Genomic DNA, 72,089 nt, shown 5'->3' with positions numbered 1-72,089 from the left:
GTTCTGGCAATCAGCCCAAGATCTGGGCTCTTACACAAACACAGTGGCAACTGGCTCAAAGGTTACAAACTGCTTGGGCTGTTGCTTTTCTGGTCAGCTCTAGGAATCCCCGATAATCTGCCAAAACACAATTTGAGACTTGCTCCATTCAGTCAAAGTTTGGCCTTTGCAAAATGTGTGCTGAGGCATTCTTGCTTTAAGCATCTGAAGACTACAAAATGCTTTAAAAACACATTCATCCCTTGACTAATTGTTGTGATTTTTAGATACATCATGCACGCATCACTTCAGGCAATCTGCTCTAACAGTTCGGTTTATGGTACTGGCATTATTATTATTTTTCTCTCCTTCTGCTGACTTTCAGGCTTTTCTGCAATTCGCAAACAAGCCCAAAAAAGTATGGGCCAGAGTGTGGGGTAAAGGACCCTGTCCAAAAAACTGGAAGCAGCATTTATAACCTTTCCCCTCAAGAACAAAGGCATCTGAATCCACCTAGAAGGTAATGATAGAAAGCTGTAACATTCAAACATCTGTCCCATAAGATATTGTAAGGTCATTGCAGGATGTCAGTCTGTTTCCTAATTGACAAGCATTCACATTACAAGTGACACCATCCCAACTGCCACTCCGGCTGACATTCCCAGGATTGAATTAACTACAGCCTTATCCCTCAGAGGTGGCACCTGCATGCGAAGGTTAAGATTTGTTAGCAGAGTGATGGACACTGCCTTTGACAGTACTAGGCCTATCCCTGCTTTTCCTAAACAGCAAAGAGATGCAGTCATGAAGCTATCAGACAGCCTAACGCTAATGTGAAAGGATTTGTGTGCTTTGAAATTTCAGCCGGGCTGGCCAATATTTGCTTAGCGCTGATGTACCCTGGAATCAGGAAGGGAACAAGAACACATTTCTCTCTGTGTGTGTCTCTGCCGTTTTCTGCCATTCCATCACCCATTATTATTTCTTCTTGTTGTTGTTTTATATACCGCTTAGTTGCCAAAATGGCCATACATAAATATATATCCACACATAATTAAAATACACAGTCAAAACATTGGGTGGTATCAAACGAATGTGTTCTGTCAGCACAAGGATTGCGTGCCAAGGCCCTGCAACCCGCAGTTCCCTAGTGGATAATAAACACACATATACAAGTATTTTGGTTTATGGGTTCAAATAGGCCACAACTTTATGGGTTACAGTTTCAGCAGTTTGACTTAGGCATTGGGTGAAGCCAGGCTATATCTCAATTCCTGCCCATCTAAGGGTAAATCACCAATAGGGGGAGCCCTATGACTTATATCAAATAGGGGTACCCCAAGGTGTCCCCATTGGGGTTGTGGCATGGCCCTAGCCCACGTCCAGGCATCAGACAGAATCCACAAGAGGAGGCAGGAGAGGGTTACAACCTCCCCTCCATCCAAACAAAGGCTTACCCAATGCCTAACCTTACAAAGTTGTGACGATTGCTATCAGGTAGGCGGAAACCAAACAGCTGGTGCCAATTTGCCAAGTGGAAAAAAATTCTACCCAGCCCCAACAATATGGCGGTCAACAGTTATCCATAGCAAGGTCATATATGAACAAAGCATAGCAGTCTTTCTGTTTGCATGGTGGAACACCCTCTCATCCTCTCCACAGCCCTAAATCTTTTCTGGGGATTCCCTCAGAGGTGTATTTGGGGCAGCACAAGCACTGAGCCTAGGAGGAGCCACAGGGTGCTGCATCTATGATGTAGTGATTGGGCAGAATGGAAAGCAAGAGGCAGGGGGCAGCAAATTCTGGCCTTGCACAGGATGCCACTGAAATTTGAAAGACCAAAGTCTGCCCTTGATTCCCTCAACCCTCCAGAGCAGATCTGGGCAGGGTGCAGGACACACACATGGAGAGGAGTGGGGAGGTTCCTGGTTGGAATTAGTTGGACACTACCCATTAAAAACACCCATTATTAAAATGTACAATAAAACAAGCCCATTAAAAGCTCATAGCAATGAAGACAGTGCGCTCAGTTGAGGCTGAGGCTGTGTACATGAGAGCAGGCCTGAATCACTCCCAGTTTCATGGTGCCTCCAGAGGTTCCTCACTTGTTTTCTCCCAAAAGATGTGAATGGTTGCCATGCATTCCCCTGTGGGAACGTGCTTAAGCCAGTGTGGTGTAGTGGTTAAGAGTAGTGGACTCGTAACCTGGTGAACCGGGTTCGCGTCCCCGCTCGTCCACATGCAGCTGCTGGGTGACCTTGGGCTAGTCACACTTCTTTGAAGTCTCTCAGCCTCACTCACCTCACAGAGTGTTTGTTGTGGGGGAGGAAGGGAAAGGAGAATGTTAGCCGCTTTGAGACTCCTTAGGGTAGTGATAAAGCGGGATATCAAATCCAAACTCCTCCTCCTCCTCCTCCTCCTCCTCCTCCTCCTCCTCCTCCTCCTCTTCTTCTGCACTTGGGTGACTAAGAGCAAAGACTGGGGAGTCATAATTTCAAATTTCCCTACAGAGATGAAGCTCACTGGCTGACCATATCTCAGCCTAACCTGCCTCATGGGGCTGTTGTGAGAATAATTTAGTGATGGGGGGGGGGTGACCTTGAGCTCCTTGGAGAAAACGTGGAATATTGATGCAAATCTGACCCTAACAGTGGGTGGACTGGTCCCCCATGGGATGGATGCTGCAGGGTGGAAGCCACTTACCCACTGCATGGTCTTCAAAGTAGCATCACTGTTGGTGGCAAACATCAGCAGGATTATACTACAACACAAGGCAGTGCATGTTTTGCTAGTTGGGTTGTTTGTTTATAATTTTCTAAAGCCAATATCGTGCACTGTCAAGTTCCCCATCACAATGCTACCATATCATTTATAGTTTATGGGTTAAGTAATTAAAATGTATTGTGAGCAAACTTTGAAGTGGTGCACAGATCATTGATAAAACATATATAGAGGACTGAGTTATACTCTAAACGCTCTCATTTTATTTCCTCTTTAAGGTAAAAAAAATCACTTGCATTCACATTCTAATGTACGAGCACTTTTGGAATGTATAAACTTGCTGTTAAGAGAATCAGAGGACTATTCATAGTGCTCATTAAGGTTCATAAACATGATCCTTCCTTTCAGCGATTTTTGAACAGAGTCACGTTCTCTGAATCAACATAAATGTCATATAATTGCAGAGCAGCCATCTGCAGCTATGGAAAAATATTACTATTTACAGGATGCAGTTCGGTTTGTGAATATGATTTTCTCTGAGGATGAATGCAGGAATGGCTCGTTCATTGTTGTAAACTGTGGCTGGCCTACCTACAGCAAGGGGGCCTCAAGTGGCAAATGATGGAAGTGATTATTATCTGAGAAGTTAGGAGCTATTGCCAAAAAGTGCCCCCTGTCTCCCATTCCTCCTCTTTTCCTGTGTAGCACAAAGTACAATAAAACGTATGCTATGATGTCACAGTGTTCCACCTCCTGCCTCCATTAAAAAACAGCCTTCTGAAGGGGAGAAATGCAGATTATGATGTCATATATTTTGTTTTACTCTTTAATATAGAGTCTATATTTCCCCACCACCACCCAAAAAAGAGAAGAAAAGGAGGTGTGGAGTATAAGAAATCAGAAGAGCCCCATGTTAATGATATAAGTTTAATATGCATAAAATGTAATGCTTGTATGCACTGTGTTTGAAAACTTACGTAAAGAAGTTTGCATTCGGCAAGAGGTTTCACTCTGACAAATGCAGCATAAAAAGTTGGATGTTTCAGTCTTAGGATCATTGATGACTCATCCCAGAAACCCAAGATACAGATTTTCATTGCAGGAGGTGAAACCCGAGATATCAGCATCTTCATCAGCAATGGAGGCAATAGCAGCAGTGGTGGCTAAGTTCCAGAGTGATGAACAAGGAAGTGGCTTAGTCTCTCTCTCTCTCTCTCTCTGGGAGCAGAGAGAGGAAAGTCACTGAACTGTTTGAAAGACTTAGAGAAGACAGGGTTCACCCTGTATTAACTATATTGAGGCAATTGCTTTATTGCAGGATGGAATGGATGGCATCCTAGTTCTCTTCCAACTCTAACATTCTATGGCTAAAGGAAGCAGTTGACTTAACACTCCATGTCATCTCCCCTTATTTACATCAACCTCAGCGTGGCTATTAGCCATGGGGTGTCTGTGGGGAGCATATAGATCCCATGTTATGTATTTTCCCATCCACATGTAATAGCAACCTGAGAGCAGTGACCATCAAGGAAACATCACAGGGCAAAGGATTAAAAAGTAATCTAAGGGCTGTGGCTCCAGTCCAACACCCTGCCTCCCAGGCATTTTCATTTAAGAAAACAAGAAGAGCTTGGGAGATCTGATCATGTCATCTCTAGTTTGGCCCTGAGTGGAAGGCAAATGCTTCTTGACATGCACATAAATGGATGAACACACATGGACAGAAAATGCCAACTCACAGTTTAATATCTCAATATTTTAATTAATTGGAGGTTTGCAGCAGTAGAATGCCTTGCCAATCACTTTATATGTAAGTCACGAAAGCAAACTGTGGATTATGAGTTATCAGTTTCAAGGTACAAATTACTTTGGCCATGGAATACAAATTGAGATACAATTCTGACTTTCCCCTTTTCAACCATACAACTGAATCCTTCCAGCCAGTGCCTCCATGGCCTCTGCATCCAATATCTGGAACCATGAATTATCTATGGCCAATAAGTAATAAAAGCACCACCATGTAGCACTGCTTGTGATACAATCATCACTACTAGCATTTGCAGAATGGTGATTGGCTGATACAATGCACATGGCCCAGCTTGTTGAAGCTGCAACAATGGAGTTTCAGCCATTAAAAAATAGAAGTGGTGAAAGGAATCTGGCTGCTGTTGTGGAAGAAATTGCAGATAGCTCAGTCAGTTGAGTTTGAGACTCTTAATCTCAGGGTCATGGGTTTGAGCCTCTAGTTGGGCAAAAGATTCCTGCATTTCATAGATGACCCACATGGTCTCTTCCAACTCTACAATTCTATCAAAGAGCCTATAGCAAGTGGTCATGGTGACAGCCATTTCAATGGACCTTTTGGGGTTGGGAAATTTAGATATCTGTTTGCTGAGACAAAATATGAAATATTTGCAAGGCCCTGCTAAATATTCAGACCAAACTTTGAAGAAAATTTTATTTAGAGAGGGATTCCAAGTTTGAAATCACTAGGTGGCAATTCTTGACTTTGGCATTAACAAAGTCAAATTAAGATTTTGTGATGTACTATTGATTCAGAACCTATGCAACTATCAGGTAAACTATCCTAATAGCCCCTAAGTCTAGGTCTTTAGAGGCAGTAACAGTAGAGCAAGTAATAAGCTTTTGGGGAGGTGGGGGATGTACAGAGTAGTACAAGCGAGGTCACAATAAAATGGCTGTGTGAAGGGAATGCTGAAAGGAGGGAGGGAGATAATGGAGGAGATGAAGAAATTAGCATGAGAGAACTTTGAGGAAAATTTGGAAGAATAAACTAGTTCCTTGTGCACAATTATTAACGGCATTGTAGCAGGGGGGAGTTAATCGGGGTAGCTTTCTGAGGCAAACGTGTTGGAGAAGGCTAGCCTTCACAACTGTTCTGTCACAAAATTGGTAAAGGCATAGCAACCTTTTCTTTTTAGGTCTGATATTGTCAGCCCTCTTCATTTTCCCTTAGCTAAATCTCATGCCTCCAAAAGAACACAATTTTATCTCTTTTGAATACCCGCATGGATTTTCCTCTCCTTCGGTCTTATTAAAGATTGATATAAATGTTCAGTTACTTCAGGGCTGAGATTAAGGGCTCTGGGAGTATTAGCGCTTGACTATTATATCAGTGGATATACATGTCCTTCATATAAAAAGCCCAAATCCCTTCTAAGTTCCTCATAAGCTCTTGACCGCACTGCTAGCCCTATGGGGGCTTTTGTGACTGACAGAAAACAGTAAGCAGTGAGAGGAAGTACATGACAATGAAGCAAACTATTCCGATTTCTGCTTAATTAAACATGCTGAGTATGAACTTGAATGCTTGAGGTCTAGTGCCAAGATTTAGCTTGGAACACTGTGCAACCCTTGTAATTTCCTTTAAGTATAGAAGAGCCATAAGGAAGCAGCATCTACCACATTATGTTGCAGTGTGTTCCTCTCACCTCCTAATAAGTGCAGAAGTGGCTTGCTGTTGTTTGCTGGGAGGAACTCAGTGGATTTGTAACAGTGGATTTGTAACTGGCTGACTGACCGAACCCAAAGGGTGCTCATCAATGGTTCCTCTTCATCCTGGAGAAGAGTGACTAGTGGGGTGCCACAGGGTTCTGTCTTGGGCCCGGTCTTATTCAACATCTTTATCAACGACTTGGATGATGGACTCAAGGGCATCCTGATCAAATTTGCAGATGACACCAAACTGGGAGGGGTGGCTAACACCCCAGAGGACAGGATCACACTTCAAAACGACCTTGACAGATTAGAGAACTGGGCAGAAACAAACAAGATGAACAGGGAGAAATGTAAAGTATTGCACTTGGGCAAAAAAAAATGAGAGGCACAAATACAAGATGGGGGACACCTGGCTTGAGAGCAGTACATGTGAAAAGGATCTAGGAGTCTTGGTTGACCACAAACTTGACATGAACCAACAGTGTGACGCGGCAGCTAAAAAAGATAATGCAATTCTGGGCCTCATCAATAGGAGTATAGCATCTAGATCAAGGGAAGTAATAGTGCCACTGTATTCTGCTCTGGTCAGACCTCACCTGGAGTACTGTGTTCAGTTCTGGGCACCACAGTTCAAGAAGGACACTGACAAACTGGAACGTGTCCAGAGGAGGGCAACCAAAATGGTCAAAGGCCTGGAAAGGATGCCTTATGAGGAATGGCTAAGGGAGTTGGGCATGTTTAGCCTGGAGAAGAGGAGGTTAAGGGGTGATATGATAGCCATGTTCAAATATATAAAAGGATGTCATATAGAGGAGGGAGGGAGGTTGTTTTCTGCTGCTCCAGAGAAGCGGACACGGAGCAATGGATCCAAACTACAAGAAAGAAGATTCCCCCTAAACATTAGGAAGAACTTCCTGACAGTAAGAGCTGTTCAGCAGTGGAATTTGCTGCCAAGGAGTGTGGCGGATTCTCCTACTTTGGAGGTCTTTAAGCAGAGGCTTGACAACCATATGTCAGGAGTGCTCTGATGGTGTTTCCTGCTTGGCAGGGGGTTGGACTCGATGGCCCTTGTGGTCTCTTCCAACTCTATGATTCTATGATTCTAGGAAGACAGAGAGGTCAGTGTGGTGCAAAAGCACAAGCAGAGCCATTTTGGCACTCCTGAGAATGTGTTTGCACCACGCCATACTCCTCACTTGCCTTGTACCTCTCCCTGCCAGTAAGTAAAAGCCAGCCAAACAGCCATGCCCTCTTCCATTACACACCATTACACACAAGTAGTTTTTCATTCTTCTTATCCAAGTGATATTCAGCATCCCACGGCTACTATGCAGTCCTCATTAGGCTATTTTTTGGGGGGATCATATCACTTTGTGTTTTAGGGTTGTTGTTTTTTAAAAGATTTCTTCATACTACTGCAAATCTTGGGGTTCCCCCAAACATGCTGGTGCCTTGTTTATTTTTCTCAACAAGCCCATTTTGGTTCTACTTTTGTTGGCTCTCATCACCAGAGTTCATAATTATTAGTAATAAAAAAATTGTTTGCGGTAAGTGCTATGAAGCCTGTAGGCATGGTATATAAATATTAGATACTAAATATAGACAGGGCATATAAATATGTGGTAAATCAGTATTAGTCATCTTTTGCCTTGCTAACAGATAGTGTCTGCTTCACTCAGGAGCCACCTGTTTGATGCTTTTCGCTACTCCACATTCTCCAGATGAAGATACAGGCCCCATCTACACTATGAACCTAAAGCAGTATCAGAACACTTTCAACAGCTATGGCTCCCACCAAAGAACCCTGGAAATGGCAGTTTGTTAAGGGTTCTGAGAGTTGCTAGAAAATTCCTATTCCTCTCACAGAGCTACAATTCGCAGTGTGGTTAATCAATTTCTCTTCCTGTGGAACTACGAATGATAGCTCTCTGGAAGGGAACAGGAGTCTCCTAACAACTCTCAGTTGCCAGGATTCTTTGAGGGAAGCCATTGCTGTCTAAAGTGCTATTATACTGCTTCAGATGATTAGTACGGATGGGACCTCAGGTAAAGGTAAAGGGACCTTTGACCGTTAGGTCCAGTCGTGGACGACTCTGGGGTTGCGGCACTCATCTTGCTTTACTGGCCAAGGGAGCCGGCGTACAGCTTCCGGGTCATGTGGCCAGCATGACTAAGCCACTTCTGGCGAACCAGAGCAGTGCACGGAAACGCCGTTTACCTTCCCACCAGAGCGTTACCTATTTATCTACTTGCACTCTGATGTGCTTTCGAACAGCTAGGTTGGCAGGAGCTCACCCCGTCACGGGTATTTGAACCCCCAACTGTCTTCTTCAAGCCCAAAGTGCTGGTTAGGCTCCTCTTCTGCCGTGAAGAAAAAGGACCAAAATGTAGAAGGTTGATATTTCTTGACAAGGGAGAAGGAAAACAACAGAGACAAAACGTTTCTTTTGCAAACTCATAAAGGGGGGGGGGATAGAGCTAGAAGTACAATAAATTGAAGGGATAAGTGAAATTAAAACAAAGTTATTTGTTCCCAATCCCACCTCCAGTATTGTTACAGAGTTGGAAAGTTGGGCTGTTTCGTGTCAATAAGGATTCGCTGTGGGACAGTGTTCAACGGAAGCTCTTTTGAGTGACAACACTAGGGGGGAATGGCTGCATTGAAAAGACTACAGAACTGGAAACAAAGGAGGGGTGGGAGGTCTTAAATAATGTAGCATGTGTCTTTTGCACAAGCCCCGTGGCAACATTCAAGCAAACAAACAAACACACCGGCTCTTCAGAAGTTTTCCCCCCTTTTTATTCGCTGGTGGGTATCTTCAAGGTAGTTAAAAGGCTGCCACAGTCATGAGGTGAAGTTCAGTCATTTATTTATTTATGGGGCATGTGTGTATAGAGACGCAGAGACCAATTAATGCTCCAGGAGGCCCCTTTCGGTGGGCACATCAAGGCGGCAAGGTCCTTTTTGGTCCACTGCCTCTGATATATATAGAACTGCAAACTCTGAACATGCCCACAGTATTCCTCTGTCCTGACAGAGCACCATGTCTAGCACCACCATTCTTCTTCTTCTGTATCTCTTTGCCTTGGACAGTTAATTATTATTTTTTTGTGGGACCAGCCTCTTGTGTTTGGCTTAACCTATGATGTGCTGCTTTTGTCGTAAAATGGTTTCACTTGTTTTTATAATTGTGTAAACCATTTCCCTTGTTTTATGCGTTCTGAATTGTATGATCATGTTGCCACCCTGGAACCTTATGTTGAAGGGTGGACAAGAAATCTCATTTATCAACAAATAAGTCTTCCATTCTGCCTTCTAATGAAAGCAGGCACCAGCAGAACATGGTTACAATTTGGCTGTCTTGCACTGCTCCTGCAGTTAATGCGCACACTTCCTTCTTTCCAAGTCCTTAATAAGCTTTTCTCTTCAACAAATATTTTAACACAGTATGTGAATGTTGGTTATGCTGGTGTGGTGTGTGTGTGTGTGTGTGTGTGTGCGTGCACACACATACACGGTTTAATTGTTTTGGGGTTTTTAGTCTGTTGTTTTAATGAGCTGTCTGTTTAAAATGCTGCTCACACTTCTAAAGTTTTACATTATGTATTTATATCATGTATATGTTGTTTACATTTTGCATTTGCTGCACTGAAAATAAAAATCTAAATGGCAGGATGGAAGGGCATTATACAGAGGAAAGAAATATAGGTCTTCCACCGGAGGGAAGATATGTTTGTCTCAAGTGAAATTGGCATAGGAAAAGCCCCAAGATCACTTTGCAGCTTGTTAAAGTGATGTAAATCCATTTTGAAACAAACAAAATGTCCATCTACTTCTCCTGCCTGTTGGGTTGTAGGACTTGCTTGAGTCATCTAGGTTTTTACAGTTTAACTTGCCCACTGGGCATCGCAAACTACACCTGCTAAAATTCTGCACAACTATTAAAGATGCAGGAATCTTGTCCTCTGTTTCGTTCTAAGGCCATCACTGTCATAGCTCATTTGAGGAGTTCTTTATCATTAAATTAGATATCTGGATTTCCAGATTTCAGGAATGTCATTGGTAACTTCCTAAAAAACAGGCACACCCAAGAAGATTAGCCTTCATGAATCTGGTAGACATTCATCAGTTTATTTAGATTATTAATATACTACCATTTGTACGAGCCACAGGAAAAACTTTACCACAGAATCAAATAAGATAAAGAATAATATATAAAATACATAGAAATAGGGTTGCCATATCTCCAAAAGTGAAAATCAAGAAAGAGCTTTTTCTTTTATTTTTTGCCTGAAGTTGTTGATATTTTTGTTTTTTGATTGTTTTCTTATTTTTGTTTTTGTTTTTTGTTTTTAGGAGGGTCAAAGTTCTTGAGCTTTTTTATTTTTAGTAAAAACTACAAGAATATTGGGGTTTGGGGGCTTTTTAAGGCATTTTCAGCATGATTTAACAACCGCTGCCAGTTTTCCAGAACATTTCAAAAAATAATCCATGATGCCATCTTCAGAGGCAAATTCCTGTAAAATCAGAACGTATGGCAGCCCTAATAGAGAGAACACTCCTTAAAATACAGAACACAACAATGAGAATGTAATTCACACTTCCTGAAGCAGTACACAAGCAGAAACCCAGCTATCTGTCACATTTGCACTTCTCCAAATGTTGTGATGTGATACTCCAACGGAAAGATAAAGAGCAAATATTGGAAGAAAACGCACATCAAAATGCATCTGTTGGTGAAAATAACATGCAGATATGCATTACCAAACTTCTTGCAAACATTGTTGCATTAGGAGGATGGTGTGCTAAAACACTGTCAGATGTTTGTGAGGCCTTTTAAAATATCAAAGAAATGCAGCTTGGTGCAGAAACGTGGTGAACTGGATTTAAGCTTGGAAAAATAAACTCGGGGAAACTGAAATGGATGGATTCATCCATCCCCACTCTCAGCTGGGGAGGCATCTCTACAGTTCTCAGTATCTAGGGATGCAGACAAAAAAAAGCGTTCATGTGGGCAGAGGAGCACAATTCATTTGACTTCCTTCTCTTCATCAGTGGAACTTGTTGCATCAGTCACTGTTTCCTGAGGTAGTGTAGGGCTGGTTGTTGTTGTTGTTGAGTTGTTTAGTCATGTCCGACTCTTCGTGACCCCATGGACCAGAGCACGCCAGGCACTCCTGTCTTCCACTGCCTCCCGCAGTTTGGTCAAACTCATGCTGGTAGCTTCAAGAACACTATCCAACCATCTTGCCCTCTGTCGTCCCCTTCTCCTTGTGTCCTCCATCTTTCCCAACATCAGGTTCTTTTCCATGGAGTCTTCTCTTCTCATGAGGTGGCCAAAGTATTGGAGTCTCAGCTTCACGATCTGTCCTTCCAGTCAGCACTCAGGGCTGATTTCCTTAAGAATGGATAGGTTTGATCTTCTTGCAGTCCATGGGACTCTCAAGAGTCTCCTCCAGCACCATAATTCAAAAGCATCAATTCAGTCTTCGTCAATCTGGTTTCCTCCAAATACTATGGTTGTGACTCCAATAAGCCCCCAGCCCAGTGCCAAAATTACGTATAAGCTAAACAAGCTATAACTTAGGGCCCCTCTCTCTTGGGGGCCCAAAAAAAATTAAAGAAAAAAAAACAGATGTACATTTCCAAAATATAAGACAAAAATAAAATAAAACCTACATACAGCAACAGTGTGTTGTGTTGGCTCCTATGATGTAAGTGATGGGCCTCGCCTGCTTGTATTAACTACAATTGCATTGTACAGGTTATAACAGAGAGCCAGTGTGGTGTAGTGGTTAAGAGCGGTAGTCTCGTAATCTGGGAAACCGGGTTCGCGTCTCCGCTCCTCCACATGCAGCTGCTGGGTGACCTTGGGCTAGTCACGCTCCTTTGAAGTCTCTCAGCCCCACTCACCTCACAGAGTGTTTGTTGTGGGGGAGGAAGGGAAAGGAGAATGTTAGCCGCTTTGAGACTCCTTAAAGGGAGTGAAAGGCGGGATATCAAATCCAAACACTTCATATTAATAAAGCTATTTATAATTATTAGTAGTTTGCATCATATATCATTTCATGTTATAGCAAGTTTCTAGAGACTAGATTATGAGTCTTTGTAAATTGTGTTTCTAAAGGAATTTTTGTTATTGCCAAATGCCAATGTGTTTGCATTATTAAGTTTGTTATGAATAAAAAATCATTTTAAGTTAGAGCTTAATAATTATTTCACTATTAATATACTTCTTCTTAATTGTATTTCAGTTCAACAATTACTTTGATAAAATACATATTTTGTTATGTGCAAATGGCTTTAGATACCTATTAGGTCCACAAATTACCATATAGCATATATTCAACACAAAAAACAGCGACAATTTGTTGTTGACAAAGGACAGCTGGACATATAAAGGGCCCCAATACATTCAGTAGCTTAGGGCCCAATCAAACCTAAATCCGACCCTGCCCCAGCCTCCATGACCTTGCTGGCCTAGGGGACAGGTCTCCTTCATTCTCATGCCACCCCCCAGCCCATATAGCTATAGATATAGACATATCCCCTCTCTAAGCCAAAGTCTCAGCTTTTTAATAGGTTTACTTTGGTACAAAAATAGGCAAATTAGAAGAAGAAACAGGCTAAGTGTTTCATTGTTTCCTATAAGAATCTGCACTCCCAAATTGCCCTTTGTTTCCATAAGAGCTAAGGGAGGAAGATAATTGTGTTTAGAGCAATCTCTAAACAGTAAAGACTTTTTGTTGTCGTCATCTTCAACAAGAAATCTGGTTTTCCAGGCAATTGAGTCCTCTTGGGAACATTTAGACAAATAAATCATTTTCCAATTGAAATGATGCTTATAAAAATGAGATAATTTTGCAGAAACTTTTCTGACTTGTACTTGAAGAGAAGCATAGGAGGCAAGTTATTTTTCGGAGTTTGTTTTTTATAGAAAAGGTAATATTGCTTGGATTCTTAATATACTTCATATATATGGTCTGGACCTATTGCTCCAAATCAGTCCACTTTGTTTAAAAAGTAATGTGCATTTTAATCACGCAGATCTGCTATGAGGTGTGGCCTGTTCATTAAAGCTGTGTTGAGTCATTTGTTAGAACATGTGAACAGTAAAGTTGGAGGGGAGCAGACTGAAAGCACATGCAAGCCTCATCCTCAACATCCTTGGATATTCTGACAGCTTTTCAGATATTCACACAATTAGTGGAAAGATATGAAGGGTTTTATTTTTAAAAGTATACTCATTTGAACACACTTAGCAACACTCCGTGTGTGATCAGAAACCTTGACTGCTTCCAGATTGTCAAGTTTTTGCAGGTGTTATTTTACTATATACCAGCAAGTTAAGGTTGCTCAATTAACCTGTTTTTTTGAAAAGAAAAAGTTTTCTTGGGGGTAAGAAAAGCAGTAGGAAAAAGCACTAGAATGTGTGCAATAATTATGAAGTTAGGTGACATCATTTTTAAATTTAATTTTACAAAATGTGTATGAATGAAACCATTAAGTTTCAGCTCAGTGAAAAGGTTTCTTTTTTAAAGTATTTTTTATTAAACAGTTTCAACATAAAATTATCAATCCAAATAATCAAATACATTATTTTTTCCCTTTCCCCCCTCCATCCCTCCCTCTCCCCCCCCCACCAAGCTCCCCTCTCTGATTTCTCTGCACATATTGTTCTCTGCATGTTATAAAATAGTACATATCCTTGTCTTATCTATCATGTATTCAACCAATAAATTTGTGGATGTTTATTCAAAACCTGCCAAGGAGTCCAGTTCATTTTGTTGTATTTTTAGGTACTTTGTAAAAAGTTCCCATTCTTGCTAAAGTTGCAGTTGTCCTTATCACACAGTTTGTATGTCAATTTAGCCAATTCCTCATAACTCATCCGTTTTTCTCGCCACTGTTCTTTTGTTGCGATTTCCTCCTCCTTCCATGCTTGCGCTAGCAAGACTCTTGCCGCCGTTGTAGCAAAGGTTTCTAACTGTACGCAGTTGCACAAACAAACAAAAAATTATTCACATGTTTGTTCTAATCAGCTGAAGATTGGGGCACGGACAGTGGGGCGAGCCAAGGCATGGTGCACTGCGTGGAACCTCTGCTCAGCCTCCCCCTCAGCTGTAGGGCGGCTGAGGTGGTGGGCAGACGCAAGCCCCACACTGCTCGATAAAGCAGCGTGGAGCTTGCAGGCACTACAGCTGCCTGCCGCCTCCACTTCAGGAGAGACGCATGGGTCAGGCACGCTGCAGGCCCCGCGGTGTGGCACCTCACCTAGGCATAGGAAGGGGGTGCGGTGCGTGCAGGAGTTGGGGGGTTTCCCCCCCAAAAGGGTGTTGTGAGCCCTTTTTAAAAAAACAAAAAACAAGAACAGATTTTTGCCATTTTGCCACCCCCCTCAGTGATGACACCCGAGGCGCACCTACGCCACTGGGCACGGAGGGTAGGGTTTTCTATGGATTCCGGCTCTCATTCTGTTTACCCCTTCCCATGTTAGGGCAAATACACTGGTACCTCGGGTTAAGTACTTAATTCGTCCCGGAGGTCCGTACTTAACCTGAAACTGTTCTTAACCTGAAGCACCACTTTAGCTAATGGGGCCTCCTGCTGCCGCCGCGCTGCTAGAGCACGATTTCTGTTCTTATCCTGAAGCAAAGTTCTTAACCTGAAGCACTATTTCTGGGTTAGCGGAGTCTGTAACGTGAAGCGTATGTAACCCGAGGTACCACTGTACCTGGACATGGCTCGATGACTCAATAATTCCTTCACCTGATCTTGGAACACTTTTCAAGTATGTGGTAATTAAAAGGGAGCAATAGTTGTAATTTGAGAATGTTCCAATCCCTTTTAGCAGGCGATGGCTGCTCAAAAAAGGTATTATTATTATTATTATTATTATTATTATTATTATTATTATTACCCTGCCCATCTGGCTGGGTTTCCACATCCACTCTGGGTGGCTCCCAATAGAATATTTTAAACATAAAACATTAAAAACGTCCCTAAACAGGGCTACCTTCAGATGTCTTCTAAAAGTCAGTTGGCATCTGATGGGAGGGCGTTCCACAGGGCGGGTGCCACTACTGAGAAGGCCCTCTGCCTGGTTCCCTATAACATCACATCTTGCAAGGAGGGAACCGCCAGAAGGTCCTGGCGCTGGACCTCAGTATCTGGACTGGACGATGGGGGTGGAGACGCTTCTTCAGGTATACTGGGCAGAGGCCATTTAGGGCTTTAAAGGTCAACACCAACCCTTTGAATTGTGCTCAGAAACGCACTGGGAGCCAATGTAGGTCTTTCAGGACTGGTGTTATGTGGTCTTGGTAGCCACAGTGAGGGAATCTAGAAGTATATCCTTCACTCATGTAAAGGCTCTGATTCATGGAGACATCATGTGAGGGCCACAGACTGTATGAAGCAGCAGGGCTTACTGGTTAAATTTTGGTTCTTTCACACTGTCAATCTCATATTCCACATCTAATATTTATAAATGGTTGAATAAGTTGTCTTTATTGGCAATGAGAAGATGGATTGAGCATCAGAAACTGGAATAATTGGAACCTTGCAATTAATTTTTCCTCATCCAATCTTCACCCCTACCCTCTATTTTCCTGTTCTACTCTCTCATTAGTCTTGCATTTTGTGTCTTGAAAACATTATTTGTAATTTAATGGGGGAAATATGCCTAGGGGGAGTTATACTGCATTTTTTATGAACACACTTTTATTATTCTTTCTATAAATGCTTGCACGTTTACCTACAAATCTCCATAAATTGGAAGAAAATTCCATGTACTATAAATAACACAAATTAATTTAGGCACAAAATTGATGCATATCTCTCTCTGTGTAACCCCCCTCCCCCACGTACAGGTGTGTGTGTACATGCTGCTACAACACTTGTTTTCTACCTTTGCCTTTGTCAGACTTTTACATGATGAGTTGCTATGGGGTGCTGTATGTTCTTCTCCTGGCCACTGGGAGTCAAGCTATAAAGCGATGTGTTGATCTTAGTACTGGAGATTTTCTATCAATTCCTGGTTATTAATTAAATCAGAAAAAAATTTGTCCCTCCTTTGAAGCTGTGAGTTTTGTAAGTTAAGGCAGAGATAGACAGGTGGAGGTCTTTGCCTCTGGGCAATCTTTTGAGGGCCACATGCCAGCGATGAGTGGAAAAAGTGGGTGGAGCAATGAATGTAAATTTTGTGTTTGCACAGTAGGCTAGTTTCTACACACACACACACACACACACACACACACACACACCTTCTCACCCTCCATCCAGACATGTAAAATGCATTATCAGAGTTCAGTGACACATTCCAACCTGGCAAAAACACTTGGAACTCCAAGGACCTTCTGGCGGCTCTCTCCCTGAGAGAAGTGAGGTTACAGGGAACCAGGGAGAGGGCCTTCTTGGTAGTGGCGCCCGCCCTGTGGAACGGCCTCCCATCAAATGTCAAGGAAATAAACAACTATCTGACTTTTAGAAGACACCTGAAGGCGAAGTTAAGGGAAGTTTTTGATGTTTGATTTTTTTTATGGTGTTTTAAATATTCTGTTGGGAGCCGCCCAGAGTAGCTGGGGAAAGGCAGCCAGATTAGCTGGGTATAAATAATACATTATTATATTATTAGTAGTATTAAAAAAGGTAAAGGACCCCTGACAGTTAAGTCCAGTCGCAGATGACTCTGGGGTTGCAGCGCTCATTTCGCTTTACAGGCTGAGGGAGCTGGCATTTGTCCGCAGACAGTTTTTATGGGTCATGTGGCCAGCATGACTAAGCCGCTTCTGGCGAAACCAAAGCAGTGCACAGAAACGCCATTTACCTTCCCACCGGAGCGGTACCTATTTATCTACTTGTACTTTTTTGCTTGCTTTTGAACTGCTAGGTTGGCAGGAGCTGGGACCAAGCAACGGGAGATCACCCGGTTTCAGGGATCCGAGCCGTTGACCTTCTGATCGGTAAGCCCAAGAGGCTCAGTGGTTTAGACCACAGCACCACCCTCATACCATATATTGTTATTATTGGGGCGCAGAGCATGGGCAACAAGGGATGTGGCCTGTGGAGTGTTCAGAGGGTCAGAGTTAAAGGAGACCTGGAGGGCCACATTTGCCCCCTCATTCTTGTGGCTTCAGAACTGTTAAGGGAAGTCTTCCTACCGCCCCAAGCCCTAGCAACCTTTGCTTTCAAAAATATTGGCTCTGTGAGTGGAATCAGGGACCAGAAACAGAGTGAAAAAAGAACCTGGATGGGTTAGAGCAGGGAACAGGCCTGTCGGGATATGTGCAGAACATGAAGGAATCTAAAATCAATGCTGAAAACTGTGTGCAGGGGGGGGGGTTAAAATCCATCCAGTCATCCTCAGAAATAATTCAGTGAAAATCTGTATTATAGCCCAGCCTAAATCTGTGTCACATTTCCACACCTGAAGATACAAGGGAGTGATAATAAAATTCTCTTGTTTACTTGCCAGGGTTGTTGTTGTTGCTGCTGCTGCTTGCTGCTGCTGCTGCTTTCTTCTTCTTGCTGTTATCTGGGAGGCTTCCAGGATATACAAAAGCATAATAGATGATGCAACTGAGTCTCCTGCCATTAGTAAGTAGTGATCTTTGAGTCAACAGAGGTGGCCTAAAATTACCCTTTGGCAAATGGTCACGTTACCCACAGTCACCTCTCTTTGCCAACAAGAATCTCAGCACAGATTGGTTACGGAACTTAATAGCTTCCCTCTTAATTCCAACTCCATGTCTTCTCATAATTAACAGTAAATAGAACTACAACCACGTTCTCCTGAAAGTTGGAGGTGATACGGCGATAATTAACAGGATTTGTGATGCTTCCCATTCTCATTTGGCTTATTAAGTCTTAAGGGTACAAACTTCTCGTAATTATAACAGGTGAGAGAAAACAGCCTTTTCATAAAGAGTGTGTTTGAATATTAACTCATGCTTTCTTCATTTTGAACAAAAGATATTTGGTGAATTTCTCCCTCCTCTTCATGTTTTTCACCTTTACAGTTGGTGGCTCATCAAATTCTGGAATACAAATACACAATTTGCACCACTGAGTGCCTGCAAAATGTAACTATGGATGTGATTATTGTATCCATCCAAGATACAACAATATGTATCTCACGTACGACTTTATTCACTCCAATTTTATTTCATTCTGAGCTCTTATTTGGTTTACTAGACTGGAATAAGTCACACAATGCAAATCACATGAGATTTATTTAGTTCCTATGGTTTTCCTTGGGTTTAAACATATGTAAGTAAGATAATCACCCCATTGCAAAAAGAAGACACAGGTCCCTAGTTCCTTGTCTTTCTTTTATTATTATTTTTTTCCATTTTAAAGAAAAACACAATACCCACAATCCAGTTAAACCAAACCGAAAAATAAACAGGTAATATAGTTTTTCTGCAGGCAGCTTTCAGCAGCTGATTTAATCAAGAGATTCTTATCACTAACAAACAGTTCTAACAATAATAAAGAGCTTCCTCATTCACGGCCAATGAAGTCTTGTTTTTCCCAATAATTCATTCTCAGTTATCATCAAAACAGCTAAGGCTGCAATCCTATAGCCACTTATTTAGTAGCAAACACTATGGAATTCCATGGGACTTTAGAGTAGGCTCTATATGCTATGTGGAAAGGTACTTCCTTTTGTCCTCAATCTTCCAACATCCAGCTTCATTGAATGTTTCTAACTTGACTTCTCCAGTTAGAAGGCTCTCAGACCTCTGCCTGAGACTCTGGAAAACTGCTGTGAGTCTGAGTAGACTCAGTAGACAATGATGGACTCAGTAGTGATCAACAGGGTGGAGAGAAGTATTGTCACATAATACCGGTCCTGGAAGACCTACATTGGCTCCCAGTACGTTTCCAAGCACAATTCAAAGTGTTGGTGCTGACCTTTAAAGCCCTAAACGGCCTTGGCCCTGTATATCTGAAGGAGCACTGAGGTCCAGCACCAAGGGCCTTCTGGCGGTTCCCTCCCTGCGAGAAGTGAGGTTGCAGGGAACCAGGCAGAGGGCCTTCTCGCCCTGTGGAATGCCCTTCCATCAGATGTCAAGGAAATAAACAACTATCTGACTTTTAGAAGACATCTGAAGGCAGCCCTGTTTAGGGAAGTTTTTAATGTTTGATGTTGTTGCTTTTTATTGTTCTAATTGGTGTTCTATTGGGAGCCGCCCAGAGTGTATGGGGAAACCCAGCCAGATGGGTGGGGTATAAATTATAAATTAAATTTATTATTATTATTATTGCTCACACAGCTTTCCAGTACAGAGGTCACTGCTGATAACTGAGTGGAGCACGAAGTGGCAGGGAGGTTGGTACAGAGTGGTTGCAGTGGTTGCAGTGGTGAAGCCAATAAATATGACACTTCCCCTACATGACACCAACCTCCCCACTACCTTCCTCCAGTGTCTTCCCCTCTTCGAATTTTGTGATGCAGCTTTGCTTCAAAAATTGTCTATAAAAATGTGTGTTTCTTGGGGAAAATGCATATGAAAATGTCTGTTTTAGGGGGGAATGCATTAAAAAGCATTCCAAAATGTATATTTCTGGGGCAGGTGTGCATTAAAAGCACTGTTTAGGTAAACTGCTTGCAACGGTGAATTTTTCAAGCTGTTTTAAAAAATAATAATCAGAAAACAACACTTCTGATTGAACACACACAAAACTGATATGGAATGGCAATGGATAGGATTCATCTACACCAGGCTAAAATGCCATACACAGGGCACAGTGAAGTGAAATCTGAAGTAAATGGGATGGTGCACAGCACTGTTTGTTTAATTTCATTCAGCTATGTGATGATGCAACTGAGGGCAAGTTAGTATAATTTAGACTGAGGGTATATAGGGTTCTGCAAATATGAACAATATAAAATCGTATTTTAAAAACTGTCCTGAAGGGGATACATTTCAATACTATCAAAATATTCACAAGTAAACAGTTGATTCAGTATAACTGTGTGTGTGTGTGTGTGTGTGTATACACACAAACACATTTTAGAGATGTTAATTTTTTAATTAGAAAAAAACCTTGTCTGCTGTCCTTGTTGTATTAGAATTTATTCATTTTGCCTCTTTTCACAGTAGCTGATATTGCTATAGTCAATGTATAATGCAATTAATAAACTGAACACATACACTATTTAATTGAAAAAGTAAAGAGAAATTAATTATGGAGACACAAAACTAAGTTATGCTCATGTTCTGTAATTTGTCAACAGTGAGAAATGTGATTCTTACATGATAAATGGACATAGGTAAAAACTACACACCAATTTGAAAAGGATAAATGGCTTTCTCTGAAATCAAAATTCTGTGGTTTCATCAAGTCAGAGGTTATATTCAACTCCTGGCTGGAGCAAGCTAGTATAAGATTTTATGAAGGGCCATGAATAATTCTCCCTCCCCCCCCCCCTTCCCAATTTTTCCTTTCAATATGACCCGGCTCCCAATGCTGATTATTTAAATCTGATTATTTAAATCTGATTATTTACTTCTATGCAAGGAAAAATTGTGCATGAAATATAGCATTCATTCAGCACAATGGAAGTAGGTACAAAGGATCGTGATTTGTAGCCTTTGTACAAAGTTATTCAAGTGATTGTTAAGATGCAGGTGTTTGGTTCTAATCAATGCCAGTGATAGTAAGATAGTTACCAGTTGTATGTGGTCTACAGCAGCCACTTCCCCATTGAGCTGACTGCAGCCATTCACCATGTCTGGCCCTGTGTTTGACACTCTCCCCCCCCCCCCGCTGCCATTTTCCCAGTCTCAAGTAGGCAGAAAATACAGGCTGTTTATTGAGCCCGAGATGAACAGCCATCGTACAGGGCTGCATTTTGCTTGATGGGTTATGTAAAATCACTTGTATGAGCCAATACTTTGCATGATAAGGAAATTGTGCTTATTTATTTGCTTTATTTGTAAAATGACATGGGGGAGGGGGAGAAAGGTGCCATGAAACATGAATAGAAAGTTTACTTTGTTATGATTTATTCAGCGTATATGCTCCCACTTCTGGAACTAGGATTGGAGCTCCAGTCAATTGACCGGTTAAATAATTTCAGCTCCTAAGGGCTGAGGCAGTTTTGCCCCACCCCAATGTTGTTGGTTTTTTGAGGGGGCTGGACCCCTTCAATGTTCAGCTCTGCCCCGTGGCTTGCCGTGACATCACATGATGTCACGTGCGTGACACCAGGACATCGTGCGACATGGTGCCAGGACATTGCGTCAGAAGAAAAAGAAGAAGAAGAGTTTGGATTTGATATCCCGCTTTATCACTACCCAAAGGAGTCTCAAAGCAACTAACATCCTCCTTTCCCTTCCTCCCCCACAACAAACACTCTGTAAGGTGAGTGGGGCTGAGAGACTTCAGAGAAGTGTGACTAGCCCAAGGTCACCCAGCAACTGCATGTGGAGGAGCGGAGACGCGAACCCGGTTCCCCAGATTACGGGTCTACCGCTCTTAACCACTACACCACACTGCGTCAGGCCCCCTTAATCAACTAGAGAAGATGGTGCCTTTGTAGTCAACCAATCAACCAATCACCTATTATTTGACTGCAGTCAAATACTGCCAAACGTTACATAACACCAAGGCATTATTTGTTAGCAAGAGTCAGGGTCAAACGTAGAACCAAATCAAGGTTTTTCCTACAGCCACCTGCTACACTGGAGGTGGCTTTAGAGAGGAGCAGCAAGCAAGTCATCAACCGCAAAGGACATTGTCTAAGACTGCCAATGACTCCTTTGTGCCTATTGCAGGATCCTAGATGTATATAGGCCTGAACTGTGGTGTAGAAAAAACATTGTTGTTGAAAGAAGCCAAAGCACACCTGGTTCCACACAGGTGTGGAAACAGCAACAATTGCCAACAGTAGAAGAGTGGCAGTACAAGGTTATGGAGTATGCAGAAATAGCCAAATTAACCCGTAAAATTCGACAACAGGGCGATGAAACATTCCAAAAAGAATGGGAAAAAATTATGTCATATATAGGAAAGATAAGGTGAAATAGTGAAACCAGTAGAAATGAAACAAACCTCATAATGGGAAAATACAAAGAAATATATTGGACAATAACAACAAAAAGAAGAAAAAATGTATAATGTGACCAATGTAACTAACAGTATTTGTAAATGAATATAGCCTGACAACAAGAATTGTATATATAGAAAGATTTATTTGTTTACAGAGATTTTATGGACAAAAGTGGAAGAAGAAGAATTATATACAAAATGGATAAAGGCAATGCAAAAAGTTAGAGATGACATAAAAAAGCCAGAAAAAGGAAGGAGGGAAGTCAGCTCTTAGGAGCAAGTACAAATGTAAAATGTAATGTAATATGTGTATGTATAGTATGTAATTAAAAAACCAATAAAGATTATCATAAAAAGGAAAAAGAAAGAAAGAACTCAAAGCACTGGCCATAGGAGCCAATTCCTAGGGGACGTCGACCTTTAAAATATATAAAATATTTCAGAGGGTTGACCCCCAAAGCTGATGGGCATTCACATTCAAATGGCATGTGTGCGCTACATATTGTGATTGATTATGCAGAGATTATGCTTACCTGCCCCCCCCCCAATATTTTATTCAAGTTGGCACCACACACACTGGCTGAAGTATAGAAACAAACCACTTTTGCCTTCGATTTTAATTTTGTTTTAATAGGGTGTTTTTTTGGGGGGGGTTACTCCCCCTATTCTGCCGTTGTTTTGGTGCCATTTTGTTTGACCTGAAAGAATATTCCCACTCTCTTTTCTTCCCAGCCATGAGCTGATGGGCCTCCCAGTGCACATTAAACTACTCACTTTTTAAAAATTCCTTGCTGTGTGCTGATGCACATGCTAATGTGCATTAGGAGGCTCTTTTTAAGCCCCGTTGCTGTGCACTAATGCACATTAAGATATCTTTTAAGCCCCATTGCTATGTGCAAATGCGCATAAACACCTGGATTTAGAAGGACAAATAATAATAATAATAATCTGGAAATCTTCTGGTGAATATTCCTTTCCCTTCTAAGTACACAGTGAAAAATTACATATCAGAAAGGAAGTGGGGAACTTTCTGAGGGGAGCAAAGCTGTTGATGAAATTTGCACCCCTCCAGTTCCAGTCATCAGCAGCAGCTACTCAAAAGCATTACTTTCAACCCCCAAATCAAAGCGAAAGAACGTCATCAGACAACACTGCTGGAAATAGACATCTAACTGGCATCTGTATAAGTGACTGAGCAAGGAAGTCAGCCCCCATCAGAATTACTGACAGAACTGACTCCTGGGAAGAATGCCCGGCGACTCTCAGCACATCAGATCACTGTCTCCTTGCACAGCACCTCATTGGCTTCAACTTTCGCCAGTTGTTCTCTCAACTCCAACTGTATCGTTTTGGGGGGTTAATAAATCCAGGGGGAAAATGGATGTATTAAAAACACAGCTCTTGGCAAATAGATGTTATTCTCTCCCCCCCCCCCACATCTTTATTGCTACAGTGACAAATGTGAGCAAATAAAAGGGAAGTCAGCAGATTTAATGGAGAGATTTCAGGCAGTCATTTAATTCAGTGTCTCATAAAATCTTACTCTCAAAATTAATTGGATATGAACACTGTCACACAGAGTAAAAGCTAGCTTAAGGACCGTTTGCAAAGCATAATGCCAAATGACAATCTCGCAACTTTGGGGAATATTGCAAAGACTCTCGTCTAGGTCTGGCCTTACTGAATATTTCAATATCCTCAAAACAGGAAATAAACAGAATGCTAATGAAGTTCACAGATCAAAGCATTTGTGTGCGGGAAAAGACAATGAAATCCAATTTGGGAATTTGGGAATCAACCCCTCCTGGGGCAGTTTAATGCAGGAAACATGTTCAGATTGTTTTCCTGTGAGATGGGGTGGGAGGGTGGGTTCAGATGCTCTGCGAAAGCTGCAACCCTATGTACAAAGAAGTTAGTCCCATTAAACTATTGAACTCAGAGGCAAAGCCCATTTACAAAAAGAAAAAAGGGAAAAAAGGTTCACTCCTAGTTAAGTAGATATAGGAGTGCAGCCACTGTCTCTTGAATAAATGTATAACTACAGGCTCAATCTCTCTGCTCCCATGTTGTCACCAGCAACAAGACAAAAATATGATCCTGGCTATTCCTCTGTGGAATTGCCAATTTGCTTGTTCCAGACAAGCTCCTGTACCTTTACAAGCTCAATGAGAATCATACAACAAGCAAGGGACAAGGCACATGCTCCCTTGCTGTTTGCCAAGAAACTATGGATAGCAAAGGAGTCCAAGAATGCAGTGACCATTTGGCAACCCCACACACATTTATTAATTTTTTTAAAGAATTCCCTTCATCCCAGATGCTGTTTCTTAAAAACTTTGACTTTACCATGGAGGGTGTTTCCGTGTTGCTAAGTGTATATGGGTCCTTTTCTCCTGCCCTGATATGATCTGCTTTCAGAGGCCCTGAGGATGGGAGTCTGATGAGGTCAGAGAGGGAGTCTGAAGGGCAGTGTGCTCAAGGAGGTTTCCTGAGGGTGCAGGCCTCTCAGGGTGCAACAGTGAAATGGTTGCTACTGCCAAGGGGCATAAAGCAGTCAGTTGAGGGTAGAATCGGGGTACAAAATCAATTCAGTTCATGAACCTACCTAATTCACAATATGCAAATGGAAACACAGCTATCCTTTGAAACTTGCCCACGTCTGAATTATACAATGCAGGCAAGTAACATGTTCCAAAATGCACATATTAGGGTAATATGTGCATTCAGGTATATGCATTAGTGAAACCAACACACAAAAGTGCGTCATATTAGGGGAGATTGTCTTGCAAAAATGTGTACATTAGGTGTAATTGCATACAAACATATGGACTGTAGAACAAAGTTGCACTAAAATGCTGGTGAATTTTCATGAGGTCTTTTTTTAAAAAATGCAAACTGATGTGGAGATCTGAATTTAAGATTGGAAAAATGAGAAAATGCGAGAAATGGGAATTGACAGATTAACCCACCCCAGTTGTGGGGAGGGGAGGGGTGTGAAAGGAGGTCCATTTTCAACTGCCTGGATGCCACCATGCAGAGCTGACCTGTCAGGCAAAATAGTAGTGAACAATTGTACATGTACACTTGTTGTACATGTTCAAAAGGGGCTACTTAGTCCTCACAGGAGCTGGTTAATTATTGTATGCAGTGTGCCCCCAAACTGGCTTAGATGTGTCCCTTCTCTACCTTTTATAGCATGACTCTGTACCCTTGATTCAAACCTGGATTCTCTGCATGTAAAATGTGAGGTGCTCTTCACAAAAGACGTGTCTATTTCTCATTGGCTCTTGTTGTTTGCTGGGTAAGAAATTACAATGTGCTGTTTGCCAAGTGGGTTTCAGACCCAGGAACTCCCTCTATTTTGCCTGTGTGCATGTGTTTACACCAATAAGACTTTTCTCCTAAAGCTACAACCGTGATTGGGCTCATCCATGAAAGGCAGGGTGAAACGGATTATAGAGATGAGGTGGAGCGGCTGACAGAGTGGTGCAGAGCTAACAACTTGCTCATAAATACAAGGAAGACAAAGGAGCTTGTGGTGGACTTCAGGAGACAGAAGAGCAACGTCCAGCCACTTTTGATTGATGGGGTCTGTGTGGAGAGGGTAACAACGTTCAGATTTTTGGGCATTGAATTACAAGAGGATCTGTCCTGGAGTGTCAACACAAGGGGGCTTGTGAAGAAGGCGCAGCAGAGACTGTACTTTTTGAGAATACTAAGGAAAAACCATCTTCCGCAGAAACTGCTGCTTGCCTTCTATCACTGTGCCATTGAGAGCGTGCTCACTTATGGCTTATGTGTGTGCTACGGAAGCTGTACTACCCAGGACAGGATGGGGTTGTGCAGGGTTGTTAAGGCAGCAGAGAGCATTGTTGGCTGCCCACTCTCCACCTTAGAGCAGATTTATGCCACAAGGTGCCATAGGAAGGCACTGGACATAGTAAAAGATCCATCGCATCCTGGTCACTGTCTCTTCGAGCTCTTGCCGTCGGGATGGAGATACAGGACGATGAAGACAAGAACGAGCCATCTTAAGAACAGCTTCTTCCCCAGAGCGATCTCGGCCCTGAATGGGAAGCCCGGACTTTGAAAGTCATCTAATCTCCCTTGCTGTATTATACTGTATTGTTTAATTAGTGTTTTTATGGAGCAGTCAAGTAATTTCGTTGTCCCCGAAGGGGGCAATGACAATAAAGATATTATTATTATTATTATTATTATTATTATTATTATTATTATTATTATTGCCTCAGCAGGTGGCGGCATTTCCATGAGAATTGTGGCTGGAGAGGGACGGATTAAACTTCTCCTCCCCATGTGCTGTGGTCCTGGTGATAATTAGCCTCTCCTCCACACATAAACCAACACATAGTACTGAAAACCTTTGACAAAGCTGCATACTCCACATGTAATGAAACATGTAGTTTCCCCATATTTGCTGCATGGAACAGAACATTATCGCAGGATGTTGGAACATGCAGTCAATCAAGTCGATTTCTTGATGTGCTTGACAATTTAGGGAAGTTAATTTGAAATAAAATCCTCACAGAAATTATTCAGTTCATCCATATATATATATTAATTAACTGTTAATTTGTATTCTGTTTAGTATTATCAATATTATATTTGTCATCATCCAGTGATAGGGTGGGGGAGGAAGGAACTATAAAACCTATGCAGTGGTCACGAACCTCAGGTTACGAACTTAATTTGTTCTGGAGGTCCATTCTTAACCCGAAACCGTTCTTAACCTGAGGCACACTTTCACTAATGGGGCCTCCCACAGCCGCCACACCACTGGCACGCAATTTCCATTCTCATCCTGGGGCAAAGTTTGTAACCCGAGGTACTGATTCCAGGATAGCGGAGTTTGTAACCCGAAGTGTTTGTAACCCGAGGTGTTTGTAACCCGAGATACCACTGTACTTCTTAAAGATATTTCTAGAAATCAATCATCCATAGATCTCACAGAATTGTAGACCAGTGGTGGCATACTGGGCCTTCTCAGTAGTGGCACCCACCCTGTGGAATTCCCTCTTATCTGATGTTAAGGAAATGAGTAATTATATAGCATTTAGGAAACATCTGAAGGCAGCCCTGTATAGGGAAGCTTTTTAAGGTTTAAAGCATTCCAAATGTGGCTGCACCAGAGACTTGTACATATGTTAAAAAAAATGTTTAGTGTTTTATTATGTTTTTATATATGCTGGAAGCCACCCGGAGTAGCTGGGGAAACCCAGTCAGATGGGTGGGGTACAAATAATAAATTATGATTATTAAATTATTATACTGCCACACACACGCATATAGCGAATGATTCTAACTCTGTGCTTGCACCGACCATTTGTTGCAAGCCTATACGCCAAAGCATCCTTACTGGGAAGGAAATTTGAGGGAAATCAATTGAATTTCATTTGGCAGACTATTATTTGTAATTAAAGCATTTTAATTAAAGGTTACCATGGGTCAGAAAGTGTATTGCAAAGGAATTAGAAATTGCGGCCAGTTATTTCACAGTGGGAATGAAAACTGAGCGAGGAATGTGCGTTGTTTTCAACGTGTTAATTGCTCTTGAGGTGGGCTTGTTTATGACGTTTATGGATGGCTTCTTGCCTGTGTTGAAAACATCTGACCACCAGTAATGAGGCACCATTAATTAACTAAAAGGCAGCAGGAGGTTAGTGGAGGTTGCTCATTGCCTCTTCCCCTCATTATTTTTTTTCATGAGCAGGGCAGATGGGGCTATTCCTGGGCAGTGGGAACTCCCTTGCACCATTCATCATTTGATTGCAACCCCATTAGGAGAATATGAATTGACCCAAAGTCACTAATCTTTTTTTAATAAGCCTCATTATTTTTCAGAAAGAAGCAATATTTTATTATGGCTCTCCTTGGAGTTTCTGCAGAGTGTCCCATTAAAAAAAAAAAAGCTAAGAATAATTATTCTATCCCAAGAAAATTGTGGATAAAACAAACACAAGAAGAAGTCTCTCAAGAATACAATCGGGCTGGAACTTGGATGTTAACAGAGAAGTGTGGCTGCTCCACAAAAATCAGCAGACCTGGACCTTATAATGGAACAAAATCTGTCATGCAGGATCACGGTACTTGGTGTCTCCTTACCTTGACATAGAGATGGGTAAATAATAATAATAATAATAATAATAATAATAATAATAATAATAATAATAATAATTTATTTATACCCCACCCATCTGGCTGGGTTTCCCCAGCCACTCTGGGTGGCTTTCAACAAAATATTAAAATACAGTGGTCAATCTGTCATTTGCAGTTTCTCTCATTTTCTCATTCATTTTTCCATTCTTAAATTCAGTTCTTCAGAACTCTTTTGTTTTGTTTTTAAACAAACTTCATGAAAATTCAACCGCATTTTCACACACATATTTCTCCTAATAAACACATTTTTTGTATGTAGCTTTGGTTATTATCCGTGTTTTTGGCAAGCCATTTCCACTAATATGTTTGTTGCATGTTCTTTTCCCCAATATGTGCACTTTTACCTAACAGATGCCTACTTGTATTCTATGGTTGGAGGGCCGCACTGCAAAATTTGGGGAAGTGTGAATTTTGAAGGGCAGCTATCCTTTGGCTTGCCAGTTGGTTTGAGAGTGAATCAGCTAGTTTTCTCATTAAAAGGCAAACAATATCACATTTCTCTCCCATTCCCTACCATGATGCTTTCTTTGCAGAAGTGGGGAAACTTGTAACACAGTGATGGTTGGTTGCGTGACACATTTTATGTTTTATGGGGAGAGAGGGTGAAGTTGTTGTGATTCAATATATGGAGATACAAAGCTTCTATCTACTCAAACCACATCCACAAAATACATTTAAGGCACTATGGTGCCACTTCAAATGGTTGTGGGTTGCCCCAAAGAATTCTGGGGACTATAGTTTTTAAAGAGTGATTAGTTATTAGGAGACCCCCTATTCCCCTCGCACATACGTTCCAACATTCCTCAGATGAAAATATGGACATTTCGTGGAGCTTTGTTAACTATGCCTCCTTGACCCCCCCCATTTTTGCCCCCCGCCCGAGCATTTCCTATCAGAAGAATGGTGCTCGCTACCACCATTACACCAATGGGACACAGCACGCACACCCTCCACCATCCTAAGAAAACCCTTTAATCATTTTATTTTATTTTATTATTCATTGGTGGATTTACAAAAAGAGAAACACACACCAATAAATAACTTTCAGAAAGGGGCAAGATTAGACCGCCCTGTGGAATGCCCTCCCACCAGATGTCAAAGAGAAGAACAACTACCAGACTTTTAGAAGACATCTGAAGGCAGCCCTCTTTAGGGAAGCTTTTAATGTTTAACAGACTACTGTATTTTAATATTTTGTTGAAAGCTGCCTAGAGCAGCTGGGGAAACCCAACCAGATGGGCGGGGTATAAATAATAAATTATTATTATTATTATTATTATTATTATTATTATTATTATTATTATTATTATTAGACCCAGACACACAAAGCATTAAAGAAAACAAAACCAAGACTCCTTACTCCCTGCTCCATTCCCCCTTTCTTCCAGCCCAGGGTGGCCCTGTCCCAGGGAGCGCCAGTGTGGTGTAGTGGTTAAGAGTGGTAGTCTTCCAATCTGGGGAACCGGGTTCGCATCTCCGCTCCTCCACATGCAGCTGCTGGGTGACCTTGGGCCAGTCACACTTCTCTGAAGTCTCTCAGCCCCACTCACCTCACAGAGTGTTTGTTGTGGGGGAGGAAGGGAAAGGAGAATGTTAGCCGCTTTGAGACTCCTTAGGGTAGTGATAAAGCAGGATATCAAATCCAAACTCTTCTTCTTCTTCTTCCTCTGCTTGCACCTCAGAGCTGACACATCACATGGGGCTGGGCCTCAGCTTCTGCAGCCTCTCCTCCTCACCTGCTCTCCAGCAGTAGCTGTGAGCTGCCCAAGGAAGGAGACGTGCAGTGGTGGCCATGGAGAGGCAACAGGATGATCCCTCACAGCCACCATCACTCGGGACAAGCACCGACTCATCCTCCTCCCTGAGCTCGGCACTGGCGGTACTGGCAGGGAAAATGGACTTTCTGGGATCTAATCAGAAGCAGGGGTGCCTTTTGTAATTCTAGGACTGTCCCTGGAAAATTGGGACACTTGGAGGATCTGCTCACAAAGCTCCTGTTCTCAGAGTTTCCTGTGGGGAAGGATTGACTGCAAAACCACTGGCCATTACATCTCTGTTGGATCGCCATGAATGTTTAAAATGGTATAAGAGTGCTTTAAATGTATGATGTGAATGTGACCTGCGTCTGGCCTCTGAGCCCCTGAGCCCAATTACTCTGTACTCTAGCTGGCAGTAGTTTCTCTACCATCAGGCAAAGGTGTTTCCTTGTGCAGATATGAAAGCATGTTCCCTGGAGATTCCAGGGGTTTAACCTGGGACCTTAGACATGTACAGCATATGTTCCGCTCCTGAGTTATGGCCCTGGTTTCTATAAGCTTTTGAAAAATATAAATTCCACTTTCCCAAGGTGAACAGATCCTGGCAACAACGTACGTGACTCTGTGAAGAAGACAGGGCTTGGTAAATAGGACAACATGAGATTTAACATGTATGGTTTCTGTGCACGCACATGCACTAAAACACAGAGAACCACATGGAAGCCACTTACCTATGGTGTTCTCCAATATGTGAAATGTGGGCATGAGTTGGTGCTGTACTAAATCGGATAGCTAAGATAATTGTTGCCCATCTGAAAATGACTGGCTTGTTCCTGCCTCTTTCTCGGGGCACCTGAGAAATTCTTTGGCATCTTCATTTAAGCTTCTGAATACCAGTTGCTGGAAACCTTAGGAGTAGAGAGTGCTGTTGTTCTAAGGTCCTGTTTACAGGTGTCCCATAGGCATATGGTTGGCCAATGTGAAAACAGGGTGCTAGCAGCTAGACTGATGACTGGGAGCGGCCGCCGGGACCATATAACACCAGTCCTAAAGGACATTCACTGGCTCCCAGTCTGTTCCACACACAGTTCAAAGTGTTGGTGCTGTCCTGTAAAGCCCTAAATGGCCACGGCCCAGTATACCTGAAGGAGTGTCTCCACTCCCATTGTTCAGTCCGGATGCTGACATCTGCCTCTGAGGGCCTTCTGGCAGTTCTCTCACGGTGAGAAGTGGAATTACAGGGAACCAGGCAGTGGCTGGGGAATATAAGTTGTTGTTGTTGTTGCTGCCATTAGTCTGATCCAGCAGGGCTCTTATTATGTTCACTAAGAGACCTGAGATATTGTTCCGTGAAACAAACATTGCTTCATTTACCTATGACTGCTGCCCGGGGTTTCTTGCAGCTCTCTGCTTAGATGGGAGCAGTACGGAAGAATCCTGGAATGCAACAGCAATAAAGCATGCAAAACAAAATGTGTGCCTGACCTGTATTCAAAGATTAGAAGAAAATGACTCAAGCATGAAGAGTATGCCCTGTGGGGAGGGCAGCTGGAGTCCATGCAACTTTTTTACCTTGGGTTGTTTATTTGTAGGGCCAAATTATATAATCGGCAGGATCCAGGAGTAAAGCTTTCCCCAGAATGTACCAATTCAGGCTGCAGATGGAAAATCCTGTTTGAATGCTTTCTCATTTTTAGAAAAATCCTCCCTGAGTATACAAAATGATTCTGTCACTGGGATGTGCTGAGATTTGCTCTGAAATATTGCCTTTTATGTTCTTCTCCTCCACCCCCCTTTTTTCTTTTTTGGCAGAAGTTTTCTTTCCAGGGAAGTGTTCACAAACCTGCAGTTTCCTGCCTATGGCATGTAACGGTGCTCACATCTCGATATAAGTTGACCCCATGCCAAGGGTGGCCCACAGTGGGGCTCTGCAAGGGATCCCCCTCAAGGAAAAGCCCTTGCCAAACCTTGTCCCCTTGCTGGTGGAGGGATTTGGTCAACGTTTCTCCTTAAGGAGAAGTCTTTGCTGAATCTCTCCTTTCCTGCTCAGTCGTGAGGGCTTTGCATGGGCTTGAGAAGTAGGGAGAGATCTGCTGCATAATCTCCCCCAACAATGCCACCTCTGCCGCTGTGCCACTTACCTCTGGCACTGACGTATTGGCAAAACCTATTTGGTGTTTCGCAACTTTCTGACTAGTTGCAGGACCTTAGCCAGACCTAGCAGAGTAAACGCAGAATCCACGGAAGCAATTGGCGACTTGGCTGCAGACAGGATAGACGAAGCAGGAACCAGGAACTTGTAGTTAGGTGTTTATTATACACAGTGGACTATTTACAGGAACAGAACTCAGATCTCCAAACTCTGAACTAACACATTCCAGTTAGTAGGCCATTAATTATCACTCCCTTGAGAGAGCTTGACCAATCAGGGAGCCTCTGTTATCACCAGGCAGACTTACTCCTTCAGATTGCCTTCTGGCTGTCTGCCAAACCTTAATTGACTCTGTGTGAGTAGCTGCACGTACACAGTTTCCCAACATGACGCTGCATCACCTGCCTCTGCCAGCACCACTGGCACATAGCTCGCTGCAGTACCTTGGCACTGATTTCCAGTGTGACCTCCCAAGATCTCATCAAAATCTCACAAGATGTCTCTGTGAGATCTCATGAGCTCTTAGCAGATATCAGTGCCGATTCCAGCACCACTTCTCCAGTGGCAGTCGAGCAGGTGGGAGCCCATGGGGGCCTGAGGCAGCTGCTTCTCCATGCCTCATCACTGGGCCAGCCCTCTCCCATACAGAGGGAAGACAAGACCACAACAGCGTGAGATGGTTGTATTAAAAATGCCTGTCCTTTGCAGTTTATTAGGAACTCTTTCTACTCATCCTTTTTTCAAACAAAGCTTATTTCCTTCCGCTAATCCATAGCTTTAAATTGGCAAAAGTTCAGTGAAAAACTGAAATGGCTCAGCAAATCTAAACCTCGGTTTTATACTTTTCATTTGAAGTCATTACTTCAGCTACCATAAAACATAAAAATTTGCTTACTCACCTTTGTCATTGTCATTATCATTATCATTACCATTATTATTAAAATTTGTATATCACCCTTCAGCCAAAGATAACAATATAAAAAGACAAAATGGACACTGTAGAAATAGTTACGAAAGGCATTTTTTCATTAAGTTCTGCAACAGGGATGAAGGCTTTGACAAGATTTGTCTTCAGACGGCATGAGCGGTATTCAACTACATTTTACACAAAGTTGACCTACTAATATTTATGAAGGTAACTTATTTAGGTTCCTTAGTTTCAGTAGGTCTATTCGGAATGAGACTTAGTTGAATACCGCCCTCTATGTAGTGCCTGTCAACAAAGAGAAGGAAGCAGACATTTAAATACAGATGTGAGGAAGAATAGCGGGAGAAAGGTAAAAATTCATTAATACTAATATCAATAGTATTCTATTATATTACAATGTTCACTGCTTCAGGCAAGCAGCATCAGCATGAGGTCACCATGGCCAGCCTCTCTTCCCTTCAGACTGCCAGCATCAACAGCATTAGGTTATAAAGGGCAGTCTCTCTCCTTCATGCATGAAACATGAACATGAGGACACAAAGGCCATTCTCCTTCAGGCAGGCATCATCAGCATGAGGTCACCATGGCTGGTCTCTCTTCTTTAGGCAGAAGGCACCAGCGTAAGGTCATAATGGCCTGTCTGTTTCCTTCAGATGGGCAGCACCAGCCTGTCACAATTGCCAGTCTCTCTCTCTTAGGAAAGCATCAGAATGCTCTGACCTTCTGGTTAGCAACCTCACAAGTAGCTCACAGTGACGCGGCTGGCGCTGTGGTCTAAACCACTGAGCCTCTTGGGCTTGCCAATCAGAAGGCTGGAGGTTCGAATTCCCATGATGGGGTGAGCTCCCATTGCTCTGTCCCAGCTCCTGCCAACCTAGCAGTTCAAAAGCATGCCAAGCCAAGTAGATAAATAGGTACCGTTGCGGTGGGAAAGTAAATGGTGTTCCTTGCGGTCTGGCTTCCATTTTGCCAGAATCAGTTTAGTCATACTGGCCACATGACCCAGAAAGCTGTCTGTGGACAAACACCGGCTCCCTCAGCCTGAAAGCAAGATGAGTGCCACAACCTCATAGTCACCTTTGACTGGACTTAACCGTCCAGAGGTCCTTTACCTTACCTTTTACCTTCACAAGTAGGTCACAAAGTCTCTCCTTCAAGCAGGCAGCTTCAGGATGAGGTCACAATGGTCAGTCTCTCTCCCTCCCCCAGGCAGTCAATTGGGCAGGGGCATCAGCAGACAACAGTTTCTCACTGGGGCAGGCGGAAGCAGGAGTGTGTGGACACAGTTTGTTCTATTTTAGGTGAGCATAGCCTCTCATTCTCCTACTTGATTGTGCCTATCATTTGAGTCAGCAGCAGTGTGCAGTCAGAGCAGCTGTTGGCAAGGAGAAAGGGAAAGTTGACAGGCAGGTAGTACCCCAACCATTACCATAGTGTTCTTCAATCATGGGTCCATGGATGTTGTTGGACTAGAAGTTCCAACATTCCTGAACATTAGCTAATCTGGTTGGAGATTATGAGAGTTGGAGTCCAACATCAGGGTACACAAAATGTACACTTCCTCAAAAGTGCTTCAAGAAATTAATACATCCGTTCAAGTTCTTTGACATAATGATGGAGGCTTGAAAAAAAGCAATTGACTTCATGTCACAGTCATGAAGCTTGTCAAGATGGACATTTTCTGGTTTTTCGTATAATCTGATGCGTTTCTCTCCCCACCCCCAACTACAATTTAATCATTTGGCATTTATTCTCAGGGGAAGTGTAGATGTGGATCAAAAACAGTTTTTAAATTAATATTTGTAAATGCATTCATTGATTTTTGAACTCTCTATTTTCTGCTTTCTGTTTTAAAAAGAAAAGCTGGGTAGTGCTGTTCTTTTATCATATGATAGTTTGTTGTTTGATCTAGTTTTTGATATTTACCTGGAGCTCTTTTCATATTTTATTGATGTTTGCTACACTGAAGAAGAAGAAGAAGAAGAAGAAGAAGAAGAAGAAGAAGAAGAAGAAGAAAGATTGGATTCATTTCAAATGTGGACACATTGCCTGTGCTTGGCAAAGTCATTTGCTCCCCCTCACGTTCTGAGGTAGTATTACCGGAAATGGGTGGGCCAAGCACGTTTCCTATACATCCATCTATCTATATGTCATGGAAGTTGCTTGTAGTCTAGACAGAGACTAATGACAGAGAAAGATGACAGGCTGGGCATACCAGTATATAGACTTCTCATTTCTGGTAACGTCCTTTAGCTCTGCCTGCATACACATCCAGAAGCTCATGGAGAGAGAGATAGGGAGAGAGAGAGGCAGTGAATCCGTGTTCTATGAATAGAGTGGTCTTATGTCCTACTCTAAGGGACGCGGGTGGCGCTGTGGGTTAAACCTCAGCGCCTAGGACTTGCCGATCACATGGTCAACAGTTCGAATCCCCACGGCGGGGTGCGCTCCCGTTGCTCGGTCCCAGCGCCTGCCCACCTAGCAGTTCGAAAGCACCCCTGGATGCAAGTAGATAAATAGGGACCGCTTACTAGCGGGAAGGTAAACGGCATTTCCGTGTGTGGCTCTGGCTCGCCAGAGCAGCTTCGTCACGCTGGCCACGTGACCCGGAAGTGTCTGCAGACAGCACTGGCTCCCGGCCTATAGAGTGAGATGAGCGCACAACCCCAGAGTCTGTGAAGACTGGCCCGTATGGGCAGGGGTACCTTTACCTTTTATGTCCTACTCTGCAGAGGGCACTTTTTTGTTTTGAAGGACTCCAGAGTCCTCCATTTGAAGGTGCCCTCTGTTAGGGCTGAGAAGAATTTTCTCCTTGAGCCATTTTGCGGCTCTGTGTTCATATCACAGGCAAATCACATTGGCAAATCTCAAAGCGGAAGATACCAAAAAGGATGTCCCCATCTGGCAAAACTGTCTTTGAGAACAGACTAAGGCTGTTTCTTCATGGCAGAGGCTTCCTGGTCTGCTTTCACTTTAAAATCCCTGGAAGCTATTGATTATTGTCCCCTCCTTCCTTTTCATTTATCTTCATTTATAACAATTTAGAATGCCATTGTTATTATATGCGTAATTGGCATCTCCTGATAAAAATAGGTCAGATCGGAGGATTTTCAAATTTGCTGACTATTAACATTGGTTCAGGGAGTGCTGTGCATAATGGCTATAGTATATAAAATCAATAAATAATTACAGCATAATGGGCCTGCCTTTTTAATGGCTTAAATTATAAGCACGGGTTTGCAATGTGCACTCATGTCTTAAGGACAGTGGTCCCCCCCCCCCTTCTTCTGGCTCCAGCTGGGCCTTTGAAGGGCAAAAAGAGGGATGAATAATGTATCCCAATTTGGGAACTGTCATATGCAGCAAACCACCAATGGCACATACCAGATGACCTCAAAGCTCTTGACTCTGCAATGAAGACTGGCCGTGGTGTCTCTAGGACTTGAAAGGCATCATGGTGCAGTGGTTAAACAGGGCATACATTGGAAGGTTGGTGTCACACTCAGAAGCACTTCCTACTTCCCCATAGCTCATCAGATACAAGAAGCTAGTTCCTGAGTTCTTGTCATACTCTAGCATGGTGTTTCCAATTAACAAAACCCAGATAGAAATGAGCTTTGTTCTCAATGGCTCCCACTTAAGTTCTATGGAACAAGGTAAAAAAGTTCCAGTGTGGTCAATAGACTGAGGAGTAGAGTAAAACTTACCCACCCCACAGTCCAGGCTGTGAAGTCACCATAAGCACGGAGCAGATTTAGCCCTACATAGGAATGAGTAGTGATGTTTTCCCAGTAGTGATGTATGGAAGTGAGAGCTGGACCATAAAGAAGGCTGATTGCCAAAGAATTGATGCTTTTGAATTATGGTGCTGGAGGAGACTCTTGAGAGTCCCATGGACTGCAAGAAGATCAAACCTATCCATTCTTAAGGAAATCAGCCCTGAGAGCTCACTGGAAGGACAGATCCTGAAGCTGAGGCTCCAATACTTTGGCTACCTCATGAGAAGAGAAGACTCCCTGGGAAAAGAACCTGATGTTGGGAAAGATGGCGGGCACAAGGAGAAGGGGACGACAGAGGACGAGGTGGTTGGACAGTGTTCTCGAAGCCACCAGCATGAGTTTGACCAAACTGCAGGAGGCAGAGGAAGACAGGAGTGCCTGGCATGCTCTGGTCCATGAGGTCACGAAGAGTTGGATACGACTAAATGACTAAACAACAACAACAGGAATGAGGCATCGGTAGGTCTCCAGTTATTATAAGATTATAGTTTCCATTAAGCATGACCATTGGCTATGCTGGCTGAGGGAGATGGGAGTTGGATCCCAACAACATCTGGAGGACCACAGGTTGCCCACTCTTGAGCCATACCACACTTGCATCAAACATTGAGGAAACACACCAGGGCCCATCACTACCACAGGGTTTTGGTAATATGACAAAGTTGCAAGTTTTAAACAGTTTTGGATTTTGCAAAAGAAAAAAAGAAAATAAATAAATTCCTACCCACCTCACATTCATCATAGGCAATTTGTTATTATCAGATAATGACATCTTTTAAGCAAAATAATAGCGTCTCACAGTCAGGCAGTAAGCAAGTCGCATAAGGAAACTGTTCATTATGGAGCACTGCGGCTAGTATATTACATGAACAAAACACTGGAGTTCTTCAGTCTGAAAAGCGCAAAATCCTCAGTGATCTGAGTGGGGCTGGAGCCCATGTGAAACATCTACCATATATAAAACGTGCCCCCCCCAACAATTAGCTAGGGATACACACACACACACACACACACACACTCTCTCTCTCTCTCTCTCTCTCTCTCTGTGTGTGTGTGTGTGTGTGTGTGTGTGTGTGTGTAGTCAGTATACCATGCAGAATATAGGTGCAAAGTTGCTCAGGTTGGTATCATAGCAACAAAACCAATATTCTAGCACCCAAATTTGCATATATGGTGCGGGGGCAAACTAGTCTCTATTCTTAGATTCAGATTTAGCAGATACCAGTAATTGATCATGTGTCAAGGGTGCTTCCAACACTTTATTGTAAACAAAAAAAGAACACCATCACTTCTGCAGTTCTGGATACCTGCACACACCAACCTAGCATCTAGGCAGCTACTCCCAGGTCCACAATCTATGGACCAGTTGCAGCAACTGGGGACAACTCCCCCTCCACCAGTTTATGTACCTTCCCCTGACAGGCTGCATGCACCTAGCCAGAGACTATGCCTGTGTAGAAGCTGCCCCTGCTCTTCCTCCTTCAATTCTCTCCTGGTTCTGGGAGACAGTGGTGCAGGAGAGGGTGGGGAAGCACCCAGCCTTTCACTTGCCTGTCCTGCCTCTTCCTCCAGTTCTGAAGCCCCCCCCCCCCGCCTCTGATTCTCACCTCCTGTCTTGTACAGGCCCCCACAAACCACGGTCCCCCTCTCCCGAGTCAGCCCACTTCCAGCAGTGCACACTCCCCAGCGTTCTGCCAGTCCCTGATGTCATGAAGGAAACAGGCTCTGTATGCATTTAAACCTTTTGTTACACTTTGGCATGTGTTGATTCATTTCAATATATGCAACTGTAAAGTTGCCAGGCCATATTCCCTCTCCTTTTCCATGAAATGCTTCCCTTACGCATCTCTAGCCATTGATCTCCTCCTTGCAGCTCCAGTAATAGGGCATCCTATCCACAGCAATTCCTGCAATGAAGTTACCTTAAGGCATGGGTAGGCAAACTAAGGCCCAGGGGCAGGATCTGGCCCAATCGCCTTCTAAATCTGGCCCGCGGATGGTCTGGGAATCAGAGTGTTTTTACATGAATAGACTGTGTGCTTTTATTTGAAATGCATCTCTGGGTTATTTGTGGGGCATGGGAATTCATTCATTTCCCTCCAAAAAAATATAGTCCGGCCCCCCACAAAATCTGAGGGGCAGTGAACCGGCCCCCTGCTGAAAAAGTTTGCTGCCCCCTACAAGGTGTTATGCCAAACAGGGAATAGTAAGAAACATGAGGGTGTGCACACAAGGCCTTCCTCAATTTCCCCCTGCATGCCAGGCTCTGTGTTGAATTGAGAAGGTCCACAGGAGGCCCTTAAATGAGCTCATCTGGAAACAATTGGAAAATTCTGCCTGACCCTGGGCTATCTGAGTTCCCGGTTGTGTTGATGCTTCTAAGCATATCCATCTGAATACCTGGCACAGAGAATGCCAAAGATAGAGTGCCTGGGGGCTGATATCACCACACATGCTGAACATTATCTTTTTAACAAGCAAACCAACTAATATGGCTGCTAGTCACACAATCTGAATGATGAATAAGGGGCCCTCAGACATCTTTTTTGTTATTTTTGTGCATGGTTATATCTGCTCATGGGATGCGGGTGGCGCTGTGGGTTAAACCACAGAGCCTAGGACTTGCTGATCAGAAGGTCGGCGGTTCGAATCCCCGTCACGGGGTGAGCTCCCATTGCTCGGTCCCTGTTCCTGCCAACCTAGCAGTTCGAAAGCACATCAAAGCGCAAGTAGATAAATAGGTACCGCTCTAGCGGGAAGGTAAACAGCATTTCTGTGTGATGTTCTGATTCGCCAGAAGCGGCTTAGTCATGTTGGCCACATGACCTGGAAGCTGTACGCCGGCTCCCTCGGCCAATAAAGCGAGATGAGTGCTGCAACCCCAGAGTTGTCTGCGACTGGACCTAATGGTCAGGGGTACCTTCACCTTCACCTATATCTGCTCATGAGTGTATATGGGCAGTTATACATGATCTCATTTTTAATACTGTTTATCTCTGCAAAAGTTTTGGGTCAGACACACTGCTTTGTTTCCAGTTGGTGCTTGTTGGATAGCTTCCTGTTGAAAGCCTGTATTTTATGTGCCAGAGATCTTCCGGGGCAGAGGGGTTGTCCCACTTTCTTTGTGCTATAGTGCAAGGGTGCCCCTCCGGATGGCAGTAACAGAGTAACGTTGGGAAAGCAGAACAGAACAACCAAGGAAGCAGAACACGGTGCGGACAATTCAGTATAAATCTGCCATCAATTCATCAATGACATGTTACAGGATACACCCACATAATAAACACCAGTCTGGAGTGGCCTGAGGGTAAGGTCACTTTTCATGCAAAACATACAGGTATGTCCTGCAATTCAGCTCCAGACCCTTCCCATGTGGCTTAAAGAAATTTTGAAATGGGGCTCTTCCACTCTGTAACCACATTCAGAGATCCGGCAAGTAAACTATTAAATTGATATCCCCCAGGAAAACTCTGTCTGTCTTTCTGCCCCTTTTAATGGCTCCGTTTTACTGATGTGTGTGTGTTTCGGAGTGACAATAACCTTCATAATACTCAGGCATTAGGTGAGAAAACATAAACACAACTCACACTGTTTTGTTTTGCTGAAAAGCTGGGATGGCTGCCAGGTAATGCTGCACTTTCTATGAAGTAGCACAGCAGAGTCTTGCCTAGTTATCAAATGGAAGTGGTTGGTTTCAAGGAGACATTTGTAGCTGTGCTTCCCTTGTGCTTCCCGTGTGACTGTGTGTGGAGGGGGTGCTGCTCTCCAGCTTTGGAGTGCTGATTCCCCAAGTGGAGAAGCTTTAAAGAGTAAGATGTCTAACCCAGCCCTTTAAAACTGTTTTAAGATGGAGACTGTTAACCCTTCACTACACCCAACAGAGACATTAGATGGACTTAGGGCATGGGAACCTGTGGTCCTCCAGATGTTGGATTCCATCAGCTCCAGCCAGCGTGGCCTATGGTCAAGGGTGATGGATGCTGCAATCCAACAGCATTTGGAGTGTCACACACCTGCTGGCTCCACCCATTCACCAAGGCTTAATATGTGCCAAAAGGCACCAGAACTCAGGCTAGGAGTCATGTAATACTCAATAAAAACATTTGGAATGTAGTGAAGAAAAAAAATATGATCATCATGGATACTGTACAGCTAATTTAAAACATATGTACATCATTGCTCTTTGCTGTTTTTACTGATGTGATGTTTTTATGGAACAAAATTTGAATACACTATATCAATGCCAGCACTGAATCCTGGAATAGATGAAGAAAAGTCGGGGAACACTGCTGCCCTTTGACATTTTCCGCCTGAGGCATCAGCCTTAGTCTGTCTAATGGTAGGGCTGGCTCACCACATGCAAATCTCTCCTTCTCACCATGGTAAGGATGGCAATGAGGCTTACTCCCAGGAAAGCATGCATAAAATTGCAGCCTTAATGCCTCCATGGAGGATTAGAGAGCCTCTAAAGACTACACAGTGCTGTGAAATTAGCTTCATCTGCTCCCATGCTTCCATGTTTTAATTACGTTTGTGAAATCTCAGCGACACATTTCAAAATTCTGCGGAATGTAAAGCAGTTTATAGCTGGCAGGTGTGTCTAGTTTGCATGCACCAGATAGTTGGTCTGTGAACAATTTGCCAACTCCATTTAGCAATTTTTTGATAATTTAAATAACATGCTATCATCTTTGAATATCTGGGGAAACCCCATGGAATCAGAAGAGCTGGGAACACAATTGCAGGCAGGTCTGAAGAAAGAAAGCAGGAAGTGTCAGGGCTGGTGATCTGACAGCAAGCAGGAGCAAGCACTTCAACAGCAACCTGTACTTTAGCAACAGGTTGCAAGACAGAGTCAATAATTTCATAGGACCCTATAGTTGATAGCTGTGATATGACTCTGGCCATCTCTAGTAGTGGTGCTACAGCAAAGCAAGGAGAATGGCAGTAATACTCTTACCCAGTAAGCTACCCAAACTGATGCAGAAAATAAAGTACATTCATTCATTCATTAGTAATTGGAGAAAGGCTATAGCTCAGTGGTAGAACACATACTTTGCATTAAAAAAGCTCATGTCCAATCCTTGGTCTTTCCATGTAAGGCTTGAAGAGACCCCTATTTGAAGCCCTGGAGGGTTTTTGCCACTCAACAATACTGAGATGGATGGAACAATGGATTGACTAAGGCTGTGTTCCAGTGTGCATGGCATACTACAGAGCACAAGATGGCAAGTATCTGTCCTGAGGGAGCTTGCACAGAGACCAGGAGGTCAAATGGTCCCCCCATATATCTGTTAGCTGATAGTGGCTGAGGAATTTTGTATCTTACCTACTGGTGCCCAGTGAATGGTCCGCATGTGTTTGGTACTATTGTGCAGATTCTTAACAGATTTATCCTGAGGAGGATCCTGACCATTAGGAGCACCTCGTGAGTTGCATTGGGCTTTCTAAAGGAAATGTTGGCTATAAAAAGTGCTTGATCTGTTTGCCTTTTAAGCATTGTGTTCTTATTTTTAACATACAAATGTGTTAGATGAACTTATTAACACAGTTAGCATGTTGACGTCTACTCATACACTATCAATTTTGTAAGCTGCTGGGTAGCCCAGCTTCGGGGTTTCACTCCCGAAATGAAAATAATTGAATTTCTCTCTTGACTACACAATGAGAAGAAGCTGGATAAATGAGTGCTGTGAAAACATGTTATCTAAGTACAGGGGGCTTTCAGATCCTGCAGAATGTACTCTCTTGCAAAAGTAATTGAAGGAAAATAAATTAGAAAAGCAGACAAGGGAGGCTTAGGCAATCTTAAGCAAAGTAATGATTCATATACTTAATGGACAAGCGCCTTGTTATGCTACTGTCAATAGTATGTGTACATTCTAAAGCCACAAAGATGATCTATATAACTGGACGTCATCACGTCTAAAGAACAGCATCGGTCAACATTAGTATTTTGACTATCATATTATAAATCTAGCAGCAAGTTCAATCCCGCCACATCACAAAATTGGCACCACCTATCTGTATTACATTTTGAGTAATGTCAAGCAGGGCTAGCTGCAGGTGTGAAGGGTGGTCGGCTAAGGGACCTCTGGTGGGACTCATCCTACATCAGTGGCTTCCCTAGCAGCCTGACATGGTAGTTCTGGGCATAGCAGCACTTTGCTATGCACCAGCCCCCATTTTAATTTCCAATAGTGCCCTCAAATGTGGCAACACTTTGGGCCTTGTGGGAAATGAGAAGGGCCACCATGATAATTTCCTACAGTGCGGTGGATTGATGCAATACCAGTAGCATTGCAGAAAATTAAAATAGTGGCTGGGCGGGCAACACTGATTGGACAGCTCAGGGCAAGACTCAGCAGTTGATCTTGCTGGGACCTCAGCAGTTGCTTGATGATGATGCATATTAATGTTGAGCCTTGTATGAGGCAAGTGGCAGAGCAGACCTACCATGTAGCACAGTGAAGCATTGTGCTTCAGGCAGCATGGGGGGCATGAGTAGATAAAAGAACAGACTGGTATCTGAATAACAGAGCACAAGGTTTTGTAACACGTGGGCCCTACCATAAGAAAGCCACCATTTGGGGCTCTGTTTCAGGCAGTAAAATATGTTGAGCTTTCTGAATGACCCCTCAGTGAGAAGAACAGTAGAGGATCATCCTTGGCTTTCATAGAACATGCCTGAGAGAGCAATACCACAGAAGGAAGCAGGAAGTCAACACCAGTGCCTCTGTGTCTTTTCTTCACAGCAGAATTGTGAGCAAAACGTCAAGTTCTACACAGGAAGACTCCATCCATTTGCCTTCCCTGCTCTGAGGACTTTCCAACTTTAAGGTCCAGGTAGTGCAATGAAGTAGGTCTCAAGCTGTGACCATGAGAATTCTGGCCTGGAGCATTCCCCTTCCCTTTTTCTATTTCAGGTGAGGACTTTGGTAATATGGTAAGGACAAAATTGTGTGTGTGTGTGTGTGTGTGTGTGTGTGTGTGTCACGCCCATTTCTTACTTTCACAAAAATTCATTTGGATACAGTTGCGTTTTTATGGATCTTCTGAATAGGTACCCATATAAATATTGGATGGTGGTGATGATGAGGATTAGCCCCCTTGGCTCAACACCCTGTGTGAAGAAATCTCCCACAGCACCATAAATCCAGTGCTGATCCCTTTTCACCCATATGACAACTCAGTATTCCGTCAAACAAACAGGGAGCAAACAGTTGCAAACACAAGAGAGACACAATCTGACAATCTTGGGGTTGGGTACACAGTACGTTTCCGAGCACAATTCAAAGTGTTGGTGCTGACCTTTAAAGCCCTAAACGGCCTCGGTCCAGTATACTGTACCTGAAGGAGTGTCTCCACCCCCATTGTTCTACCCAGATGCTGAGGTCCAGCTCCGATGACCTTCTGGCGGTTCCCTCACTGTGAGAAGCCAAGTTACAGGGAACCAAGGCAGAGGGCCTTCTTGGTAGTCACACCTGCCCTGTGGAACGCCCTCCCACCAGATGTCAAAGAGAACAACTACTACCAGACTTTTAGAAGACATCTGAAGGCAGCCCTGTTTAGGGAAGCTTTTAATGTTTGATGGACTACTGTATTTTAATATTTTGTTAATATTAAAACAAGAGTGGCTGGGGAAACCCAGCCAGATGGGCGGGGTATAAATAAATTATTATTATTATTATTATTATTATTATTATTATTATTATTATTATTATTATCGCAAACAAACAACGTCTGCCAAGAAAAGCTGAGTTCAGTGACCTGCCTAAACTAAGCAAAGGTGCATATATTTCCTAAATACATGGCACAAAGAGTAAGAACAGCAACAACCTGTGCAGAACAGTTAAGCACCCCTCTCTACATGTGATTCCCCTCTGGCTTCAGAAATTTCTCCAGGCACACTTTAAAGCAGGGGAAGGTGCCACTGGGCAGAAAGTATCTGATGGTTCATTAATGAACTATTGGAAACTTTTGCTGGAACGCTTCCAAGGATGCTGGATTAGGAAGATCTTGATTTCATCCATCCCGTAAGGCACTTCTTAAGCAAAAGACCAAACTGAGGTTCACTTAACATAAATTAGATATGACTTAACTTTTAAGAGATCTGGGTTAGGTACTCTTGCTTTATACATTTAAAACTCTCAGGGATTTGGGTGAAAGAAAGAAAAGTAGACCCCAAAAGACTTGAGTCTGCCCACCTAACATTAAAGCCTACCTTCAATGTAAACTTGCTTTTCAGAGAAAAAAGTGGATGCTGTATTTTCAGAATACTAGTACATATCACACTTGCAGACATTTGTGGGATGCACTGAGCTCTGGCTGGCTTCCTAATTCTAAAAAAATAAAAAATAAAGGTGAAATGTCATTTGATGATGTTTTGCTGTCCGACTGGTCCACTGAGGGGCAAACTGCACGTTACACAGAGTATCATGGATTTTCTTTTCTTTAAATGAGAGGCATCTATAATAAGAAGTGAGGAGGTTATGCCTCAGCTGATGATGAGGATATTCCTCACTCCCCCCCCTAACTGATGGTGGTTTCTCACAAATTGGCACCCTCCCATGTCACTTCTCCCACATGCATAAACACACACACCCCATGGGGGAGGGGATGCACATTCCTGTATGCCTGTATAGAGAATAAATAGGATCAATGCCCTATTCCAAGCTAAAAACAACGACAACAACCCTCTCCACCGACAGCTTCAGCTTACTTGCCAACCTTCCTTTTTCTTCTAACGCTAATGTCTCCCTGTTATCTCTTCCAAACAAATCCACACTGTCTCTGACTGCCTTTTTGCTAGATTGTTTCCCTTCGATAATTCAGCCTCCACCATGTCATGAGTTTGGAATCCAAGATTTCCTTCCGCCCCCGAAGTCTAGATTACGAGGTGAGCTATAGGTCTGGGTGTTAGAAAGGTATTTCTCTCTCCAGCCTGAAGCAAAACATTTCTAAATTGATGTGAAGAGGTAAAAAACAAACACACAAAAAACAGCAGTATTTTTCTGATTCATTATCACTGGCACACTAAGATTTTCATTGTAACATAATATGTATAAGGACCCTAACAACGGTATGTTCTTATTTTTGCCATCAACATGTTTTGCAAGCATTGATTTTCTTAGGAAACCAAACACTCCCTCAAAGAAACAGGATGTTATGCATTATAGAAATGTCTCCTAAATTTGCTTGTTTTATGTTTAAATGCTTTCTTTAAAGAAAAGTATAGCTCAAAGGATGTGCATGTTGGGTGTGTTTTTTTAATAGATAAAAAAAATTCAATACATTTATTTTATTTTTCTTGCACCCATGGACTGAACTCTCCCTGTTACAGCAACAGTTTTCCATTGTCCTGTAAGCATTGTTCCTACCCACCAGCATGCAGTGTGCCCTATTCCCCAGTGAAAGCAACCAAAGAAGGTTATTATAATGTATGCCAAATCATTATTCAAAATGTTGCAGATAATTTCCCCATCATTTTCTTGTTCCTATGGCAGCATGGCGCAATCTCTCTCCTCCTACATAAGGCTCTGTAGAACAAGAAAAAGATTGCTGTAATCCTTTTCTTCCCATGACACCCGAGAACTGTAATCTTCTTGCTATGTTAGTGGCAAATTCCTATCTGTTAATGTCAAGCCTGACTTTACAAGGAAAAGTTCCTGCAAGCCTTCATTGTATTGGTAAATAGCTATGGGAGGTTGAAAAAAGTGGGGGCAGCCCAAAGCAAGGCTGAAGATTGAACCCAAAGCTGTAATTCAGTTGTGAGTTTGACATGCCCTTTTACGTGGGGATTTTAATTGAATTATGGCCTGTTATAGCATTTAAGGGTATTCATGCACAAATTTAAGGAATATGGAAATGCACTACATAGTAAGCTGCTTTATACTGATCCTGATCATTGATCCAGTTGTAGTCCAAAATATCTGGAAGATACTGTATAACAACAACAACAACAACAACAACAACAACAACAACAACAACAACAACAACGGGATATTCAAATAGCCAGCATAGCTGCAGATCAGCCTCAACACAATGGTCAAATGTTATTATTTTATTTAAATGGCACAACTTAATCCTTTCCACCCCAAAGTCTCAGCAGCGGTAACAAAAGTAAATGAGTGTTGTTTGGAGAAGACCAACAACAGATTTTTTTATAGCATTACCCAGTGCTTTTTTTCCCCCAAAAAAAAATATGTTTAGGGGTACTCTCATTTTCCTACTCATATTGAAATACTGCCCCTCAATGAGGCCAAACTTAAACTCACAAAATGTTTAGGGGTATGCGTACCCCTGTGTACACCCCCCCCTAAAAAAGCACTGGCATTATCTTCTCCTCTCCTCAACCTTTTCTATTTTAAAGGAGGCAAGGAGAAGGTTTATGACAGGATATTACCGGAGAAAATGTGTGTGAAACAGACATCTTGATATGGAATTTTCTGCCTAAGGTACATTTTGTTCTTGAATGGCTCATGTGTGGTATTACCTAGATCTCACTCTCTGTCTTCATTCTATTTCTCTGTTGCCCCCTTCTTTTTTAAGATGATAAAGAAAATGTGCAAAACCATTAGATTAACGCAAAGATATGGATGAGTTGGCTTTAGAGGCAGAGAAGTTAGGGAAAACAATGTCCCTATAGCAACCATAACTCAGCCATGGGGCACCTAGAATGTCTTTTGGTACTGCACAGGATGTTAATTTCATAGCTCTGTCCTTCATTGTAGAGTGTGACCAAGATGCTATGGGGCTCAGGCTAACAAAAGAGTAGACTTGAATGGCCTGACTTCAGCATGAACTGCGTCAATAAAATAATAAAAAATGAAAATCCACTCACACAACAGCTCTGTCAGAGACAAAAGAGTGGGGCAAATATTCTAAAATTTGTTTGCAGAGCAATCTGAACCTCTGATCTGCTGCAGCAGGCAGAGTTTGGATGTTGCAGAGGTGCCCCTCCCCCTGTCCCTGCTAAGTTTCACCTGTGTGGACCTCCACCACTGTGGAGATCACAGTTGCATCCACCAAAAGTGTGGGTGGAAGGTAATTCCAGAGGAAACCCTTGAATGAGCAAGGGGAGAGGAAAGGGATGCAGCTGGACAAGCCAAGGATCCGCTGGATGCTAAGGCAGCCCAGCTACTAGTGATGGATCCAATCTGGACCTCTCTATTGTGCTAGCCTGGAGTGCACACAACAAAAAATGGGACAGAACCACTCCACCCCACCACCCCTTTCACTGTGGGCAGCGCAAACTGCAGGGCTTCGGATACAGTAGAGATTTACTCTGCTACTCTGTTCAGCCCTGCACTTTCCTAACTTTACCCCAAAGTCTTTTGGGTCAGACTGGAGTTGTAACCTGTTAGTTATGGGCAAACCTATCAATTTTGGTTTCTCACTTTTCTACAATGGGTTGTTGTTGTTTTTTAAGTCCTCATGAAAATTCACCAGCATTTTAGTGTTGATTTCTCCTCCCATATACATTTTTTGCATGCTGTTTTGCCTGAAAAAAAACACATTTTGTGCAAAACATTTCTCCTAAGAAGTTATTTTCAGTCATATATGCATTCACGCCCACACTTTATTTGAATTTGTGTACACATGACTTGGTTGAAGAACGGCATTGCAAATTCAGAGAAGTGCCTATTTTGAAGGATGGTTGCATTTTGAGTTCGCTTATTGTTTCAGGTAGTATAAATTGGGTAGGTTGAGTGCAGACTGAATCAAATTCATGCCCCATCCCTACCCATTAAATGGTGTAGTCCTTTACCTAGTACCTAGGACACACAACATATTCACCAACATCATTTTAGGGGTATCTTTGACAAAAACGATTCATGGGTGCACATCATGATTATAAGAGGAACTCAATGGGGGGGGGGAATGGGTGCATCCATTACTGCAATTTACATTCACAAGCTCACAAGAGTTCCAGTGAACTCAGAAAGTAAACAGACTGAAACCAGAGATGAAATGAGGTCCCACCAGCATCCAATCTCATTCATCATGGTTTGTTAACATAACAGAAAACAGACTCTTTTCCATCAGTGGATGAGGATGTATTAGGTCGGAAGGCATGACAAAACATAAAGCTCTTAAACCCCTACACTCCTTCTTTTATACTGTCAAAGGGAAGGGGGGGAAATGCCATTAGGAAAATTCCAGAACCTTAGGTCTGTCTCGTCTTGTAGAGGTAATGCCTATTGGAAATGGCATTTGCTTGTGCTTCGAGAGGGCTCCATTTGCAGCCATTATAGATTTGTTCCAACAGTTATGTCATCACCCAAAGCAGCCACCTTTAAATCCAGAGTAATCTCTGGCAAGGCAAGGCAAGGTAGGAAATTCTCCTGTGCACGATTGCAAGGACTGTGAGTTAGGAAATGCACCGCTCGCTGTTACTGGCGGCAGAAAAGAAAAAAGGAGCAGACTTTCAGAGGCCTCTTCCGAGAAAGGATACAGGGCTCTGCACCCTTTGTGATGCCTTTAGGAGGAAATAAAGTAATGTGCGCTCAGTTACATCAGTATCAAAAGGAGAGGAGCAAAAAGAGCTGAGGTGACAAATGGGCTGCTTCATTCAGCAGTATACTTCCCAATACTTTGTTCTTCCTCAAAGAGGGAGATGACATATTCCCCTAAACACAAAAGGTATATGTCAGCAGGCAAGCTACACCCGCTGAATACACTTCTCTGAGAGCTCCATTGCTGAAATGTATGGGAAAGGAAGAAAGTATCTTCCGCCCCACCCCACCCCATCCTGTCAGTAATTTATATAGTACTTGGTCGAGAGACTTCCTCTAGGTGACAACAGTTAATTCAGCAGCTGGTGTGATGCTCCTGTGCCAGACGCTTGCAAATATAGTGCATTTTGGGTGGTGAGCCACAAAACCATTGTTGCTGGCAGTGTTGGCATCATTGCAAGGCATCAGAAACATTAACTCCTGGAAGTGTCTGCAGTAGCCACAGAAACTACATATCCCAGGCTTCCTCAGCCTTGGCCCTCCAGCTGTTTTGAGACTACAATTCCCATCATCCCTGACCACTGGTACTGCTAGCTAGGGATCATGGGAGTTGTAGACCAAAAAATCTGGAGGGCCGAGGTTGAGGAAGAAGAAGAGGAGGAGGAGGAGGAGGAGGAGGAGGAGGAGGAGTTTGGATTTGATATCCCGCTTTATCACTACCCGAAGGAGTCTCAAAGCAGCTAACAATCTCCTTTCCCTTCCTCCCCCACAACAAACACTCTGTGAGGTGAGTGGGGCTGAGAGACGTCAAAGAAGTGTGACTAGCCCAAGGTCACCCAGTAGCTGCAAGTGGAGGAGCGGAGACGCGAACCCGGTTCACCAGATTACAAGTCTACCACTCTTAACCACTACACCACACTGGCTCCCAAGGATATTTGCAGCAGCTGCTTTGTCTAGCTCAGGAGTGGAAAACTCTCTTCATATTCTCTTGCGGCTAACCTGCGAGGAGCCATATGCGGATAGTAGAAAGAGGGGAATAGTTGTCATGGGTCAGGAGTCAGCTTCACCTGCTGAACAGCAGCCTGAGGGGGGAGAAGGCAATGTGACTCCAGCTGCAGCTGATCAGCCTTCAAGGAGAGGGAGGAGAAGTTACTGAGGAGAACCAGCTGGCTTCAGCCTTCTTAAGCAGAGCTTTCAGCAGCAGTCAGATGTTGGTAACAATGCCTGTGGTTCCCAGCCCTACCTTGCTGTTTCCTGCTTTCTGCCTGGACCCTTGGCTTTGTGGTTATTGGGTTGTCTGACTATGCAGATTGCTGTTTGCCCAAACCTAGGAACAGCCCTGACTTCATATGCTGACCCTGCCTCCAGGCAAGCACACCTCAGAGACTCTTTATCTTCTGTTTGCTTGGCCTCACACTCCACAGAGTTCTGCATGCTGTTGCTCGCCAATGGGACTATGACAAAAGTGGGCGGAGCAAAGGATGTGACTGTACAGTAAGCTACCTTCTAGCCACACAGAAGTCAGGGGCCTCTCCATCCAGGCATTATCACAGTTCAATGACATATTCCTGACAAGCAAAAACACATAAGACAAAGAGAAATGTTGGTGAGGGGTGAGGCTTAAGGAAAGGGAGTGTGACCTGGGAAGTTTATGTTCCTACGTTCTAGGAAGAGTCCTGAATACTACACAGAGAGGCCTGGAGGTCACAGGTCACACCCCTAACATAGACCAAGGGCAGCTTGTGACCAAGCTAGACACAACCCCTATCCGTGTACAGTGGCACCTCAGGTTACATACGCTTCAGGTTACAGACTCCGCTAGCCCAGAAATATTACCTCGGGTTAAGAACTTTGCTTCAGGATGAGAACAGAAATTGTGCAGCGGTGGTGCAACAGCAGCAGGAGGCCCCATTAGCTAAAGTAGTGCTTCAGGTTAAGAACAGTTTCAGGTTAAGCACGGACCTCCGGAACGAATTAAGTACTTAACCCGAGGTACCACTGTATGGTAGTCCAATGGGACTTCTATAAACCAACAACTTTGCTGCCTGCCTGCATCTGCAAATGGGGAGATTGACAATCAGCTGGCAGGTCCCACTTGATGGCTGGCTGGGTTGCATTTGGCTTGGTGGCTCACCAGTTGTACACATTTAAGGTTGAACTGCCAACTTTCCCCCCCTGATAGGGCTCCTGAGCTTTTGACACGACAGCAGAAACTCAGCTGGTTCATATTTTCCTGACCCAACGATACAATATGGGATTGGCCCCACCAGTCAAAATTCAATTGGGCATGCAGCCCCTGAAAGCACAGGGTTAGGCAGCCCTAACTCAAGACATCATGAATGCCAACCTTGACAAAATGCAATTAGTTTATTCTGCCAGACTGGCTTAAGCCATTGCATGTTTCCCTCCCTGTGACAATAATTTAGCTGCAAGATAGTTAGCTACAAACAATAACTCAGTTGTGTGGGTTGTAGTGCAATACGTGGCAATATTTTCCCCTTTCCCCAAGAATTCAACAAAGATTATAGAGGGCTCATTTGAGCTATTTGAAGTAGTGATGTATGTAACACATCAAAGGCAGTTTAGGAAATGAAAATGACAAAGAAGAAGAAAGAAAAAGGGGGGCGCTTCCCACACAAACATGTCATTTGCACTTAATGGGGCTATTTTAAGTTAATTTTGGCACTGCATTAAACTAACTACACTTGTTGACATTTATAGCGTATCTGAGGGAAAAGTGTGTTTTTTTCTGTAATGAAAGCTCTTGTTTCACTCTCCCTCTCCAGCCTTCTAATAATAAATAATTAACTTAAATAAGGCATGCACACACACACACACACGTGCGCGCGCACACACACACACACACACACACAGACAGACAATTCCTTTGCCTCCCATATAGCAATTTGAGAGTGCAGCAACCATGTCAAAGCACTGAATTTCTCAAACTTTTTCAGCTTGTCTCATCTCCTACCCTGATAATATCAGGTGTTCATTTGTGAGGGGAGGGGACCATAGCTCAGTAGTAGAGTGCATGCTTTGGAATACATAAGAACCTGCTTTTAACCCCTCGTCTCCTCAATGAATGCAGGAATGGGGTATCTCCATTTGTCTGCAGGACTATAACTCCCATCATCCTTGACCATTGGCCATGCTGGCTGGGTCTGATGAGAGTTGGAGTCCAACAATATCTAGAGAGCCACAAGTTCCCCATCCGTGAACCAAACGTTTTCAAATGGTAGAACTGAGAAAGCTTACACCATAGAACCAGAAAAACCACTGCTATTCATGGCAGACAACACTGGTCTCAGTGGAGCAATAGCAGGTTCATGTGTTCATGTCTTTCTATAGTCCCCTAAGTACTCACAGACCAACTGAGGCAGTCAGATAGAGTTTCTTATTTTTAATAATAATAATAATGCCTCTTTGAGAGATATTGTGTCATTTAACTGATGAAACATCAGCAGTCTGTTACTATGCTTCTGAAATGTCAGTCAGCATGCTGCACTAATTGATATCTCATTAACACACTACAGTGGCATTGCTTGACACCCATTCAACATCTAAACAGTCCTTTCAACTTTATTACTCTAATAAGGCAGTAATTGTGTGCTCATTGTTTCTGTAGTTTTTGAGATAAGGCCATGCCAAGCGTGTATCCAGCTCTCATTACGCTCACCGAAGCTCAATGAGCTCCATTGGAGAGATATCAATATTTAATTAATAATAATTGCCGTTGTGCTGCCAAACAAATCACTTGTATAATTCATGTTTAAAGGCAGTTAAAGGAAGTTTGCACAAAATGGATATTCCATGCACAGGCAAAGCAGTGTGATATTAGTGAAATTGGGACATGAGAAAGGCTCTGGAAGTGGGCCTGAAAGTGCTACAAAGGGTAAGGTAAAGGTAAAGGGACCCCTGACCATTAGGTCCAGTCGTGACCGACTCTGGGGTTGCGGTGCTCATCTCGCTTTACTGGCCGAGGGAGCCAGTGTACAGTTTCCGGGTCATGTGGCCAGCATGACTAAGCCGCTGCTGGCGAACCAGAGCAGTGCACGGAAACGCCGTTTACCTTCCCGCCAGAGCGGTACCTATTTATCTACTTGCACTTAGACGTGCTGTCGAACTGCTAGGTGGGCAGGAGCAGGGACCGAGAAACGGGAGCTCACCCCGTCGCGGGGATTCGAACCACCGACCTTCTGATTGGAAAGTCCTAGGCTCTGTGGTTTAATCCACAGTGCCCCCCGCATCCCTGCTGCAAAGGTTAGGGGGTCATAAATTAGCCTATTAAAGCCTGTTGGCCATGATAGCTATGGTCCACTTCAATTTTCAGAGTTTTCATGCCTTTGACTACCAGTTCCTGGGAATCACATGGTGGTGAAGTGTTGTTATGGTCAGGTTCTGCTTTCTGGCTTCTCATGGGCACCTGAGAACAGAGTGCTGCACTAGATGGATATTTGACCTGATACAGCAAAAGCTTTTCTCATGTTCTGTGTCCTGCCCAGCTCATAGACATCTTGGAAAGTGACAGAGAGGTGCCTTCACAGATCTAGCATCAGCAAAAACTTCACAGGAACTCTGCAGAATCAGGTTGGCCTAAAGGTCCAGAGCTCTCAGAAGCCATTGTATAGGCCATTTGAAAGAAGACTTGATGTCTGACTCCACCTCCAAGGCTGGTTCAGATTCCTCAAGTAAGTAACCAGAATCCCCAGCTCTATTATCTTACCAACCACACCAAGGATCTTTCACTCCCCTCTAAGTTGCTGGAAGATAAGACAGAGAGTGTACTAGAGGCCACAGTGCTGGTCTCCAAGTCCTTGTGCAAGCTCTCAGTGAGAGGTGGGCTTTGGGCATTCAGCAGGCCTGCTTTGCTATTTTGATGCTCAGATGAGCTCAGAGCACTGTCAGATCAACAATTAGCTAGCCTAGGAGCTCTCCCTGGTCCTGAAGAGCCTGCCTTTGCCACCTGAGGCCATTGCTTTTCATAGCTGCTTCTGGCTGCTGCATGACTCCTCTTCAAAGTTCTTCCCTTCCAAGATCAAGCCACTTCAAACATTTTAAAACAGGTGTCATATAAATGCCCACCATTACTTTATTGAGGTCTACCTCCTATGGACTCACAGGCTGGCAGGAACTGGACAACCTGCGTGAATGGATGGGAGACCTAATTGAATATCAGCTACAAAAACAATCCCATTTTAGAAAGCAAGTTTGATGCTATAAAAGCTATTCAACTGAAATGAACTGAGCAGAGGTTTTGTCTGTGTTTTGTTCTCAATAATGTTTTTAAGGCAAACATGATACTTGTTATTTAAACCTCCTCCTTATTTTAAATGTTTCCTAGCTCCTCTTCAACAGGGATTATAACTGGAGTAGTGGCTTGTTATGAATCACAAGAAGGATCGTTCAGTTCTGCAGTATCAGAACAGGAATAAAGCCAAGTATAGATCCTATTTTCTGAACTTTTGACAAGGAATATATTTTCTTCTTGGGAGGAAGGAAGACTGGAGCTAAGAGCAAAGAGCCCTTTTGAGGGGCCCTATCTCTTTTTCCAACCTTTTAGATATGGCAGTCATTTTGCGTTGTTCCATACCACCATGGTAGCCTTTTTGTGACTGGTGTCCATAACATTTCCCCAGAATTTCAAAAGTACCCACTGTGGCGTTTGCCTCCTAGGTGGGTCATAAGGAAAGGGCTAAAAATGAGTGTGATGTGATTGGCCAGTGGAAACTGATAGGAGGAATTAGGGTTAGAGGGGGAGTTGTGTGAAAGTCAGTTGAGAGTGGGGAATTGAAGAAGGAAGAGGGAGGATAATAGTCTGTGGGTTGGTCGAGTTGTGTGGCGAGAGAGTGAGAGGAATTGTTAGGTAGAGTCAGATAGTTAGTTGGGATAATCAGTTTGAAGTTGTTTGAAACGAATAGGACAGTTAAGGAACTAAGATTAAGAAACTGCCAAGAAAAATTAACTGAAACCATAAGCTTGTTCATGCCTATAAAATAAACTTTATTATTTGTTAATGTTAACAACTGACTGGACTCCGTGTGTACCTGTGAGAAATGGGTTGGTGGCACAGGGTCAATAGACCGTCAAACGTCTGGGGCCCCTGTGTGATCACCACACCCACCAACCCTAAAAGGGTTAGCAACTTGATTTAAAGTTGGCATTCCTGGAAAGGAAAACAATAGATAGGTGCACAACTGCATAACAACAACAACTGGAATATATAAAAAAGGGAATTTCCAAGGCGAACTTTTTTTGAAGTGCAGATATGTAATTACTTTTTCTGATTTGATCAACAAACTACTTAAAGTCTGTTGGGATGCATTTCCTTATTAGCAGATTAGTTACAGCTTCTCCCACTCAAAGCTGATGGGTGATGGGTATGCAGCAATAAATAAGACCTTTAAGTGGATTTAAAATCCACTGTAATGAAATAAAAGTTTCATGTTGTACTGTGAGTGGGTTCTTTAACTAACCCAGAAATGGAGATTCCTGTCATCAGATAGTTCTGCATTAAGCAGGATCATTAATGCTAAAGTACAAACTCCTTCTCTCTTATGTGTAAATGACAAAACAAAGATAAGTTTAACACTGTTTAGTTAAACGTTCTTTCGTCTTCCTAAGCAAGACAGTTGGGATCGCGAGTTCTTATATACAGTAACTCATCAGAGATGGAAGACAATCAGCCCCAGCATCTGCAATTAAAATAAATGTTCTCTCTCTCTCTCTTTTAATGTTTTATTTCTATTTCCCCATTTATTTATTTATTTTTAAAGCTCTTCTAATGTAGACTTCTCCAATGCATTGCTGTTGTGGCTCACTGCATTTTACATCCGCTTGCAGACAAATTAAAGGGGCAGTCCTACACACACATTTACCAGGGGGTAAACCAGCCTTTACATCACCTTACCAACAAAGGTCCGTATAGTTAAAGCCATGGTTTTCCCAGTAGTAATGTATGGAAGTGAGAGCTGGACCATAAAGAAGGCTGATCACCGAAGAATTGATGCTTTTGAATTAAGGTGCTGGAGGAGACTCTTGAGAGTCTCATGGACTGCAAGAAGAGCAAACATATCAATTCTTAAGGAAATCAGCACAAGAAGAAGGGGACGGCAGAGGACAAGATGGTTGGACAGCGTTCTCGAAGCTACAAACATGAGTCTGACCAAACTGCGGGAGCCAGTGGAAGACAGGTGTGCCTGGCGTGCTCTGGTCCATGGGGTCACGAAGAGTCGGACATGACTAAACGACTAAACAACAGCAACAAACCAGCCTTGCAGTTAAGCCCATAAAAGTTACTGTCTTGCAAAGAAGAAGACAGTGAAGAAGAAGATGAAGATAATAGTGGTGTTCTTCATAGTTTATCAGGGATAGAGGGATGGAGGACTCAGACTGTTCTGCAGCTTTACATTTGTATGCCAAGGGTAAAGGATGAAGGATAAAGTGCTCCATCCTTCCTCCACCACACTACTCATCCAAGGAATTGCTTGTTGCCTTTCGTTACCAGACTAGCACTTAAATGCATGGTTGGAGCACATGGCACTGAATGCAATGGGATGTAAATATGAAAGGGATCGTGCTATACATGTGGCAATAAAACTGGAAATGCCTACCCTCTTAATCACATCTTTCACAAACTTCCTGGAAACTAACTTTGAGAGATTTGCAAGCAATATTTTTTTTTATTAAAAAAACATGGAACATGTGGGTCAGAACTTGAATTCAGCTCAGCAACATGCCAGAGTGTTCTAAAGTTTCGTCAATGCTACACCATTTCCTTAATGAAAGACACATCCAGCTATTTCACTCAAGCATAGTAGGGCTGGCATTAAGAGTTGCCATTGTGGGGCACCTGCCTAGGACTTGTCCTTGCCAAGCATCTTCTGATGACCCTCACCCCAAACCAAGCTTCTTGGCTCTCCTCTTTGCTTTCACTGTTCCCCCCCCCCTCTATACGTAAGTGAGAAGATGGATCAATAGCCTTCCTGTGCTTTGCATGCTCTCTCTGAGTGGTTGCACAAGTTGGGTCCACGAGGCAAGGAAATGTGCAGTAATGATGAGGGCAAGGAGGACATGGGTCCATTCAGAATAGACCTTCCTATGCAGCCTTACATGAGAATTTCCCACTGTGCTTGCTTCTGAATAGACATGCCCAGGATTATGCTACCACTATCTGAAAAAGTCCCTGGTTCATAATGCCACTGTAGCTGTGAACTCTCTCCAGAAGGTCTCACATAAACTAGTGGCTTCTTCAAGCCTTAGTCCCGGGTCAGCAGTGTATGAATAATAATTCTTTTGCAAGGATAACTGAGATAATGTATTTGAGGCATACTGAACACTTGAAATACGCTATATAAATGCTAAGTATTTTATTAAATGAAAGGGGAAGTGATCATGAGGCCCTGGGTGGTATTAGATATGAACAGTATGACCAGCTGAAGTAATAAGAGATCTTGAAGGTCAACAGATTGAGATGCAAAGCTGCTGCTGGTTTTTTGTTATTTGCCGGGTAGGCCTGGAACATTTCAAAACCAATTTATTTTTAATGTTCAGCTTCTCTCCCCCTTGGGTGTCCAACCAGATTCTGATCACTTTCACAGCTGAAAATAGAGGAGGAGGGAAATTGAGCTGGACAAAAACTGGAAAAAAGGGTATTGCTGCAGTGAACAGGATCTGTGGCAGTGAGATGAGGCAGCAGTTATTAGGAGGTGGGGTATCATGTTGAAAGGGTTCCCAAGCAATATTAGTTGCTGACCCAGTTTCTAGAGGGTTTTGGTTGTGATGTCATCACTGAAAGTTTCCAACAATTTTATAGCTGAAGCTATAAATGGGAGATTCTTCTCATTTCCTACCTTTGCACTTTGAAATATTGGCTATATTTTGTGAACTCCAAAATGGTCTTGGGCAAAACTAAGTTATTGTCCTGGCACTTAATATGGCCTAAATTCCTCCACTTATTTAAAAGAACAAAGTGTCATTTCCAGTACCAGCTTAATCATAATAAACTGATATTTGGCAGATCCATTGGATCATAATTTCACAAACTACACTGCCAATAAAACTGGGGTGAAAAGTCCTTTTAAAAGTCGTAAGAATTTTATTCTAACTTCTTTCAAATTAATTTTTTTTTTTTTTTTAGTTTCTGACATGTACTATCTAGTATAACACTAGCTATAATCCCTCCAAATGTACTAGATTCTTGAGAATACATGATAGCTTCCCAGAGGCATAGCATGGGGGGTCCATGGCCCTGGGCGCAATTTTGCGAGGGGATGCAAACAGACACCCCCACAACAGGCTCCTTCATCAGAGCCTGGTCCCCAGTGAGAAGGAGCTGCACCTTGGCTGTGGTGCTCATGCCTGGCCGCAACTCTGCTCCCGGGTCAGACCTGACCCAGTGGTGGAAAGCAGGAGGCGAGTGGGCAGCAGCTTCCTCATCCCTCTCCTCCCCTGGACTGTGATGCCCAAGAGGGTGCCCTTCTCCCTCCATGGGGGCGCACCCCACCCACCCTTCCTGGACAGCATGGGCATATGCTCCCCTGCTGGAGCTTCCCTTGTGAGCACACAAGAAGACCCCAGCTAGATTAGATAAAGGTCCATCTAGTCCATCATTCTCTTTCCACCAGTTAATTCTGGAAAGCTTATAAGCAAGACATGAGATCAACAGCTATTCCCTTTTGTTTGCCATCAGAAATTTACTTCTCCTAAGAACGGAGAGTCCACTTAACATGTCTAATAATTGTTGATGGACCCACCTTCCATGTACTTCTTTCTGGCATAGCTCCTGTGCTCCCAGTATCAGCCAGTAACGGGTAAGTTAAGTGTGAACAAATAAAACTGCTCTGCCATTTCTTTTCCAATTTTCAGTGTCAAAGTGGTGTTTTTTTTCATTTAGAGACTGGTCTTCTCACAAGGTTCAAAAAGATCACAGAAAGTTCAGAAAGTTAGCCAAGGAAACTGAACCTTAAGAGAGAAGAGTAAACCTGGATTTCAGGGGTACAGGGACAGAGGCACAGGGAAGGCAGGAAATGGAGAGCGATGGAGAGGAATCCCAGGAGAGCGAGGAAGAGGATAGCAATGACACAGGGGATTCCATGAGTCTCTCCAGCGAATCAGAGGATTCCCAGAAAGGGGCGCCTGTGGTAAGGGCAAGGGGAGCCCCGGGGGGAAAGTGTCAGGAGCGGGGGGCCAGCAGGGGACCCCAAAGCGGCAGCTGGGAATCAGGGCCAGCCTCCCCACCAGAGCGCAGCGAGGGAGGGGGAGGTTCCAGTGTGTCAGAGGGAGCAGCTCCGGCGACAGAGAAAGGGGAGGGATCAGAGCAAGCCGTTCTCCCGGCAGGGGATGAAAGCAGTGAGGGGAGTAGCATAACTGTCAAAAGGAAGGTCAGAAGTTGGGCGCGCGCGCCAAGTTCAAATGAGGAGGCGCGCGGGAGAACAGGGAGCCTGGAGAAGGAGGGACCAGGACCCAAAGCCCGCAGGAGGGGGCAGGAGCAGTCTGGAGACTCCGCTTCAGGAGAAAGCAGGAGGGAAGGAACCCCGACGGGCAGAAAGACCCTGCGGAAAAGGAAAGAGAGAAAGAGGTGGGGCAGCGTTAGCTTATTAAACTGGTGTAGGGGAGGGACCGATTCAGAGGGGACTTCTAATGTCTAGGAGAAAGAGACGCGGGGCTGCACGCCTCGGTTGTGGAACCAATAATGAACTGCAATAAACATCCTTGTATATAAGAAGAGCTTGGCGTTGGTCTTTTGTGAGCTGAGACCTGAGGCAGCCCTGACAGTAGCATATACGGGACTTGACATATTTCCGCAGGGCCTGTAAGACAGAGCTGTTCCGCCTGGCCTTTGGTTTAGACTCAATCTCACCCTTATGTTTTCCCTCCCCTTACGGTTTTGATCCATGGACTACTTTTAAAATGAGGCTGCATTATAAATTGCATTTTAACCTGCATTTTATTTTTTCTCCCGTATTATGTTTTTATTGTAATTTTACTGGTTTTAGCTCTGGCTGGGGAGGGCGGGGTATAAATTAAATTTATTATTTATTATTATTATTAGCTTGAAACAAGTGTCTACTGCCCTTCTGACTGGTCAAGAGGTTGGGACAGACCCTCAAAGTGTCTCTATTTTCCAGGGATGTCCCTGATTTAGAGAAGCCACCCCAGTTTCTGATTTGATCCTGGAATGTCCCACTTTTCCTTAGGATGTCCCTATTTTCATTGGATAAATGTTGGAGGGTATGGATTTACCTGACCCCCCGAGCCATCTGAAAGTAATTCTGTATAGGGAAGGGTTTTTTAATGTTTTATTATGTTTTTATATATGTTGGAAGCTGCCCAGAGTCCTTGGGCAACACAAAAAGATGTGTATAAATAATATTATATCATTATGGAATGGGACATCCCTATTTTCATCAGAGAAATGTGGGAAGGTATGTTGGGATGGAGCATTGGAGTGATGTGTATAAGTGAGGGAGGCAGAGAGGTAGAAAAAGCTGGAAATCAGAATGAAAAGCCAGAATGAAAAATGCTGCAGATGATCCAGATTCCAGGGACAACAGAGACAGAGCTGAAAACAAGTAGCCTGGAAACTACACTGCCCAAGAACTAGGACGAGCTGAAAGAAAATAATATCATGCTAGCTTTTTCTGGAGTTGAGAAACCATTTAGGCTATGTTTAGATAGATGTGTTTTTCCATATTCATTTCAGGTTCTAATTGTTCTTAGGGCCTTTCTGCATTCACAATTTTTAGTGGAATTGTTGCTAGGCTTTTTGATATGTGGCATGCTGCCCCATTATGTCATTATTCTGCTAGTATTCTGAAATAACGTACTCAAAATCTGCCTTTTCTCTACTGCATTTTTAAAAACTTTTGTGAAAGATCTAGACTGGATCCTCAATATGTTCATCTGTGTAGAAGGTGTACAAGTGTTGTCCATGTTTCTGTGAGCAGGGGGTGGACCGGGTGGGGTTCATAGTCATGGTTTGGGAGACAACTGCTTTGCATCACCACCCTCTGATCAGTGCAAGCTGCCATTTTGCAAGCTCAATTCACAGGAGAGATATGGCAGATAGAGACATTGGTGCTGGAAGGTGCAGATCAAGTCAGTCTATATGATATATTATATTAGAATTTGCATATATCATATTCGTCAAGCATTCCGACACGGCAATACAGTCATCTAACAATGCTTTCAACCAGTTCATCATGAGGTCTACGTCTCTTAGTATGCTTAAAATAAGACGTGTGTTTCATATCGCCTCCTTTAAAAGCACATTTTCCTTGAACACATTCATCTCATTTTCAAAAGTGTCAGCATTCATTTTATAGCTGGGGGTTTCAGCGATAGACTAGTTGACTAGTTCCTGTGGAGAATAACAGAGACAGCAATCTTTATGCTCTTGCTGGGTTAGATATGGAGTTTCTGGAAAGAAATAGCCTTGGAAAATAAACTAGTGGTCATGAATAGAAATGAGTTATGTATGCACCATACAGTTCTTTTCAAATTATCAGCAAACAAATAAAAGCCAGTTCCCTGTTATGAAGATTGTCTAATCTGATATCATGCAGTTTCCCTCAGTCTTTGTGGATAGCAACAAGTTTTAGGCTGGTTTCAATATGAGTTTTTCACAGCACAATCTATATAGCAGACTTCCCTGACCTGCTGACCTCCAGGTGTTTGGGACTACAGTTCTCATCATCCCTGAACATTGGTCATACTCTCTGAGGCTGGTGGTAATTGTACAGTAGTGGCCAAAATTGTGGAAACCTTTTGGGAAAAGTGTATTTCTGAGGTTTGATGGCTCATAACACCACTCTTTTTTGGAGTAACACCATAAAACTATATCAATGGAAATATAATTTAATGCAGGATGTAATGCAACAAAGTTTTTTCAATTATCTGTATTCTATCAAAAGTTATAGCCAAATAGCCAGAAAAAGGAAGCACAACTTGCTTAGGTTGATATGCAGTAGCTTTCCTTCATCTGAATGTAGCCAATGAGCATGAGTGTTTAGAGAGCCATTCAGGTGTTATGAGCCATCCAACCTCGGAAATACACTTTCCCCAAAAGGTTTCCACAATTTTGGCCACTAGTGTAGACCAAAACATCTGGAGGGTCCTGGGTTTGGGGGATATTGCTAGGAAAATAGGAATCTGCCTTAGACTGAGTCAGACGATTGGTCCATCTTACTCAGTATTTACATTGACCGGAAAGTGGCTCTCTGGAGTTTTAGGCAGGAGTCCTTTCCATCCCTATCTGGACATACCAACAATTGAACTTGAGACCTTCTGCATGCGAGGAAAGATGCTCTGCCACTGAGCCACAGCCCCATAGGATTTGATGCCACCACAGTATTCTGTTGTCTTGTAATGCTGGAGGCTAAATTTCAAAGCTAGGGCTGTGATGTGGCTGTGGCCACAACAGTTTCTAATTCCTTTTGAAAGGGAGCTAGGCAAATGGATAGTTTATAGATTCATCTCTTAGAAAGAACAGCTAAATGGGAAGCAACTTCTGCATGTGGATGTTCCTCATTGGACAGCGGTGGGTATAAATGGGTGGGTATAAAGGGCATGTGCCTCTACACAGAGATCCGGCTATTAGTATTGGAGCATTTCTGATTTACGTTTAAATCTCAGAAGGGTAAACAGTGCACGGCAAATTCCAAGAAACGTACCAAGCTCGGCTTAATCAGCATTCCCCTAGGGGTTCAACACTAACAATCTATAATGAGCCTGGAAGATTTAAACTGGATATGATGAATGCAAACTACAGTAAACCTTTCTGTAAGGAAAACTGATACAAGCTGTCACACATCACGAGCCGATTTACATGCAGATTTGGGTGCTGGCTCTCCTTTACTGTCCTTAAGCCTTTCAAATGTATTTTCAGAGACGCAATCTTCCTCCGATTTTTTTTTTTTGTGTGTGTGTGTGTGTGTAATCTCTTTACATCAGAGTGAAATTTACATGATCTTTACTTCTTTTTTAAAAAAAGAAAAAAACATAACAAAGAAAATAGCTGTCAAGGGCAGAGTCAGAGCTTTTTTCCGCAGGAACTCACTGGAACTCAGTTCTGGCACCTCTCAGGTAGGCACCATTGCCATTATAAAAAAGGGAGGTGTTCCAAAAAAATAGCACTGGGCAGTGTGTGTGTGTGTGTGTGTGTGTGTGTGTGTGTGTGTGTGTAGGCAGAGGAACTGCCATATCCATAGTGCTGTCAGATTCTGCAGCCAGGTTGTAGGGTGAGAGGAGGGACACATTTTTTTTTTAATCTTCCTTTCCATTGAGTTGGGCCCTTTTTGAATTTATGTTGGGCAAAGAGGGTGTTTAGTGTCCTTGCAGTTCCATGTCTGCCACAGAACAGAGCCAGCCCAGCCATGGGGCTGAGTGAAGCAGGCACCTCAGGTGGCATAAGCACAAGAGGCAGTGCCCTTTTGAGCACCCCACCCATCCCACTGCTTCTGCCACCACTGGAGAAGCAACCCAGGTAAGGAAGACTTGGGTGGTAGCAGAGCGGCCAATGTTCCACTGCAGAGCATTGTTGCTTCTCTCCCCCTCCCCGAGGGGAGGAGGGAGATCAGCAGCAAATCCTTGCAGAACATCTCCTTCTTGCCAAGTCTCGTGGAGAAAGAGGTATTCCAGAGGCATTCCCCACCCCTGGCCCAACAGTGAGGCTTTGCAAGGGCTATTCCTTGAGGGAAAGCCTTTGCAGAGCCTCACGTCCCATCCTCCCATATCATGGGGGTGGGAGCTTGGCATTTTGCCTCAGGCACTAAAATGTCTTGGGCCACCGATGTCCCAAAATGCCCTGTTTTGGTCTCATCACTAACAGAACTGTCAACCTCCAGCAGGAGGATATTTCTATCCCCAGAACTTTCCTTATGCATACAAAGGGGCTTCCAATTGCTTAAGTACCATCCCACCAGTGGATTTCCACCTCCACCATCAGAGATTTTTGCTCTTTCCTGTGTCTCCTTGGCTGCCTTTCAGCCATCTCTAGAACTGTCCTCTCAAACTTAGTATTTTCTTGAAGTGCCTCTCTCCCTAAAACTCACATATATGTACATATGAACAAACTGGCAGTGGTGCTGGTGGGAGGAAATAAAATGTTTTACTCTCTTAAAAAAAGGAAAGGTCACAATACAAAAAAATTTAAAATATTTCCTGAATGGGAAATATTATCTCTGTATGGCTCCCTGACAATTTAAGGATGGGAATGTAAGCTGAAGTTCAGCATTCATTAGCTACCACTGGAAAGCAAAGCAAAGCAGCATAAGCCATTAAAATGGTCAAGGGCTACTTAAAAACCATTACTGGCCGGATGCACTTAGTGCCCACTCCAAGTCAATCTATTTCCTTGTGATGCGCACTTGCTTGTGCAGTTTCCATAGCTATGATGTGGGCCCACATGCACCCAGGGGCAGCTTGGACAATTTTCCCCTGTTCTATATTTAAAAAATAAAATAAAATAAATTCTCACATTTAGTTGTCTGCAATGGGAGAGAGTACTTCCTCCTTCAGTCCTCCCCCAATTACAGCCCTTTCCCTTATCCATCCAAGAGGTAGAGTAAATAGCAAGGACAATTAATCAGGTGCATTAAGGGAAAAGGGACTGTAATTGGGGTATCTGTACATATTTTTCTTAATTACCATTTTGCTCCTTAATCTCAACAAGAAGCAACAACAACAACAACAACAACACACACACATTTCACTAAGATTTATATGCATCATTATAAACATTTTTTAGCATAATATTATGCACATATACACTGCAGTTTCACTGGTGCTCAGTATAAGAGGTGGTTCTGATGCAAGTAAAGCTTGATTAGGTTATATAATTCCATGTATAAATCTGCTTAAAACAGATTCCTGCTCCAGTCCTAATTGGGAAAATGGGGACAATTGTCCCAGGCATGTTTCCTCACAAGGCTAAAGCAGCAACAAATGGGGATTATGGCTTCCCCAGAAGATTCTTTAGGGGATTCACTGGAATACTGACACACCAAGTGGTCATCTGTACTGCCTAATGGTTGGATCGGCTTTGTTTTTTTTTTATAATGATTTTTATTGCATTTTTTTCCAAATTACAGATAAAACAGAAAAAAGAAATAACATAAAGAGTAGAAAGAAAGAAAAAAACAGAAAGTCACAACCATTTCAACAACTTATTTCAGATTTCCATCGGACTTCCCCACATCTCCCACATAGTGCATTCTTGACAATAAAGTTATCAGCAAATTATAACCTTATTTCGTGTGTTTCTTTGTATTTTCAATTGCAGTTTAAGTTTAAATCTCTTATTTTCCATTTACTCTAAAAATATAACATATTGTCATTTTTACCCATTTAAACTTTGATTCTTTCATAAATATTATCCAATTTCATAAATAATTAAACTTTCGTTGCTGGGGCTAACATTCCAAGTCATACGGCATCTTAAGATTCATATAACTTATAATACTTTTGCAGATAGTCTTTGAATTTTTTCCAGTCCTCCTCCATTGCCTCTTCTCCCAAATCTCGGATCCTTGCAGTCATCTCGGCTAGTTCCATGTAGTTCATCAATTGCGTCTGCCAGTCCTCCAGTGTGGGCAAATCTTGGGTCTTCCAATGCTTAGCGATAAGGATTCTTGCTGCTGTTGTAGCACACATAAAAAAGATTCTATCCTTTTTTAACACCTTCTGGCCGACGATGCCCAGAAGGAAGGCCTCCGGTTTCTTGGGGAAGGTGTACTTAAACACCTTTTTTAACTCGTTATAGATCATTTCCCAGAAGGCCTTCAATCTTGGACAAGTCCACCAAAGGTGAAAGAATGTCCCCTCAGCTTCCTTACATTTCCAACATTTATTATCGGACAAATGGTATATCTTAGCCAGCTTGACCGGGGTCATGTACCACCTGTATACCATTTTCATAATATTTTCTTTCAGAGCATTACATGCCGTAAACTTCATACCGGTGGTCCATAACCTCTCCCAGTCCTCAGACATGATATTATAACCAATGTCCTGAGCCCATTTTATCATCGCTGATTTAACTGTCTCATCCTGAGTGTTCCATTTAAGCAGCAAGTTATACATTCTTGATAATAACTTGGTCTTTGGTTCTAACAACTCTGTCTCGAGTTTCGATTTTTCCACCTGGAATCCTGTTTTTTTGTCTAGCTTAAAGACCTCATTAATTTGGGCATAGTGTAACCAATTTTGCACCTTATCCTTTAATTTTTCAAAGCTCTGCAACCTCCAATTACCTCCAATGTTTTCTATTATTTCCCAATATTTCGGCCAGTATGCCTCCATATTGGGTTTTTTCCGAGCCTTGGCCTCTATTGGTGATATCCACCTCGGAGTTTTGCTTTCCAATAAGTCTTTGTATTTTTTCCAGACCATATATATTGCTTTTCTGACAATATGGTTTTTAAACATTCCGTGTGTTTTTCCCTTGTCATACCACAGATACGCATGCCAACCTAGCGAATTATTAAAGCCTTCCAGATCTAGAACATCAGTGTTTTCTAATAGAATCCAATCTTTCATCCAGCAGAAGGCCGCAGCTTCATAATATAACCTTAAGTCTGGCAGGGCAAACCCCCCTCTCTCCTTTGCATCAGTTAGTATTTTAAACTTTATTCGGGGCTTTTTGCCCTGCCAGACAAACTTAGAGATGTCCTTCTGCCACTTTCCAAAACATTCCACTCTGTCCACAATCTGCAAGGCTTGAAACAAAAACAACATTTTTGGCAAAACGTTCATTTTTATAGCTGCAATTCGGCCTAACAAGGATAGTTTCAATCTTGACCAGATTTCTAGGTCTTTTTTAACTTCTGACCAACATTTCTCATAGTTATCTTTAAATAAGTTCAAGTTCTTAGAAGACAGATTGACCCCCAGGTACTTCACTTTTTTGACAATGTTTAGTTCTGTTTCCTTCTGAAACCCCTCTGTTTCAGTAGCTGTCAAATTTTTCCCTAACACCTTAGTTTTTTGTTTGTTCAACTTAAAACCCGCCACCCGACCAAATTTCTGAATCAATTCCAAAACTCTTTTTGTACTAGATTCTGGCTCCTGTAATGTTAGAACCAAGTCATCTGCAAATGCTTTCAGTTTATATTGTTTCGCTCCGACCCATATTCCTTGTACCTGCCGATCTTTCCTTATCATGTTCAGCAAAACCTCCAGGACTGAAATAAACAATAAAGGGGAAAGGGGGCACCCCTGACGTGTTCCTTTTTCAATATGAAGTTCTTCTGTCACCACATTATTCACTATCAACTTAGCTTTTTGTTCTGAATAGATTGCTTCTATTCCATTCTCAAACCCCCTTCCCACTCCCATCCCTTCCAAATTTTTCTTCATAAATTTCCAAGAAATGTTGTCAAAGGCCTTCTCCGCATCAATAAAAATTAACACTGCTTTAGTGTTAATATTTGTTTGTAAAAGTTCCAAAATATCGATAATATTCCTAGTGTTATCAAACAAATGTCTACCTGGGAGAAAGCCAGCTTGGTCCTTATGGATTACTTCATTTAATACTTTTTTAAATCTATTTGCCAAGATGTCTGCAAATATTTTGTAATCCACGTTTAGGAGTGAGATGGGACGGTAGTTCTTAAGTTGAGTCTTTTCAGTTTCCACTTTAGGTATCAGTGTGATGAATGCTTCTTTCCACGTATCTGGTGCCCTCCCTCCCCCCATAATCTGGTTGCAAACCTCCATTAATGGTTGTATCAAGTAGTCTTTTAACATCCTGTAGTACTTGGAGGTAAGTCCATCAGGGCCTGGAGATTTGCCTAGTTGCATGTTCTGAATGGCATCCTCGATTTCCTGTTGTGTTATTTTACAGTCCAAGATTGATCTCTTCTCTTGAGATAGTTCTGGTAGGCCATTGTCTTTCAGGAATTGTTCTATCTCAGTTGCTTCCTCGGACCCTTGTGTATACAGTCTTTTGAAGTATTTCTGGAAGCACTTTCTAATTTCTCCCGGTTTCTGAATATTTTTCCCTTCAACTTCTAGATTGGTAACATAGTTTAATTTTTGTCTCTTTTTCAACTGCCAAGCTAGCAGTTTCCCACATTTGTTCGCAGATTCAAAAGATCTTTGTTTCATTTGTTTAATTTTCCATTCCACTTCTTGGTTAATCAATTTCGAATATTGTGATTGGTGGAATTTGATTTCTCTTAAAGTCTCTTTTGATTTTGTATTCAATCTTAATTTTTTCTCTCCTTCTCTTATCTTCTCCAATATCTTATCCTTTTTCCCATTCCAGAATTTTTTCTTAATCGTATTCTGTTGTATCAGAAACCCTCTCATAACAGCTTTGCTTGCGTCCCAGATTATTCTTTTTTCCACCGAGGTATTCAAGTTAATTTCAAAATAGTCCTTTAAAGCTTTTTGGGCCTTCTTTACAATCTCTTGATCTCTTAACAGGTTGTCATTCATTTTCCATCTGAAGGAATCGGCAGTAGTAATGGTTGGATCGGCTTTGCACATCTATGAGAGACAGTGGAGGGAAAGGAGAGGGGAAGGGAGGGAAGAGGGACTGTTAGACTAAAGATGCTCAGGTAATTCGCTCTTTGCAATTTCCAGTGCAAGCTGACTTGATCTCCACATCCCAGGCAAATGTGTAGATTGAAACTGAGGAATGCAAACATAACCTTGGTCACTGCCCAGCAGAGTTTAATGGAGCTGTGGGGCCACTGCCACATCTGCTGCCCAGGTGGGCCAGCTAGGACAAAATATAGGGGGCAGGCAGATTGCTGCACAAGCCTGGATTGGACCTGATGCCATCACATGATGTCAGCAAGACTGTTGGCAGCAGGGAGCCCTCTTGTGGCACACATACTCACCTGCATAATCAGCAAGTGGAAAGGTGGTGCTGCACTAGCAGGGTGACACTGGCATTACTCTGCAGGCAATCCACTCCCCAGCCCAGCACAAGAGGGGGTGGATTGCTCTTCCACTTTTTAAAATCCAATGGCATTTGCACCCTTTTATTTTTTTTAATCCAGTGACATTTGCACATGCCAAATGTTCCAGGGAAATTCCTGGCTCAGAAACCATATCAAAATTAGTTTTTAAAATGAGGGGTGGTGTGTGTGTGTGTGTGTGTGTGTGTGTGTGTGTGTGTGTGTGACAAAAAAAAATATGAGTAGTTAAATACGTGTTTAAATGTGTGGGTCTTTTAGCAGATGAAAATAATAATAATGAATTTGTAGATTAATGTCTAAATGGGACAGAGTGGACCCAGTAGAGGGCACACCAGAAAGTGGCAGAGACCAGAAAGAGACTGATTCGCCCATCCCTACCATTTGGCATGAGTGGCCATGGTCGTCTTTGATAAAGAGCATCTGGGAAGGAGCACTGCTTCTATTTGCAGAACTGTTTATTGGTCTAGCTTTATTTCTTGGCTGGCAAAGACAAACTCATTACAAGAAGGAATGTCTCATTTCCTGTGCTGGCTCCCAGGATGCAGCAGGGCTTTTACCATTAATACTGTTATTTGTACTTACAGAGATGCACCATAGTTCTCTCTACAACTCTCCCTTCCCCTGTACTTGCTGTAGCTATAATGGTTCACTATAATATTACACTGTGGCAAGTTAGTTATGGTTACTCTTATATGGCATGGCAATGAACCAGTGCTGCTACTTGTTCAGAGATGGAATCAGGGAAGCAAAATATTCTAGTTCAAATGCAATTTGAATGCAGCCATTTGGATGCCAACCAAATGCTAGGAAAAGATTGTTTGCCCCATCGAGAAACAAAGGGAGAAAACTTCTCCCTATTTACATTATGGTCCTGTCCCCAAAATGGTGGGTTTCAAATGGGGAAAGGAAGCGAGGTGTACTAGGTATATCTCTAGTCTTTGCTTAGCTTTATGGGTTTTTAGCAGTAGTAGTGGCAGTGCCACTTCTGCAATTTTTTTCCATTTATGAATTTCATCCTATGAAGCATCTCAAAGTGATTTCATATATGAAACTATTTCATCTATAAAAACAATTAAAAGAGTTACATATATAAAAACAACTGCATCTATCTATCCCTCTACCTATGGAACAATTTCAAATCCAACTGTAATAAAACTTTTCGCTTAGAAGGCTTATTAAAAGAGGAAAGGCTTTGTCCCTGCTGAACTTCTGGTGCTTCCTGGAGACTATCTTTTATTCCAGCAAGCTATTTTAGCTGGTGTCGGATATTACAACTTTATCTGATTTTTATCTTTTGCATTGTATATTTGTAAATGCTTAAAGACTATTGTAACTGAGTGGTTTATAAATTGCCTTAAAACAGTTAATAAACAGGACGCAAAAGACAACAGAGAGATGGTATCTTTCTGATATGTAATGGGAGGCAGTTCCAGGTGGTAGGAGTTACCATACAAAAGGCCTGAATCTGACCTCTTGACAAGAGGGGACCTACAGGTTTCACCCTCCTGCAGAACACAGTGATCTGCTAGATATATGAAGGATGGTATCCTTCGGGCAAAATGGATTGTTGAAGCTTTGAGCTTTGTAGCAACTTAACCATCCATTTAGCTATTATACCACTTCTTCTTCTTCTTCTTCTTCTTCTTCTTCTTCTTCTTCTTCTTCTTCTTCTTCTTCTATCACTCGTAGCCGAGTAAAAATGTCTTCCATAAACATAGTTTTATGTCCATAAGTGACTGTGGAGGCCGATTCTGGACCCACACGTCCCTCCACAGTGGAGACATAGGTTTCCAGGTGGGAGTTGATCACGGTGAGGGTTTGCCAAGCGTGCCTTCCCCTTAGCACATTTCTCCCTTTCATCCTGAGTTCGAGCATCTTCAAAATCCACAACCCCTTTGGTAAAGGCTGTTCTCCAACTGGAGCGCTCTCAGGCCAGTGTTTCCCAGTTGTGGTGTTCATACTACATACATTATAATACTACAGTGGGGCAAGCACAAGGGATATACATAGGAACACAAGAAGCTGTCTTATATGGAGTCAAACCATTGGTCCATCTAGCTCAGCATTGTCTACACTGACTGGCAGCAGATCCCCAACATTTCAGGCAGGAAACATTCCCAACTCTACCTGGAGATGCCAGAGATTGAATGTGTGACCTTCTGCGTGCAAGGCAGATGCTCTGCCATTGAGCTAGATGGGTGCCTTAGCAGCAAGGGCTAAGCTGGTGCCCCATCAAAAACAACAAAGCTTGGTGACACCTTAAAAACTAACTAATTTGTTGTGGCATAAGATTTCAGGAGTCCAATGCATCTGGTGACATGAACTCTGGTCCATGAAAGCTTGGGCCATAATAAATCTGATGGGTTTTCTTCAACTTAGTGCTAAGCAAATCATTCCGTCAGCACAAGGATTTCTCCATGTGCAACATAATGTCCTTCTTACCTTCCCTCCCCATGTGTCCCCTAAATCTGTTCTGGGTGATCTCCTAACTCCCCAGAGAAGATTTGGTGGTAGCATGGGGGGGAAGAGGGAGCCCCATTGTATGAGCACTATTCCTTGTACTAGTGCAATTATTTAGTAGAGTAATCTTCAAGGTGCACACGACTCTTAGTTGCTTTTTTTCTGCAACAGCCTAGCACATCCATCTTTCTGGAACTCAAACCTTGGATTAGTAATGACTGTATCTTT

General features: G+C 42.8%; 1 long non-coding RNA gene across 1 annotated transcript; it reads right to left on the bottom strand.

Moving 5' to 3' along the window:
* Positions 1-32,453: 32,453 nt before the first annotated feature.
* LOC309532367 lies at positions 32,454-50,878 on the bottom strand. Its single transcript, XR_014219819.1, has 4 exons — positions 50,717-50,878; positions 45,240-45,357; positions 34,354-34,611; positions 32,454-33,521 (listed from the first exon to the last, which is right to left on the bottom strand). It is a non-coding gene; the product is annotated as an uncharacterized lncRNA (long non-coding RNA).
* Between the last annotated feature and the right edge of the window lie 21,211 nt (positions 50,879-72,089).

The sequence above is a fragment of the Podarcis vaucheri genome (assembly GCF_965113315.1).
Source record: "Podarcis vaucheri genome assembly, chromosome: 5".
NCBI classification, from domain to species: domain Eukaryota; kingdom Metazoa; phylum Chordata; class Lepidosauria; order Squamata; family Lacertidae; genus Podarcis; species Podarcis vaucheri.
This window is presented reverse-complemented; position numbering and strand designations above follow the sequence as displayed.